The sequence below is a fragment of the Conger conger genome, chromosome 17 (genome assembly GCF_963514075.1).
Source record: "Conger conger chromosome 17, fConCon1.1, whole genome shotgun sequence".
In the NCBI taxonomy this organism is placed as follows: Eukaryota; Metazoa; Chordata; class Actinopteri; order Anguilliformes; family Congridae; genus Conger; species Conger conger.
This window is the reverse complement of record NC_083776.1, coordinates 25769916-25842004: the sequence shown is the minus strand read 5'-3', so window position 1 is coordinate 25842004 and position 72089 is coordinate 25769916. Positions and strand designations below refer to the sequence as shown.

Below are 72089 nucleotides of genomic sequence, written 5' to 3'. Positions count from 1 at the left end.
CCTGCTAAAATTTGAACAAACATCACTACACACCAATCACCCCCTACATCTGACTGGCTACACAATCCTTTGCATTCGAACCCTATTTCATTTCCCAGATCATCCCTAAAAAACAGCAGGCACCCCAGGTTTAAATTAATAAATGGTGTCTGTCCCCAATTGGGACATTGTAAATACAGCTGTGAATTTACCTAGGGATCAATATTAATACTGCTTACATTGATCCAGAGTTAAGTGTGGTTCAGAATTGAATTGAAATGAATTGAAATGTACGGGAAGATTTAGTAAGGCTTTAGCTCCAGAATGAAAATCACACATTTAAGCCCAAACAGCATGTGACATGACAAGGGACAAATTGCTGGGGGGTGTAACAGCAGAGCTGACAGGGAGTCCTGGAGTGCCTTAGCTCTAACCACCTTGTGGCTCATTACCTCTGTGTTAGACGATGACAGCCACCCCTGAACGGGTATCATCTTCAGCATGACAGGCCTGTGTGTGCCTTTTCGTAAAAAGGCGAAAGAAAACTCCCCAAACCCTCCATCTAATCCACCGAACACTGACTGAATGGTGATCAATGGTGAAAATCCTGGACACGTGTCCAATCAAACTGAGAGGATACCACAGGGAGAACATCTGAATGAATGAAAATCGCTTTCATGAATCAGATGCTGCTAATATTCACTGCAGTCCGCCAGCTGAAGTGTGGATTGGAGAATCATGCTTCATTTGCACTTAAAGGCAGGCTTCACCACCAGCTTGAAAATTGACCTGGTAAAGCTGGCCATAAGCTAATCAAGCCAGTATGAGCTGGTCAACCAGCATGGCCAAGATGGTCATGAAGGTGATCTAGCCCGGTATGAGCTGGTCAACCAGCTAGTGCTGGTAGCTTGTCTGAGCTGGTAACTGGTCTACCAGCTACCACCTGCTTCAAAACCTAGCTTGAGCTGGTCCAAACATCTCAGCTGAGACCACAGAATCAAAACAGCTTCTGTAAAGGATCCTGAGGTGCACATCTTACATTGACTCATCCTATCTGTCCCAGCAATGTGAAAATTCATCCAGCCAAGATGTTCAGAAAGTAAACCGTGAAACTGGCCCAGCTCCCTGTCGACTTGTTCCACTGCATGCTACCTGGACACAGCCAAGTAGGAGAGAGACAAGAATGAGATCTCTCTTTATCAGATCTTGTGAGTCATCGCAGTGAAAAACCTAGAGATCTGCTTTGCTCTAAAGCTCTATTTTGAGAACAGTGACAGGGATCACATTGTTTACTTCTGTCACCCAGGGAAACAGATGTCCAAAATTGTGGCTAGCATGTCATAAGGGAAATTAGCTGTGTTGAAAATGACCTGCTCCTGCAGCAAATTAAATGATAATCGTAGTTAGGAATCTCTGTATGTACAGATAATATAATAGAGATAATGCATCTATGTTAAATACACATGTGAGTAAAGCATGTGCAACATGGGTCAGGTCAAGCATTCCATTATGTCTGCAGTGAATTACATTAGCTTCTGTCAGATAACATCACCGAAAGGCATGCTAACAGTGAGATGAAAACAGCCATTCTGCGGTAAGAGAACATTCCAGAAACTGTCAGTCCATCAAGTTGTATGAGCATAAAATTCAGTAACAGTGCTCTAAGATTTCATTCACGTCATGTCAGTTAATGTGAAGTATTTAAAAAATCGACAAATTATCTGAGCATGCAGGTAAACATACCGAGAAAAGCCGTTAATCAAATTTTTTGCTGTTACAGATAAGAAAGCCCATTGAAAACCGAATAGAAGCCAGCATATCCTCAGGACCTGTCATTTGCTGATAGGCGGAGAAGCTTTCATACCTGCATGTCTTTCCGCTGGGTACTTTCATGTGAATTTTAAGTACTGTGAGTGGTCCACACAGTACTGCAGGGTCCCTCAGTACTACACATCTTGGACACAATCAGCGGCAAGAGGATACAAAACAGCAATCAGCTGTGCTCACCAGAACGTCACTGCTATCTTTCCCGAAGCACGTGGGCATAATGCCGTGGGGGTCGATACGCAAAGGAAAGGAGAAGTGAATACTCTCTCTTGGCTCTAGAGTTATCTGTGTCATCTGGGTTTCTGCTTAACACCTTGATAGGAGTTCAAAGCCCTGAGGTCTTTGCCTTTCTCTAGAGAAAGGGAGCCAATGACACAATGGGAGCACTCTCAAGTACCGACTCGCCACCGCATGTCTCTTCTCTGGCCTCAGAGTCAAAAGTCAAAAGTGGCAAGGTCTGTAAAAGAGTGCTGCCGGTGCCATGAGACAAAAAATGAATCCTTTCCAAAATGGTGGTGGCCTCAGGCAGCAGCAGGCTTTGTTGAGAAAGTGCGAGTTATTGTCCCGGTAACGTTAAGGAACCAGTGACCTTTCAAGGTTCACCCTCAAGTGTGGACGGAAACAGTTCTTTCTTCTAAAAACTAAAGGCGAGTGCATGTCAAACATGGAGGGTTAGGTAGGAGGAGGAGGGCTCAGTACTGCTCGCCCTGCCCTGGAGAAAATGGTTATATTCTTGTGAATAATAGAGAAAGAGAATACTAAAACTCTTCTAAATTCATGGGAAAATTAAACACAGGATTGTTTTATTCAAGTTATCTTCACATAGCAAGCATCTGGCTTCTTCTCAGAAACCAATTATACAAAAGAATGTGTTAAAAGGAACATCTTTCTTCTTTCAGTGGTGTTACAGAGGCAATGCACTATTTAAATAAATTGTTCCTTTTGTTTTTGGAGAACTCAATATTTACACGTACATACTTTATATACCAGAGACACCATTACTGTCTACTCAATGAAGGTGCTCATACAGGGCTCAGTCCAGCCAGATGCTAGTTACTTTGGGTCTTTATACTCTATCTCCCTCTTCTCATTACATTACATTACATTACATGATGTTCTTATCCAGAACGACATACATCAAATTGCATACCGATAACCAGGGATAAGTGCACTGAAAGACCCTAGAGGGAAGTAGTACTAACAGTACAACAAAGATAAGAACTAGGTCCTATTTCATTAATCTGATTAATGGATTATATTTATATCTGTTTTTATACAGCACATCGCAACAGAATGGTATACACTTCCATATGAACAATAAAGAGCTTACATAGCCAAACAAAACTAAAACACACCCACACACCCACGCACGCACACACACACACACACGCACACACACGCCCACGCATGCACACACACACACACACACCCACGCATGCACACACACACACACACACACACACACACACACAGCAAATGCAAGACGCAATGCTATCAAGTGTTGAGGGGCAGGCTGTGGAAAGAAAGAATGAGCAATCCGTATTATTTTCAGCTGGGCCACTGAGCATCCAGATGAAAATAAATGACTTTTTCCACTGGAGAAGCTCGTCTGCTCCGTCTGCTAGCTTTCCATCTGTATTATACAGTTTCTGCCTTTCTTGAAACCTGTAATTTTTTTGTTTGTCTTATGACAAACACTCGCATGATATGCCAAAGGGAAAAAACAAAGCTTTAGAGTAAAGATGACGAATGGACTGCAAGCTAAATTGAGGAGAAAATTGAACACCACGGTCAAACACTCCCCTCGCTGACGTCTGTGCCGGCGGAGAAGTGATGCAGAAACCGCTCTGACCGAACGCCGAGTGATGATGACGAAGACGTTGACCGAAACGATGGCTGTGGCGGTGGTTTTGGAGTAGAGGAGGCGGGATGGCAGAAGGATTTCAAGGACACTGAAACTTTAAGGACGTGCATTTCAGGTATGTCCTCATTAAATCATCTCCAATGTGTATTGGAGGGAAAAGGAAGGAAACTTTTTGAAGTGTTTTGTACTTTGCTCGTATCATCTACAGTACCTGAGCCTGTAATCCCCCAGGACAGACATCGTAAGAGTGGAGAGAGGAGACGGGTTCCCTACACCTCGTTTGATCTCTGGCAACTGATTATTCTAACTGGCGGGGAACTGCATTAAGATCTTTTTTTGGATTATTACCTAGAATAACTAGAATGAGACGTTTTATCAAATACTTACAAAATGTAATAACTTATGTGTAACCTTAAATCGAGTTCTATACCAGTTTCACTCAGTTTCAAGTCACGGAAATCCAAGAATGTTCATAACCCGTATTATCACTCCCAATATCAAATATTTAGCCATTTATAATACTTCAAGGGGATATTACATATGTCCACATCAGGATTTCTAAATAAAATTAGTGATAATAATTATTTAAGAAGCTGGTTACTACAGTACTGTTTATCACTACTGGGATCATGAGTTTAACAGAATTGATCTGAAATGGGCCGAGCCCAGGTGAGCTGACTCACCTCCCCTCAGACACAGACCGCTCCTGTTTGCAGTAAGTGGTTTTCCACGCCTTGGATCATCCGCCTGCTGAAGGCAGTGCCTCAGGGAGTTGTCTGTGTACTGGAGAAGGACCTTTTTACCGTCTGGAGACAGTCAGTATAAAACATGCAGAGGAGCAGGCTCATTCTGCTGCTGCTCTTTTTTCCTTGAGTTGACAAATGAACGGACACTCAGTGACAACTTTATTAGGTATTAGGTATGTACACCAGCAAATATTTAATCAGCCAATCAGGTGGCAGCAACTAAATGCTTAAAGGCTTGCAAACAGGGTCAAGATTCTCAGCTGTTTTTCAGACCAAATGTCCGCATGGGATAGAAATGTGATCTAAGTGAATTACAACAGTGGTATGCAGAAGTGCGTCTCTGAACACACAACACGTGAAAGCTCTAAGTGGATTGGCTATAAGCAGCGGAAGACTTAATAAGGTCGCTGAGAGCTCATGCAAATGGTTTTTTCTTCAAAAACATAGCTTAATAAATTTATTTTGATGATCAATGAACCAAACTGTGTGTATGTAAAGGAAAAAAACATGTGCATTTAGTCAAATTGAAAAACACATCCTGGGCAATGGTAGCCCCCCAAAGGAACCCACTGCCTCCCTGGGTTAGGTGACCACGGTCAGGTAAAGTAAGAGAATTCCACAAAGAGAGAGAGAGAAAATGTTGATTCCGTTTATACAGGACAAAATCCAAACACCAGCACTTCAGGCTTCTTCATAACAGTTTGCGGAAGGAAAGAACATATTTCTCTGAGCTTAGAGCTTTTCTTCTCCATCTCTGAGGAACAGAGGGTCTTAAGTGTTCTTAAACAGCTTCACATTTTGTAGGGTATTGGTGTTTGCAATGCCAATACTGGAAAAAAGGAAATACCTTTTCATAAAACTGCTTACCTGCCTATCTTATCTGCTTTCTGTTGATACTCTACTCTATGTATTATGGATAACCACTGAATATGATATTTGACTCATTTTCTTGTGTGAACTAACAGTCAAACACATAAGATTTGTAATTGTTAAGACTACACATACAAAGGGAGGGATACTCAATGAAAATCATCAGACACAACCGAATGGTAACATCAGGATGTCAGGATGTTTTTCTGTCACTATTAACACACGTTTTCTGCTTAGAATAGTATGAAAAGACCAGCGGCAATCATTCAAAGCTGGGAAAAGCAGCTGGATGGAGTCTCAGGTGAAATCGTAAGGAACTGAATATTCCCCCACCCCAGTGGAGTCACCAGCACAAATCACTTGTGGTAAAATGGTAAGAGCAAGGCAAATTAAACATGAATATACTATAAGAATCTTGCCCTGCACAGCAGGTGAATTCATAACTTGAAACATTAGCTCAAGCACTGTAAAAATAGTACATTCTTCCCCCAGGTTCCTCTTGAGTGACAGCGAAATTCTGCACAGCGTGACTGAGATGGGCCTGATACTGGCTAGTGAAGAAACGTGTGCGTATTTGCGATTCCTCTAGGACCTGAGCCCTGTTTCTCTGCAGAGACTGATCCACACAGGAGCACTCCAGATCCTCTGGGTCCAGAGCCCTGCCTCCCTGCAGAGACTGATCCACACAAGAGCACTTCAGATCCTCTGGGTCCTGAGCCCTGCTTCCCTGCAGAAACTGATCCACACAGGAGCACTCCAGATCCTCTGGGATCTCAGCTAGGCTTCCCTGCAGAGACTGATCCACACAAGAGCACTTCAGATCCTCTGGGTCCTGAGCCCTGCTTCTGTGCAGAAACTGATCCATACAAGAGCACTTCATTCCACCCAGGCAGCTTCAGCCATTCGCCTTTTATAAGTTCCATTATAGCAACTTTTCCCAGGTTATATTTCTGTCATTACTGATTATGGTTCAGCACGCCTATTCTGTTGCCAGGTTGTCTCCCAGATTTAATCTCCTCTTTCACCTCAGATGAAAACAACAAACAATGCCAGGCTGTGATTTATTATATTGGATGTCCAAGGAACCTGTGATGATTTCTTGCTTGCCTAAATTTCTTTTGAATCTGATGTGAGAGAAAACATTTTCCGGTGTTTGCAATTCATTTCAATTTTATTAGAGCACTTTTTACAGAAGACTGTCACAAAAACACTTTACAGAGTAGCAGGAGGGCAAATGTCAGACCTGAACCCTCTATAGAAAATAGAAAGCACATAAAGGAATATTCTCATTTTTTGTTCTAGGAGTCCACTATATGCTATCCAGCTGATCCAGCAGAGTTAGGCAATATCTGTGCAGTATTTAACTGGATTAACATAGGTGATGTTAAACTACAACTTTATATTGATAAGCCATACTATACTGTTCATGAGCCTGCCTTGAGTTTACAAAATTGTATTGATCCTAAAATGACACTGCTTACTTAGAGAATGGGGGAGGCTCCATGAGTTTGTAGTAGAGGCCATAAAGTACCTGAAATTGAGTGTGCTGTTAAATCTTATACTGACACCAAGAACACCAGTGAGATGAAATATACTCCTGTTACGCATATTGCCCTAGTTACAGTGTGCATGCAGTTTGTTTCACAAACTGTTCAGAAAACATACACTCAGTGAGCACTTTATTAGGTATTTATTAGAATAATAATTGTACTTGGTCATCTGCTGCTGTAATCTATCCACTTAGCCCCTTAGAGGATTGACGTGTTGTGTTTTCAGAGATGCTCTTTTGCATACTGTACCACTGTTGTAATGCATTTTTTGCGTTACTGTCACCGTCGACCAGTCAGGCCCTTCTCCTCTGACCTCTCTAATTAACAATGCATTTGTTTGTTTTTTTGCACCATTCACTGCAAACTCTAGAGACTGTCATGCATAAAAATTACAAAAGGTTAGCAGTTTCCCAGAAACTCAAACCACCATGATCAAAGTCACTTAGATCACATTTCTTCCCCATTCTGACATTTGAACTGAACAACACCTGAACTTCTTGACCACGTCTGCATGCTTTTATGCATTTAGTTGCTGCCACATGATTGGCTGATTAAATATTTGCATTTACAAATCAACTGAATCATTGGTTCAACTGAATTCAATTTCAATTCTATTAATTTATCAGATAATGAATTAAATTTCAATTTATCAAATTGTCAGAGATGGGATATGGGTTATGGGATTTCATTTTCAATTAATTATCTGAATTTAAATTTTTTTCCTGAACTAATGTGATTTTTTAATATATTTACCTCAACCCTACCTACACTGTAGTGTCAGGGACTGGCGGAGAGCCAGGAGCGACTAAGGGTAATCCCCTATAAGCGGACATGCGAACGTGTTCGCCACAAAACCCTGGGAGGTAAAGGAAACAGAAAATATCTTGGAGACAACTCCGACCAAAATCAAAGGAACAGCCCAAAAAAACGGCTACAGGAAAATAAAGCGACCCTTAAAAACCAGGGGAACAACCCAACAAAAATGAATGCTAGAAGCGAGCACTGCAAACCCCAGACCGGGGACCAAAATAAAAGTACAACCTAGTATAAAACACTAGGCAAGAAAACAAAGAATCTTGAGACGCAGCTCAGGAAAAACACAAACCAAAATACAAATACCGGGGACAACGTCCCTCACCCACAAGCTCACACGAGCTATAAATGAAATCAAAAACAAAGAACATTTCAGAAGGCGTCAGCCATGCACACAGCACCAACAAGCTGAGCGTCTTCCTTACCTTTTCTTTTAAATGAGAAAGAAACCTGAACCAGCACGATACCTGACTCATTAAAACACAGAGTCTACCACATGCATACCAGCTTGGTGTAAGAGCGAACAGTTAACACCAAAGCGCTGACCGATTGCCAGCGAGTGGTTTAAATACCCACAGGAGGTAGGCTCCCCTGGCTCTAATGAGGGCCAGGTGAAAATAATAATAAACCCCCGGTGGCCACAACCGGTACTACCTCCCAACCCTGACATACACAGAATCCTTGATTTACAGGACCCTATAACCTTTCTGTCTTGTACCACCAGATACAATCTGATTGCTGTCTTTGTAGACAGGCTGGTTGTATGCCTTGTCCCAAACTAATTCATTAATAAAGCCAGAAATAAATAATTTTGGGACGAGGATGTCTCAAAGGAAAAGTTGGCACATGCCACAATCTTATTCTTGTCCATTGAACAAAACACACAATGATACGTGTCTCAACTGATGTGTCTCAGGGTTCTTGCTTATATATTGCCATCTGGTGTTTACAACAAAGAGAAAACCATACTTTCCATTCTTAAGTTCAGTACTGTGGAAGTGAAGTTAATGATTGAAAAAAGATATGCAGGCATTCAGACCGTACATATTAATAAATACATGTATACCCGTTGATCATAAAACTAGAAAAAGAAATCAGACTTGCCAAGAACAATGTGCAATATTGTGTGCAGGAAGCAGAAATAACAGACATACAGGAAGTGTATTCTCCTCTGAATGTGCGGAATCTTCAGGCTCCGGCAGTCCTAACTTTAACGTGGCATGAATTTACTTTATTTCTTTTTTTATTCAACCTTTATCTAACCAGGTGAAAGTGAAAACGTTGCATTTTCTCAATGAAATATTAATATATGTATACAGTAGCTTCATTGGAAGTGGGAGCAGAAGCTATTGAGTTACTGATATGAGAAAAGCTTTGGTGTCTTCAGTTTCTGTCATAGAGAATAAGAATCACATTCTATTGTAGTCAAAGCCATTTTCACATGAATATTACCATACCTCAGCTGACAGCGGCCAACAAGGTAAATAATGAGTGTGGAATTCTTCTGGCAAAGCTATTAAAGCTATCCATCTAATTGCTGCTCCACTTGATACTCCATGATAGATTTATTAAGAAAGCAAAGAGAGAGAACGACTCATTTTCACACAGAGTCAGGTGAAAATTTAGAAAAGGCAGGAGTCCTGGTAAATAAGAGTGCATTTAATCACTTGCAATCTCAGTATTCTGAAGAAGCTTGTATTTGTACGGGTTTAAATGACAGCACTGCAGAGGTTAGTTTACAAGTATATTCGTATAAAATAGGCAGGTTTAACTACCTGTTAAATTAGATGCCATTGTTTGCATTGCTTTTAGCAGAAGTATACATTTAATCTTTTGGATCCAAGCATTCTGAAGCGTCTACATGAATCAGAAATGCGGAGATGATTTCAGTCTCTTAGGAAACCTGTGTGGGTGGATACCTCTTTTATGTTCATCAGCCATCTACGCATTGAGATATGGCTTCTGTGTGAATGCTAATATCATGAAGACAAAGGAAGACACATATCAAATAACACCATGCCACAAATAGAATTAAAACACCTTAATAGTCTTTGGCAAGTCAATGTGTTCTTACATTTCTTTGCATCCATTATCTGACAATCATCAATCTTTCCATCTTATAATTGAAAATACAAATATTTAATAGGGATAAATCCACACCTTATGCATTTGTAGCAGGCACGTTTGTCACCTAATGTATTAATCATTTTTTAATTATCCTTTTTAAAGAACTGTGTATATTTCTTCTATTCAGTTTATGCACTTGTGCTGTGACAGGGAGGCTCTATCTGCATCCCACCACCACCCAAAACTGATGTTGGGTTTAATTATCTGACCTCAGAACCACAGCCCAATGTTTGTCTACTTTTCAGTTCATGAGCGGTGTGTGCACTATAATCCCACAATCCTCTCTAACGCTGCCGCCAACGTCACCATTGGAGTATTACAATGAAATAATTAATGTTAGCCTAAACAAAGGCATTTTTTTATTTTGTCACTGTAAAACACACTGTTTCATCTACCTTTTTATAAGGTCATCATGTGGTAGGCTAAAGGAGGTAAATTTACTTAAAACTTTTGAGTGTATACGGTGGGTCTACACAAGGTTAGCGCCACAGCTAGAGTGTTACATTACTGGTTTAAAAGTTCACATTTCCCTGACATTAATAATTACCTTCCAGCAACAACTGAAGCCATTCTTATCAGCTATTTAAGACTCACATAGTCGTGAAACTGATATGACTGCATCCCTTTTAAGATATTTTTTAACTTTTAACTTTTATTTAGTCCATCTACTACACGTGTCATTATCAACCCTTTCGCCCAAAGTAAACCACAACTGAAATACAACTTTCGTCACTCCCGGGGACAGCAGCTGAAAGGAATGGGCCAGAGGAACGGGAGTCTAGGATCTCCAGTTTATGTTTGTTGTGCTGCAGGTACTGATGTAATAAGAAGTGTCATGAACCGCGGAATGGGCGTAGCTAAACACTAATCTTCAGTGACCTGAATTTAATCAACAAAAACTTCTGGTTGCTGTTGAGAGCAGCTTGCTCAGATTATAAAAGACTAGACACTAATTTATAGTATGAGGTAGTGCCATCCATTATGTTGTGTATCTGGCCTCACTGCCATAACTATTTGTACTGTAGGTCATCGTGTTCAGGTGTCTGATATAGCCAGTAGGAAAGGGTACTTATTTAAATATTAAGTTTTCTAATCATTTTCAACCTCTTTATAATGTCTTTAAGAATTTGAAAAAAATGAAAAAAAAATTTTGATATGATGGATGACTGATGGGGTTGATGTATAGATGAGTGGATGGATGGGTACATGTACATATGGTAGGCTTGGTGAATGAGGCAGGTAGTGCAAGCAATGCAGAAATGGACAGAAAAGGAAACTGAAGATGAAGGGAGAGAGATACAAAAGTGAAGATGTCAAAAGGACAAACTATTAGATTCAGGGACTGTGTAATGAAATAATTGTGTAATATGTGGCAGTGCTGGCAAGCAAAATCATGAATGTTAATCATGTACAGGTGAAATGTGTTTGTTGTGTAACCTTGCACAGCACAAAAGGCAGACTACAATTTCAATGATGAAATTCAAAAAGAATAAAATGGATTCTGGGCAAACAACACTTCTCATTACTGCCTTTCCACAAAGGCGAAACACACAGATGAGTCAATGGAGCATGACTATGAACATTCCCTTCCAAATTGGATTCATAACTGCAGCTGATGACAAGCAACTGCATCTATTTAATATTTCCAGCAGCAAGGCTCCATTCGCTTTCCCAATATACATCTTGAAATGAATAACGTTTCCTGTATGGCAGCTGCCCATATGGCCAGCTATTCACAAAATGCACAAGCAGCAGCGTGTGGAAATGAACCTGCTGTCTATGGAAAACCACCTGTGATCACATTACATTTACTGCATCCGGGCTCACTCACTGTACTACCATTTACATTTTTTTCTAGTTCAGTTATGCACATAGAATGACTAGAAATTATTGCTTAATAGAATTGAAATGCCTTGCAAGCACACACACACACACACACACACACACACACACAAGCACACACACACACACACACACACACACACACACACACACACACACACACAATCAACATCCTGGCAATGTGTAAAACCACTCCAAGCACAGTCTGAGTGTGTCATTCTCCACTGTACACATGTTGTTTGGATATCATCAGGATCTGCTTGGGTTTCACTGGGGTGCATAACCTGCAGCTGGGACTTGCAGGAGAGGGCTAAGAGGAGGCCTATGTTATACACTAAAACACTACTGCCCCCTGTCAGTCACAAATAGTATAACTATTTAAATGAATAAACATTCACCAGACATTGACTATACTATATCAGTAGTTCATAATGTCAAGATCAGAATTGATGTTTTTAGAAAATACGTTCTAATGTAGTGGTTATTTATGGAACAAATATTTAGATACTGTATGCAATATGAAACATAAATTGAATTATTGGCAAAGGAACTGCTTTAAAATGTATGAAGCAAAAACAGGCAGTGAATCCCACTGAGCAAAATAATACTGGCACCTAAAATATTCAGGTTGTCAAACGCTAATGTACAAACATACGCCCTGCCGCGTACTAAATGTTAGCAATATAAATGTTGAACATTGTATTTACTGGGGCGCAAAAGAACCATCACGTGGTGTGAAACTGCTAAGCAACAGGGACGCCAAACAAATGTGTTGCTTTCGTACCCGCAAAACTGGTCGGTTTAAGTTCGTACCGTAACTTCAATGGTACTTTTGCCCTCAGTAAGCTATGCTTTTGTTTGAGAGAAATACGCACGAAAGAACACTTTTCAAAGCTAGAATTTAATTATATAAACGTCACAGTTCCAGGTCTGGCCACACAAATGATGCCAACGTTACAATATAGCATCTAAAACGTGATTTCACTTTTTTTTCTTCCTTAAAACGAATACATTCAATGGCTGGAAAAAAGAAAGAAGTGAGTTTGCAGGTACGTTGAAGTTACTGTCTGTTTGTCGCATTGCTTAACATTATATTATTCATAACTTCATGGTGACCTTTGCGTAAATATATTTGCAGATGGCTGCCACAAACCAAGAGCATTGGGATGAAATGCTAGCAATAAAAGGGTTGAATGGTAAGGACTTGACTTGGCTGAACGCATGCAAAAGGCCTTCTGTAATGTACACCTTATAAAGCACTGACTGATATTTTCATTAACAACGATTGTTTTGTCATTGTATTGCTTTATGTAGCCAATGTCTGGCAGCGCAGACCGGAAAAGTGATGCCAGTTTTTTATGAACATGCTTGAAGTATTACGATTAATGAATTACACTGTCACACTGTTTTACATATCTTTTTGTAATGTCATCACGTGGCGGGCAAATGGTGGCAGCATGTTTCATTTTACTGAAAGTTTTCGAGAGTAGCCTATAGGGTCTACACAAGTGTAGCATCACAGTGTAACAAGTGTTACATTATTGGTTAAAAAGTTCACATTTCCATGACATTGTTATATACCTTCCAACCTCAGCAGCTATTGTCAGCAGTATAAGACTTATATAGTTGTGGAACTGATTTCAGATATTTATTTCATTTTATGTCGTCCATCTCTCTTTGTAATGATAAAAAAATCTTTCGTCAGGTAAACGAAAAATGAAATACAGTAGGCTGTCTACTGCTGCCATCTTGTGTGTAATTTCAGTATTGCACAACGGGACAGCATTTCGTGTCGCTACCTATTGTAAGGCTATGTTGTTCTTTCCGGATAGTGATCGATGTGTATCAGCAATGGTGTGGTCCCTGTCGCGCTGTAGTCAGCCTTTTCCGGAAAGTGAAGAACGAATTGGGGGATGACCTGTTGCATTTCGCCACGGTAGGTTTGCATTTAAACAAGAAAAGTCATTATAATGCAAACGCTTGAAAAAAATCATGTAGCACGTAAGTCTATATATATATATATATATATATATATATATATATATATATATATATATATATCTTAAACTGCATAAGTACTGTGAATTGGCTAGTTGGTAGTTTGATCTGAGAACCACTTTTAAATGTAACTTTCGATGGTTTCAGCACTGGAAATGTTCAGACTGTTGCCTTTTTGTTGCCTATAACTGTTTCCAGGCAGAAGCAGACAGCATTGATGCCCTGGAGAAGTACAGAGGGAAGTGTGAGCCTACCTTCCTGTTCTATGGAGTGAGTGCTACCTCTGAATCATTTACTGCAATGCAGAGGGGTAGGCAGCATGTGTATAAGGGCATATAAATAATTAATTCATCAGTAAGGTAAGGTCATTGATTATTTATTCATTGATATTCAGTATTAATGATTAAATTTGTGGATTCAGTAATCATCGCATTTAGTCATCTGCCAATTAATCTTTTCAGCAAGCATTCCAAAGAATTGAGGAGATTTTTCTCAGAAATCTGGGGATATATCATAGCTGGAGTAGAGACGTGTGTGACAGTGTCTTTATGTGGTCAGGGTGGAGAACTGGTTGCCGTCTTGCGAGGAGCAAATGCTCCTCTCCTGCAGAAGTTGGTGGTGGAAGAGCTGGCCAAGGAGAAGAAGGTTCTGGAACAGGGAGCAGAACGCAGAGTGGTGAGGCACACTCACACAACCACCCTCCCACCCACACACACACACACACACACACATACACACACACACACACACACACACACACACACACACACACACGTATGTACCGTATGTACAAAGACATACTTGTTGTCTGTGCATGACTGGCTCACTTTTGTCTATATAAATGAACTTTGCAGGTGAGGGATGAAGGTCTGAATGCGGAGGAAGAAGAGGAGGTCATTGACCATGAGCAAAGTGATGAAGATGTACTCGGTGAGACCAGTTTGATAACAGTGAGAAATGTCTGACGTTTGCTCTTCACGTCATGGAGACCTGCTGTATTTGTAATATTGGAACTGTGATAGTTGTATATACTTTTTATTCACTCTCTAGTGCCCGCCAGCAAATCGTACACGGTGGCGATAATAAAACCGGACGCTGTCGCGCACGGCAAAGCAAATGAAATTATGATGAAGGTATGACCACCAAGCGCAGGCTTAAATGTCAAAATATTTAAAAAGAACGGTCACTCCTGCACCGGCAAATAATATCATGCGGTCGGCCTTCTCTTTTCGGCAGATCCAGGAGGCGGGCTTCGAGATCCTCGCCCACGAGGAGAGGACTCTGAGCAAGTTGGAGGCTCGGGACTTCTACCAGCACAAGGCAGGCGAGGTAAAGAGGGAGGGAGACTGAGCCGAACCCAGAGAGGCGGTGCCGGGAGAAGGTCAGTCCCCCTCTGGGCCGCCTCACGCTGGACCATCAGGGCGGAGGCTTCCCTGCTCAGACTCCAGCCTGGAGCAGGAGCGGCGTGGGGGAAATGTCAGCGGAGATGAAGACACCCTGAGTGCCCTCCTGAGGCACCGGGAAGCTAGCCCTCAAACACGCAGGGCAGGCTGTCAGCTCACCCCCGTTCAAACAGCGGTGCTAACTGGATGCATGTCTTCCTCTGGTTTGCCACATAGAAAAGAGAGAAGTAAACCAGGATTGGCTGCACAGTCATAGGAAGATGACCCATAGCAGGGTTGTGTGGTGTGGTCTTGACACAGAGATGAGGTGGTTGACCATAATGACATGGTTTATTTTCATAGAACTGCACAGCAAGATATGGTTTCCACTGTCTATACCGTGGATAGTGTTATGCCATTGTTGTTGAATGAAAGCACAACTGAAATAGCATGTTAAACTTGATTGTGGTGGTGATGAGGTCACATTTGCTGGAACTTGGTGTAATGCATGACAATGATGTGATGTCAAAGCATATTGTGCTGGTGACATCACCTACATTGTATGTGGTAGAACTGTCCTGAAAAGGTGACTTATACCGCATGGCTGATGTCTCTGGAGGGTGCTGTCAGAACAGGGCTGTTCTGCTACACACTGGCTGGATGTGTGCTTTGGTTCACAGCCGTGCTTCGAGGAGCTGGTGCAGTTCATGTCCAGCGGGCCCTGCCACAGTCTGGTGGTGTCCAGGCAGGAGGGTTCTGATGATGTCATCCCCGCGTGGCGAGAGTTCATTGGTCCAGCTGACACTGAAGAGGCCCGGAGGGACAAGCCAGAGAGGTGTGCGTCTGAGAGAGGAATGCACCCTGTTCCTGCCTACACACACACACACAAACACACGCACAAACACACACACACACATTACATAAAAGAAAGTACACACTCTTTCAATTCTATGGTATTACATATTACGAAATAGCTCACCGTCATTTAATCCCTACCAAGTCGTAACAGTAAATGAATGTCATCTGATGTAGCAAATGATATGTAACATTTTACATTTTACATTTATTTATTAATTTAAAAATAAGCCAACATACAAAAGCCTACTGTGAAAGAGTGCATCCTACTGCTTCCAGATCGATTAAGACAGTAAGTAGAACCAGGTGTTAATCCAGTGCACACAATTATCAAATGCTACCATCATATCTCTCTCTCTCTCTCTCTAGCTTAAGGGCCCAGTATGGAACAGAGACCCTGTCCAATGCCCTGCATGGCAGTGAAGACAGTGACCAGGCCAGCAGGGAGCTGGCTTTCTTCTTCCCTAACTTCAGAACTACCTCTAATTTGGAGCAGTATGGGATAGAGGAGTACCCAGTGGAGAGGACACTGGCTATTATTCGGCCTGACACGGCCAGAGAGAAGAGAGGTGGGGCTAATGGAAAAAACCTCAGGGCCACAGGAGTTCACAGCAGAATTCGGTCAAATACGCAATCGTTTCAGATTCAAATACTTTTCTGTGCTCAAGAGGACCAAGAGGACCAGAAGGTGGGGTTTGCACTTTTTCCAATACCCCAGACCAGCTCAGAAAAGTATTTGAATTCAATTAAATTATGTACTTCATGTGCCCCAGGCCTATTTCACAGCATATTAAATATTAGAGTGCTTACATTTTATCAAGCATCACAGAAGTGTAAGCAGCCAGCTTCCCTCTGTTGGGTTCAGACCAGTAAGAGTGAGATGTCTTCAGGTGTCGTGAGGAAGCTAGCCTGGCTGTCTCTGTTTTATGTGTGTGGGGTCTGCAGAGGAGATCCTGGCTCGTATTGAAGAGGCAGGCTTCACTGTAGCCCTCCAGAAGGAGGTGATGCTGACAGAGGAGCAGGTCAGACAGTTCTACAGCCAGCACCAGGAGGAGGACTACTTCCCCGCGCTCCTCCAAAACATGACCAGGTAACCACGCTGGCATCCGAACTTCATGCAGAAGCATCACTGGTTGGCCACGCAAGCGCTCCACTATCCAATAGAAAACACGGCTGGGCTTCTAGAAGCACTCCAGTACCACAAACAAGTGCAACCTGATAGCCATAGAGCCACTCCATCTTCATATTGAAGCATGACCTTACTACTGCTCTTCATTGGTTAACCACAGTGTCACTCATGCCAAAACCACCAACCAGAACAGTAAGGGAGCTGTAAAACCATTCTGTCACCACACAGAAGCAACAGGATTGCAACAGGACTCCTCAGTGCTGCAGAGAATCAAAGCATGTAAACTCCACATAGAAACACTACCAGCAAGTTGGGCAAAACACTGCAAGGTTTACGCTGTTTTAGAGAAAATAGTTTGCATTGTGAGTAGTTTTCAGTAATGAGATCTGTTCCTTCAGGGACTTGATGGTAAGCAGATATCCCAAAAACAATTTAGTTGTTGATAAGGAAATGCACCTGAAACGTATCTGCATCAGCCTGTGTTTAAAGCAAATAAATAAAATGGTGATACTAAACTTGTTTTTTTGCACAATGCAAAAAACCGATAAGACATATCTGGCTCAGTATATTCACCCTGAGTAAACTTTCTTTTAAAGAGATACATCCCTGCTGCTTGGATGAACTAAGGAGCATGTTCTGTGTGTCTGTGTCCATGTCTGTGTCCGGGTCCGTGTCCATGGGTCTGTGTGTGTCCGTGTCTGTGTCTGTGTCCATGTGTCCGTGTCCATGGGTCTGTGTCCATGGGTCTGTGTCTGTGTCTGTGCGTCTGTCTGTAGCGGGCCTGTGCTGGCCCTTGCCTTGGTGAGGAAAGGTGCTGTTCAGCGCTGGAGGGACATACTGGGGCCCAAAAATGTCACCAGGGCCAAGGAAGAGGACCCTGACAGGTGCGTCTGGGTGACAGGAAGACACTTCCTGTGAAACCCAACCTACTATTACTCCATTTCAGAGAAAAATATGTTACTACTGCAAGAAAAGGTTATGATTTGTTACAATCTCAGATAGTGGCAGACCTGGGTCAAATTCGTAATTGTTTTGGATTCAAATACTGTTCTGTGCTTATGATTTTTCCTCACTAAACCTCACTAAAGCTTAGAAAAGTGTAAAACAATTACACTTTTGACCCAGGTCCGGACAGCGTGGCTAACACCTCCCGTTGCTTCCGTGAAAGGCCATGTGATCTCTGTCCTTTACCTCTCCCCCCAGCCTGCGAGCCCAGTTCGCGGTGGAGAGCGACCCCATTAACCAGATTCACGGCAGTGGGAGTCAGGAGGAGGCAGAGCGTGAAATAGAGTTCTTCTTCCCCCGGGAGCGCACCCTGGCCGTCATCAAGCCCGACGCCCTGGACGGGCACAAAGGTGGGGTCATGTGCCAGCGCCGGCCAATGGGCAGCCACTGTTCAATCGCAGCCGTACATCTTGCGTGTCAAAAAATCTTTTCACTCGAAAATCAATATTGCACTTATTTTACAATAAACAGAGGATGAAAACCCAAAAAAATACTTCTGAGCATGTCCAAACAGTCTGAGTACGATAAGCCTCTTTGATCTTAGTGTGGGTAATAGCTGGGATAGTTTTAGGGGAGGTGGCGATTTTACGATTAAACTGATAATTGCTCTCATTCTTATTTTGTTTATTTAATTCTGAAGTAAACAACTAAAGAGCAGTATATTGGCAGGGGACTCAGGAGAGCAGATTGCTCAACTCGAGCCTAAAGTAAAACTTGAATCATCCATACGAGCCATTCACTGAACAAATTGGCCTTCATTGAAATTTTTTTTTGCGTTTTGCTATAATGAGATATGAAAGCACACTTGTTATACCAATATAATTTCTTGTTATAATTACATATGAAGATCCTTTTCTCATTATAACCCAATGTGTTGGTATGTTGCTTTAACAAGAAAGGATCTCGTTTTAGCGAGAAGTTTCTTGTTATAGCAGGATACTGACTGGACAGTTTTCACAGTGTCACCAATGTACTGCCATAGTACAGCATTCTCACATATCCAAACATTATTTGACTGTTGATTTTTTTTACGCTGTTTTCAGCTTCTGCAAAAAGCTTCACTGATGTAAAGATCAGCTTATCTGCAGACAGCAGTTCAAAGGCTGAGAATTGACTTCATCCCTATGAGGTCTTTGTCTCTAGCCTATTTTGTGCTTTGAATTCAAAACCTACGCAATTAATGCCAATCTGCCTGATTAAAATACAAAAATGTTTTATGATTAGTTTGATTTATTTCTCAACAAAACTCCTTATCGCTTAAATTCCCAAACGTGGATGCGGAGAAAAGGAAAGCCACAGCGAGGCACAATTAAGATAAAAGGAATTAGCTGTCAATGGACGCAGGTTGCTCAGATAAACGCTGTGGTTTTTAATCACGGAGAGCAAACGCACGGAGGGCAGCGCTCGATGTAGACGTAAGGGTTCTGTCACTTCTGCTGCAAACCCCGCACGGCTTCGCTGAAGTAACTGCCAGTCCAGAACTCAGGGTCCCATGACCTCTCCACAGAGGAAATCCTGGAGCACATCCAGAAGGCCGGCTTCACCATCTCCCGGACCAAGGAGACCGTGCTGTCCCAGGAAATGGCGGAGGAGTTCTACAAGGAGCACAGAGACAAGCCTTTCTTCAGCCAGCTGGTGGAGTTTATGTCCCGGTGAGACGTAGCAAAAAGCCCTGTACTGCCGCGGGCCATATTTATTTTTACCTATAATCATATAATCGTATACAAATAAATGTTTAATTTAGTATATTTTTTAAAATAATTTTTACAAACCTTGTAAAAATGCTGCAGTGGTGTAGTCATTTTTCCCAACAGCACATTACAACCACAGACACAATGATGGTGGCTTCTCTCAGTCAGTCAGCTTCCCGAAACATTTGACAATTCTAGCCCCACATGTGGGCGAAACTCTCTTCTTTTGATATTTGGTGATTATAAACCAAATTAATTTCATTCATTCATTGTCTCATGTGGAAAATGCTGCCAGGCCATTGCATCTTCCATTAAGGTCTCTTACATGAGATTACCAGTAGAAGAGTAGGCCTGAAAGGGAGTAGCAAATATGCATCAATCTCATATCCTATAACAAAGAGCATGGCTTTCGCCTAGTTTTCATTCTTATAATGAAGTCTGTTATGCAAGTGTTCAGACCTAGTGCTGAAGGGCTAGGCTTTCTGGTCTAGATAACTTTTGCTGCTTTTGTTCTGCTGTCTCCGGCCTATAATGAAAATCTGATGGGTTATCCTCACAGACAAAAAATACATTTCAATTAGAATCATCCACGGGTAGTTTCCATGTCTCTGAATCCCACCGATGTTAATCTTGAGAAAGATAATTGCTATGTGAATTAGTCTTGAACAATCACTATTTTAAGCAAGCAAACTAGAAATGCTCAGAGACTCTACCTGGTGTTCTTGAAGTACCCTTGTTTTTTGATCTTGGTTTAATGTCAGATAGCTTAACTTCTAATCGATGTTGACATACGAACAACGTCAGGGAAGAGCTTAGTACATGATCTAGTTGTTGGGAGTTTGGAGTTTCTGGTTTAAGGTTTTAAAAATGTATTTAAGTCAGTGTTCTAGAACTCCTTCACTTTCAATTACCAGTTGTGATTGTTACATCAACAGTAGAATGTTCAGTTAAGAACATTCCAATCCAAAAATAACTGTGCTCTTGCACCTTAAAGTTGTAGTCTATGCAATTCAAGGGTACAGTATTGACTTGTCTGTAAGTTGAACTTTCTCCTTCTGGTGCCTATCTCAGCACCTTATCGTAGTTCACTGATGAGGAAAACAAGCTGTCTGTTTATGGAGGACTGGGGGACAGAGAGAACTAATGCTTGTGAGGTTTAGGTCTGCTGGGGAAAGTAGCGCGTGGCTCCTTTTCAGAACGCAGTGTGCTAACACTCTCCCCTGTGGCCCCCGCTCTGCGTTCTTCCCGCAGGGGCCCCTGCCTGCTGATGGCCCTCACCAAGGAGAACGCCGTGGAGGAATGGAGAGCCATGATGGGCCCCGCGGACCCCACCCGGGCGAAAGAGGAGGCACCCGACTCCCTGAGGGCCCGCTTCGCCACCGACATCCTGCAGAACTGCGTCCACGGCTCCTCCAACCCACAGCACGCCAGCGAAAAGATCCACTTCATCTTCGGGGACATCCTCTCAAACGGGGACCCACAAGGTCCTGGCACATCAGAACCATCCCTCATAGTGCTGCAGAATTCACACACATATTCATGAAGGCTTACAATTGCAAGGGTGTTTTAGAGGGGTACCTTTTATTGAAAGGTATTCTATTCCAGGGATGTCCCCTTGATTGCTGAGTTTTAGCGCTTGGTGTTCATTTTGTGTTTTTTCTTGTGTAGTCACTGCTAAACTGTTTGAGCAGCTAATCACACAGAGGGGGGCAGGAACACTGCCTAAGCTAAGGTTTTCTGACAAGCCTGCCAAACTCAATCGGCAATCAGCGAACTGCTGAGCGGAATCGGGTCACGTGATGAGCACTTGACGAATGCAGCCTTTCTTTTCTTTGCAGACCAGGGACCTGAGGTTGGCGGAGACGAACATGCAGAGGAGACTAAAATCAATGGTGAGAAAAAGTGTTATGAAGTAAGAAACGCTGTTAGAAATAATTGGCTCCAATGGCTCCAAGCTGAAGGAACCTACAGGATAGTGTAACTCCTGATGTAGTGGACTTTGTCAATAATTGTTCCCCTCCAGGACAAGAGCCGGCCTCCTCCCCTGTTGCTGCCACTGCCACAGAGTCCCCTGGGCCTGTCCCTGAGGAGAGTTCTGAACCAGGAGGAGCGGAGGGCCAATCACAGCCCACCGACCAAAGTGCCCAAGAAGGTGGGCAAACTGGAGACAGTATTTTTAAATGGCAGCGTGTTTGTACTGTAGTCAGTGTTGTAAAATGGCAGCATGTTTGTACTGTAGTCAGTGTTGTAAAATGGCAGCATGTTTGTACTGTAGTCAGTGTTGTAAAATGGCAGCATGTTTGTACTGTAGTCAGTGTTGTAAAATGGCAGCATGTTTGTACTGTAGTCAGTGTTGTAAAATGGCAGCATGTTTGTACTGTAGTCAGTGTTGTAAAATGGCAGCATGTTTGTACTGTAGTCAGTGTTGTAAAATGGCAGCATGTTTGTACTGTAGTCAGTGTTGTAAAATGGCAGCATGTTTGTACTGTAGTCAGTGTTGTAAAATGGCAGCAAGTGTATTCGGCGACCCATAAAAGCACATCTCAGCTGATTTTGTCTGCATCCTGTAATGCAGAGCCAGAGGCATCGCTGGGCCCAGCGGCTGAAACAGGAAGTGGAGTCACCCCTCCCCCGCAGGAGGTCACCTCGAGCCCTGAGCTCGGCGAGAACCCCCAAAATTCACAAGAGGGGGACACTGCAGACCCGCCAGCCGACGGGCACAGCGCCACCCTCAGCCCCGCGGGGGAAGGCCAGTGCTAATTAATCAGCAGTTGCCATATAAACAGCAGTTGAGGGCCTGAGATTTCTTTTCAGGTTGAAATCTCAGGAGGGGAGGTGTTATCGTACTGAACCTTAAAGCTGGGTAACTTTGCTGAACTTGTTTTTCATCCATTTTTAATCGGCTGTATCCGTGACTCAGCTGCGAAGTGAAAGCCATGTGGCGTCGCCTTGGATAAAGGTGTCGAGTGTGAAACTGAATTTGCTGCACGATATTTACATCATTTCATGTGATGTACAGGGAAGCAGACACCTGTTCCTAGTGAGGCTACAGAAGCACATGACCCTGGGGATCAGAGGGAGGAAACAGGTAAAATCAAGGCTCAAGAACTGACTCTGTCAAGCTCTTTATACGCAATGGTTACAATTAGTGCTCTATGCTGATTTGCTTGCATAGATTTAATACCTTCAAATAAACTCTACTTACTTTCACTTGCTAATATTGTCTTGATAATTCAGTCAGTAAACGCATGTCTTTTGTGACAGAAACAGCCCCACCTTGACTGGATAGGCCTTGGGAGGACCCATCTGGAAATGTCTCAGGAAAATGCAGCAAGGAGTGTGGAAAGTGTCTTGATTTCCAAAATGAGTCCCAACACATTTTTACTCAGAGCAGTATCCTATTAATTCAGTAGGTTGCTTAAGGTCTCATCTATCCCTATGAAGGAGGTGGAGAGGATGTTCTGTGATTGCCTCGGTGCATGTCTTTCTGTATGATTGTCGGTCCCTGAACAATATAAAGTATCATTGGAGAAACAAAAATGATAAAAACAAACATTGCCTGGGAAACAAGAAAGAAAAAGGTAGTTTTTGTGGATTTTAATTACTGCGGTACGCTCTCTGCAAGATTACAGTGCTGTAATTTAATCATGTTCTAAATTGTATTGTTACCTCGAAAGTGTCACTTTACCCAGGTAAGCAAAATTAAATTAAATGTGCTTGACTTGCTCCATATGTATCTACAACATAAATCACAAGTGTTGTAGCGAATAAAGTAGATTGGATTTTCAGTTGGTGCATGTTTATTGTGGCTTCCAGAGTTTTCTGTCACTCAGCATATGTACACAGTAGTGCTGCTAAAGCTGTTCTGCCACTCAACTTCAGAGCGTGCGCGAGAGAAAATGTGCACCCGTATGAAACAAGGCCTACTCCACGATTACTGTTCGAAAGCTTAAAAAGCGATGAATTTTGGTTTGCCAGCTTACGCGAGTTATCCATTAAAGCCCATTACAGTATTAAAATGAGACCTGCTTCTCTTACGAGCCTGCTGACTTAGTGTGCTAACAGCTCTGAGTAATACACAGTAGAGACGGGGAAAGGGCCTTTTCGACAGATGGACTGAGGAATAATACGGTATGTTCCAGAAGCTTAACGCTAATGCAAGCGAAAGCCACTAACGGAGCTAAACCGGGTTTTTCTTTTCCGGTCGGGTGGGCGTTAAAGCGGGCGGAGATGGCCGGGGGTTTTGGGTGGGGCAGCGCTGCTCTCCGGGCCGCGTGTACGGCGGTGTAAACTCTGCAGCCGCGGCGCGGGGCCCGCTGTCAGCCGCGAGCCGGCGGCGGTGAGCGATGGTCGCGCCGAGGCCCCGGCGTCCTTAAAAGGCGCGGCAGGGGACGTGATAAATCTGGAGCCGGGCCTTGGCGCGGGCCCCGTGTCAGTGACAGGGGTATTATCTGTCTGCAGAAGGGGCCCGCGGCCGCGCTGAGCGCTGTGATTTACCGCCGCGTTAGCGCGCCGCGCGACAGCAGATGGCGGGAGGCGGGGCCTGCCGGGCCTTGGCGGGGACGCCGGGTTTATGCCAGGAGCCCCACCCCCGCCCTTCCCCCGACGCCGGGCCGTGACTCACGCCCCGAAACGCCGCCGGCACTCCGTCAGTGTCACCTGAGCGAGCGATCAATCGCGCGCTGCCCCAGCCGGACGCAGTATCGCTCCGTCTGCCTCGTTTCCTCAGCCCGCCGCCAGCCCCACAGAGGCCCGGGCCCCGCCGTGTAGCTGCAGCACCTTCTCGTTGATTTACTGTATATTACCGTAATGCGGCCGGCCCGCGCTCACACTGATTTACAGCACGACGCCTTCGGGCTCCGCTGAAGAACCGCTGCAGGTCCGGCAGAGTTGCGAGGGGGTTTGGGGCTACGGGGCACGGGTTGGCTAATTGCTTCATTAATACGACGCGCTGACATTATTCATCTGGAGTGCACGGCCTTGCGGAGAGTAAAGAGGTCTCTTTTGTGAATCGAATCATAACTTAAGCGTAATTTAACCAATTTAACCGTAACTTAATTCCATCCATCCATCCATTATCTTAACCCGCTTATCCTGAACAGGGTCGCAGGGGGGCTGGAGCCTATCCCAGCATACATTGGGCGAAAGGCAGGAATACACCCTGGACAGGTCACCAGTCCATCGCAGGGCACACACACCATTCACTCACACACTCATACCTACGGGCAATTTAGACTCTCCAATCAGCCTAACCTGCATGTCTTTGGACTGTGGGAGGAAACCGGAGTACCCGGAGGAAACCCACGCAGACACAGGGAGAACATGCAAACTCCCGTAACTTAATTGTTACGGTTAAATTCCCCTTGCACACGTGCCGTGCAGAGCTGCTAAATCAGCATTAACATTATTTACATTTTCATTACATTCTCTGCTCCAGAACAGCCAGTGACATGGGGAGAGTTGCCAGAGCTAACGCCCCATTAAATAGAAAGGTGAAGCTGTTCTCACCAGGATACACAGTGTCTCACAGACATCAGCTCTAGATCCTTACATTCATGAAGAGGATGGACAGCCGAATCACCTAACGGAATTAGTGGACTGAACTGATTAATTAAAGGTTGCTTGTAAAGACAAAGACTGGATTATTTTGCCAGTATGAACCAACAATCACTGTTTTAGCATACATGTGATTAGCTGAGAGCATATCCAATAACCCCCCTGCCCTGCTGCTCAGAGTTACCCATGTTTCAGTGTCCATCCATTGGCATGTAACTGACTCATCGAGTGTACTGATCCAAGGAGTTAGCAATAGCAATTCAGCTGCATGGGCCAGAGATGCACAGTAAAAAAGAAAATGTTCCTCTGTCCATTGACACAAGATTTGACCTATTCCCATGGATGTGTGGATATGTGTCACATCAATATGGATAACCCAATAAAAATGTGCATAGCATCACCACCAGGGAACCTCTCAGCAACCAGCAACATAAATGCCAATAGTACTTTTTTTCCATAGTAGTCTGATGTACCATCTCATTTTAGCAGAATTGAGATTATCAAATCAATTATTTGACATCAATGTGATCAGAGAAGGGTCGCAGGTGAAAGGGGAGGGTATGTCACACAGCGCTAAGGGAAATCACATTCTCATACCCCGCATTTGATTCGGGTCCTCAGGGGAACAGAATGCTACTAAGGCTATTTAATCAAACCCAGCTATATGTTTTTCTGCTGGAAAGGCTTCTGACAGATTTGCGATATTGACTTTTCCTCTGCGAGAAAAACCCTGCGGAGCAAAAAAGAAAGGGAAGAAAAATCACTTTATAACTTCTGAAGTAAATAAATAAAAAGCTTCAAGAAACACTCATTCCTTCCACTGCAAAGCACAGTTAATGCATCATTCATAAGGCGTGTAAGAGATTGTTAATTAATGAAAGGCTGCAGGGGTGTATTTTGCGCAGGACTTCAGTTGCTAGCGTTACTAATTGGTGGGATGAAACCTCCTGGGGAGAGTGATTCGATTCCTCCGCTTCAGACATGCTCATGCTCGGTATGGGCGGCTCCATTTTGTTTCTTTCCTGGAATCGATGCTACTGTTTTTATGCCCTCTGTCACTTTCAGCATCAACCCCAGCGATAGCTAGGAACGAGCCACCCCGTAATTTGATGAAGAGATATGAGAGAGGTATAAACGTGATGGCCGTGGGCTCTGTGAAGAAAGCTGTGCGCGGATGATATTAATGCCCGCGCCGCAGGGCCGATTTCCCAGTGCGGAGCAGTTCAACCCAGAAGTGGAATTTAAAAAATGTGAAAAGCAGGCAAGGCAGTCCATGGAGTTTCATGCATCTGTATTCACTCAGTTTCACACTATTGAGTTTTAGATGACTCGAATGTATGAATCTTCATTATTTTTACAAAAAAAATAATCTCACAAAAAAAACATGAAAAGGACCAAACCATCCTAAAATGTCTCTATTTGACCAGGCTACGTAGTACAATACGTGTGGCAGCTGTATTTGTGAACATAGATAATGTAGAAAAGTCATTGTCCTCTTAAAGTGGTGTCTTTCCCTGTGGAGAAGCGGAAGCGACAATTGAGTGCAAATGAAAAGGCTGGGAGAAGCACCAGCACAATGCCCAGGAGAACGTGTCCCTCTATGTCTGCAGCATTAATACTCTCCTCACAAGCGTTCACAGACCGTGTGATTGACAGGAAGGTACCGGGGTGAAGTTAAGTGCGGTGGATACTTTGCTGTTTCACAGCGTAATAGTACACCCAGAGTTCAGTCAGGCTAGGATATGTTCGGAGACTTCAGGATCTCAGAGTCGAATGCACAGTGGCGGTCGGTGAGCTGAATTGGTCGGGCGCGAAACTTTCCTTTAAAGTGGTCGTCGGTCTTAGCCAGTTTGAATTAATTTTCCTTGATTAACAAGCATCCCAACGATCCGACTAATCAATTAGCAAGCAACGCACATTGCAGCTTCTTCACGTCGCGTTAGGGGAAGAAAACGAACACTAGCGTGTATTTGCAAGTGAAGGTTGAAGACAAATGCGAATTAAAAACAGGCCAGAGTATGCTAATTCTCCTGAGATCCTGGCCTGAAGATCCTTTGCTTGTTACAGGCAGCAGAAGAATAATCCTACGGTATTGTACAGTAAGAAAGGTAACAGCTGGAGGTTGTGACACCAGTTAAAACGGCTGGCTCCGTCTAATAAAACAGCAGGGTCATTCGACCAGACTCTGTCACCACGACCTAGCCACCTGCTGGTATTCCAATATCAAAAGGGGGTTGTCAAGGTGCACAAAGATGTGTTTGTATTGCCTATCTGACACATAATTCTGCTCCTGCCATCAGCCTGGAGGGGGAGTTCTGAGGGAAAAAAATAAATGATTTATTTGAGATGTTTTGTATTGAAGCTTTTATTTTAGAAAATAATTTTGATCGCAAGAAATATACAGTATATATAATAATTTGTTTTATAAATACGTCAATGAACAACGGATCTGTCTACCCATCAAAAAATATCTTTCATCAGGCTCATCCCTTTCCTATTAAGTAACATCAGACAACCAACAACTGACAAACAGCCAGGACAGACTGCCAGCCACTGCGAGCGTGTGGAAGGAGATTTCACACAGCTGCTTTCTGTTCTCTGAAGTTCAAAGCCGATGATGTTGCCCAGGTCAGACTGCAGACACGTTGTTCTTTTTCATGGCCCAAGACTCTTTCCTCTCAGGCAACCAATCAGAGAGCAGGTTTTCCATGCTTTGGGAAGCTTTGACGGAGCTTTTCCCACTACATCATGCTTTGGGAAGCTTTGACAGAGCTTTTCCCACAACACCATGCTTTGGGAAGCCTTGACAGAGATTTTCCCACTCACCATGCTTTGGGAAGCTTTGACGGAGCTTTTTCCACTTACTGTGGTGTACTCACCCTTCTTGGTTACTTATCCATGGATAAGAAAGAAAGCGCAATGGAGCGAACATTGCATTACCCCATCTTCAGGTATAATTATAATTAAAGCCATACTGACATGTTTGACAATTATTACAGGGTTTTGAGGGGAAACTGCAGCTGAAAAGTATAACTGTGCAGAACTGCATAAAAACCATCCAATGTCATAGTTATAAGTGTCAGCCGGATTGCTCAGTCTAATCTCTCAATGGTTATAGCAAAATCAAATCAGTAAAACGGTTCGAAAATCAGCCGTCATTTCCGTAAAAAAGACCTCCCGCACACACGGAAGAGTAACACGTCTACCAGTGCAGGCGTGGAGACCGGAGTGCAGAATGTAGGCTAGTCTGATATAATAAGCCATGCAGAGTGCAGCCCTGGGATCGATCGGAGCCAGCAGAGCACTCTGGGACAGCACTGGAGGAATGAGCTTTGTCATCTGACAGATCACATCAGTGACTACAAAGATCTGAATAAAGCCTTGCAGGCACGCTTAGGCAAAACTCATTACTCAGGGATGAGGGCACTGTAAGTATGTGTGTGTGTGTGTGTGTGTGTGTGAGTGTGTGGGTGCGTGTGTGTGTGTGTGTGTGTCTGTGCGTGGATGTTTGGGGGATGGATGGGTGCTGCCTAAATTGTCTAAATGGGTTCTGAAGGACCCTTGCAAGCATTGCTGTCTTTTGTTGAAAGTGGTAGGCTCTACAATTTGCAGTTAAAGGAACTAATAAAATCTCCCCACTCCACACACTTAGATTTGCTGACTCTTGCCTGTGATGAAGAGCTACTCGGTGAGCAAAATGACCACTATACTGTAGCTATAGCCCTATAATGCACCTTAACTTGACAGGTTTACTGAAGTGTAAATACAATCTAGACCAATATATGGCAGTGTCCATGTTTTATGCAACATGAAACACCATGTAGGCAGATCTAAACTCTGACAATACACTCAATGAAAGTATTCAACACACATACTGTATATCAGTGTAACTATAGCCTGTTTGTGGATACAATGAGAAAATCCACACAAAGACAAATAACTTTTTTTATATTTATCTTCGCTTTTATCAAGTATTTGCAGGATTTGTCTCCTGAGTAATGCAAATCTAACAGTTCTAACAATCAAACACAATATCTTTGAAAATGTACGTTGTTGTTGTCGTTCTTCTTCTTGTACAATGTTTTTAAACTTTTGATTATGTATATCTTTTGGAGTTCTTAATTAATATGTCGGACCAGAACTGAATGTTCCATAATGATGGTCATATCTGAGTAGCCCAGTTCCATAGTGGTTCGCTCGTCCCCCTCTTGCATCACTCGTGTGCCGCGTGACGCGCCCGTGCTTGGGAGCTGTCCCGGGAATCATGGTGCTGAAGGCGCTGCACCAGCAAGCAACCGCAAACTGCACGGACCGTACCCACAATCAACAGAGGATCTATTCCTGGGGTCAGTCCGAATGCTCTGCTAGAACTTGACGGTTTTGTTTTTACGGATATATTGGCGATCTGTCGTTGAAGCATGGATATTCAATGACTACAAATAAACATTTTTATGTTTAAAACGAGCGTACTCCCCGAGGAGCAGAACTGCAAGGGACGTGGCTTTGATTTGACAGTTTAGCTTGATCCCTAAAAACGTGCAGAATTTAAGGAAGCAAGGTAGAAAGGTAAATTGTAGCAATGATCATGTTAAACGAAGAAAATGTCATCGACCGTGTCCGCCGTGGTACAAGGTGTCTGGCTACTAACAGAGGAGCAGGAAGCATATTGACACCTCACCTCACAAGATGGGACTGAGGCTCGGCCGGTCATTGATACGTGATCATATCAACGACGTGTACAATTGAAAATCACTGGGTGATAATTCAAGATATGACCCAGTCGCCAGTGCATTTCCATGGTCTCATGAAAACGAATATTGTAGCCTAATAACTGTCATAATCCAAAAAGATACACAAGAAACGAGCGCTACTGGATTGTGAAATCCTGGTTTTATGTTGTTGGAAGCAGCATTGAAAAATGGGGGAGAAATCGCATTTTGAATAATGGATTTGCAATTATCCTCTGAAGACAACTGGGAACTGGGACTGAAACGCGTTTCGATATCTGCTTGAGAGAAGGCAGCACCTTTGCGCCATTAATTCACAGAGTTATACCTTTCTTAAAAACGGATTCCTGGATTATTGCTACTAGTTTATACCACGCTACGTCGAGATTTCAAGTCGTTCTCCAGAAGCGACTTCGAACATTTGCTAGCTTTTAGCATTGACTTTACAGAAACAAACAGTTGAGCATCGTGGCTACGTAAATAACGTAGGCTGGTCTGCAGATACGTTACTTAAAGAAAAGTAAGCCGCACATGAATTGCCCTGTTTGTTTTGGAAAGGCTCAATATTGTGTGCAGAAATAAATTATCATAGCCATATGCGCGGAAAGGACACATAGATATTAAAAAGGGTGCGCTGAACTCCAAACCAAAGCCAAATTAAGTCCGCCACAGTTAAAATCTGAGTGTTGGAGAATTCACCTCCATCAAAACAACGTTTTCATAGCCTACTAAACAAGTGTCTTTCAAATTTGTATCACCTAGACCTGCACCTTTAAATTATAACAAAACGGGCACATGTTGTTTGCAATTGGTGTCATTGTATGGTGCTGGGGATTGTTGAGTCACACACAGATGCACCGGCACCAAGCAATGCTGAAAAGCCGCTGCTGCGTCTTACTTAGTGACCTGAAGGTTCTCCTGCTCAGGCCACCGCCGCCTTCGCCACCGCCGCCAGCATTAATCCCCATGAGCAGCCAAAACACGGAAAGTCATGCGAACGGAGCCGCGGGAGCTACGAGCGGGGTAGACGGCTACCCTCAGTCTGAGGGATGGACGGCACCATCGACAGGGGGTGCTGTCCAAATCGAGGAGGACAGAACAACGGGGGACTGGTCTGGTGTGGCGGCCGAGCAACAGGGGAGCCTTGAGTGTAGCAGTTCTTCGGATGACTGTTCTAAGGAGAAGTCTGAGGAGCGACTGTCTCTCAACAGCTGCACAGACAGTGGTGTTAGGACTCCCTTGTGCAGGATCTGTTTTCAGGGACCAGAGCAGGTATGTGTATTTCACACTTCGTACCACCTTTGGGCAGAACACATCTCAAATGTCTATGGAGTGCTTAGTTTGAAATCGTCTTACAACTTGCAAAACACTTTTTAAGCATTTAGATTTTGCTACAAATGAAGCTGGAGTTCAGTGGGAGAGTTCAGTTCAGTAGTTTGTGACTGAGTAAGGAAGATGTGTGTAGTACATTTAAGGATTAAGAAGCACAAGTCACTGACTGGCAACATTGTTTGAATGTCTTGATGTCGCAGGCAGTACTGTTACTTTATTTAAAGTGAGGAATGTTTGTCATCCGGGGGAATATGCGACTGTGTTACTGAAGTTTTCTTTCTTGTAAATATATTTTGAAACTGCATAAACTGTATTACCCTATGGGCCAGTTTTACAGACACAGATTAATTAAGATTCTCCATACAAAATATACATAATCTGTGACTGAATTTAATTTAATCTTAATCCCTGTATGTTCTACTAATGTAACACTCATTTAACACCAATTATATAGCTTCTTTGGCACTGTCAGATACACCTGGAAATGAGTGGCCTTAGTAATGTCTTGTGTGTGTAATGAGAGGAGATAATTGAAATATAAGGGCAAACAGTTACATTATTAATACATCAGTGATGCATTAATAATACAGCTGGGGTGGTGATGGGGGTCATCTATTTAATGTGGGGCATAAGCAGGTGTAGGAACATACATCAATCATTCAGTGTATGAGTTATCAAAATGCTAAATAAATAAGTAGCATTACAGGTACAGTTTACAGTAAACTTAGTGATTAAATCAGTTGCATAGAACTATGGTTTATTTTTTTCACAAAATGATGTATAGAATGGCTGATGAATACAATGAACCTATTAAATGTTATCAGTGCGTTGCCCTGAGAGAATGTGTGTACCATGTGTGTGGGCTTGTACCAAGGACAATAGAAACACCTTTACTGAGTAGATCCCATTAGCTCTTCATGTGCCTGCTGTTGGGAACTGATGTAATTCTGCAGTTCTGACTGCATGATTTCAAGCAGCCATACAAGAAAACACATTTCAGCACAGCATATTTACAACCTTAGGGTGTGGCCCATAGGGTGTAGAGTCTGGCACAGTGCTTCACATGCAGTCCCATCTTAATTTCATATCACCTTCCATGAAATCAGCCGCCTCGCTTTAACCTTGTGCACCAATTACAGGGCGCGGAACAATGGTGTTTTATGGTTTTATCATTTGGGAGTCCCTAATGGTCAATCGGCCATGTTGTCCTTTTGATATGATACAGGAAATGATGGATGGGCCACAGGTCCTCGTAAGGATTATGTTCTCTGCATGGGTCTGTGGGGGTTGTGCTTTTACTCATTGAGGTATTAAAAAAAAAATCAGTAACAGTCGGCAAGGAAACAATACTTCCTTAATTAGTATTTGCATGCAGAGTGCAATGCCATTCACGCTGGTGCGATTACATGCTCGAGGAGAACAGTCGTGTTTTTTCTCTTTGCCATCTGCCATGCTCTGTGGCTCTTTTGATCTCAGGTTCAAATTCACATTAACTAAGAGGGTTCTGGTTAATGCTCAGAGCAATGACCCTAAAGCAGGCTGGTTCATCTGTGCTGACACATCACCACTCGGTAGTTACGTCTAGGTCAAACCAAGCCAAGCGAACAGAGAAACACCAAAAATGGGGAATTGGAGCCTGTAGATCAGCCTGCCCAGGTGTTGCAGGCTGGACGGAAAGCAGTGAGGGCCAATTCATACTGGATGCCTGCAAAGTGTGAACCCCAATTTCTCTCAGCTGTGAAAGGCCTCTCTCATTTATATTCTCCAGTCTGGTTATCCAAGTGAATCTTGTATCTTGTCACTTTTCGCAAGTCACAAAAGCTAATGCTCAGATTTTCTTATGCGAAATAAAATAACAGAATTCCGAGTGATAATTTCAAAGTAACTTAATCCCCTGTGTGCATACTTTCATCGTGCAGTATCATCATCCCATCTCTGTTTAATCCAGGCTAGTAACCGTGTGTCGACACAGACCTTAAACGTGCCATTTCTACGCGCCCAGTGAGTGTTATTCTTCAACTAAAACAATATGGAGAACACAGCACCCATGGCTCACTTTAGGGATGTTCATATACAAAACACAATACAGGGCCTGTAGCATAGTGGTTAAGGTCAGCGGTTCGATCCCCGGTGTAGCCCTTAACCCTCCATTGCTCCGGGGGATGATTGTCTCCTGCTTAGTCTAATCAACTGTAGCTTTAGCGTCTGACAAATGCCATTAATGTAATGTAATGTAACAATAAATCAACACCATTGCAGGCAATCATTTCAAAGTTCCTTAATCCCTGTGTGCATACATACATCATATCTACATCCCATCTCTGGTTTAATCCAGGCTGGTAACCGTGAGGCACTTTAAGGATGCTCCCCAAATTGCTCATTTAACACAGAGGTGCCTGCTGGGCTGTGTGTGGCCCAGGTGGCTGACCCCACTCTGCCCACTCTCTTCCTGTCTGAAGAGTTCTGCACAGCTGTCTGCCAGAGTTCCTCACCTGAATGAGAAATCTGCCAAAGTTAAACCCCTGGCACCACTTGAACCCAGAGGGCATGTTTCAGAAAAGTTGGCACCTTAGAGTCAAAACACACACACACACACACACACTCTGAAACATACACTCAGTCCCTGCACGAAAGCCCTCCAGTGTGACACCAGCTTACTGTACTGTGGATTTGATTACCTCCAGTATGAGCTTGATGCTGTCAAACACCTAACCCCTTTTCAATATGTTTTCCTCTTGCTACTTCACTGCTATATTTATCACCGGTACATCATCATGGTGTTTGTTGTTATAATGATGATCTGGATAACATAATAATGATATAAAAAATAATATCAAAGAACGCCAAACCTATGTGGAAATCCTGCAAGGAGCATTGATGAAGCACAGTGAAGCACAGAGAATGAGATGAAGTTTTGATGCGTGGAGCCTGCCTGAACCTCGTCATTCATAATACAGTGGCCATGTACTCAAGCTCAGCACAGTCCTCTGATCTCGCTCTGCGGTGAAAATAACACCTCTCTCCCTTCAAAGTACGCCCGTGGTGGAAAATGCGATTTACTTCCTCCGTGCTGTGGGCTCTTTGCTGGGATTGCGGGATTGTTCTGAAGCCTCCCTGCCTACAGGGCAGGCAGTCCCCCCCTCACCCCCTCCCCCTGCCGGTGACTGATGGAGCAGTCTGGCCCAGCTCACGGATGAGGGTCGGGCGTGAAACGGTGACACCGGTCTGACACTGATGAAGTGACCTTGTGGGGCAGATGGGGCCCCTCGCGGAGCTGCTCTTCCATCAGCAGAGATTGAGTAATGCGCAGGGCTTGCCTGGAGCTCCTCCTGAGTCTGTCTGTTCTCACACGCCGCGTCTGAAATGCTGGACTTGTGGCGTGCGTTTTTTTTTTTTACACATTTGTAAAATGGAAGTCTCACTGGAATGGAAGCAGTGTGTGCTTACTGTATCAGTGTTAGAGGATCCATTCAAATCATTCAGCACAATCACACACACACACACACACATGCACATGCACACAAACAAACACAGAAACAAACACACGTGGGTCCGTGGGGTAGGCCCCGGAAAGTGGGGTGTGCATGCATGCAGGGGGGCCCTTTCCGTGCACAAAATAAATTCTAGATCTGTAAGTTACCCACACACACGCGTGCATAACTGCACGCATGGTTAATTTTATGTGCTTATAATTTGCCTCACAAAATGTAATGTCGCTACTAATTCTATCAAGCCTGTGCTTAGTAATTAGCAGATGGGTCAGAAGTTTTCATTTGGATTTCAGCCCAGATCCTGTCTGTGGAGTGTTAGATCGGCCTTTTGCAAGGCTGTGGTTCCAATCGCCAGTGCTACATTCACTTCCGCACTGCCCGTTTCTAATATAGAATCAATTACAGATTCACTCATTTCGTATAAAGGCTGATATATGTGGCTAGGTTTCTTGCTTGAGGGTAGCAGTGGAGATTATTAACTCCCAGTGATTTTATTTTTAAGTACAGAGCATCCATTTTCTTGCTTATTATTGAGGTAATTAAGCATTGTTAAGTCCCATTCTCCGCAGGGGAAATGACAATCTCCTCCCACACACCGTGGGAACCATAACAGAGCTCACAATTTAATAACCTGAAGATGATGAAGATGATGATGATGATGATGATGATGATATCATTCTTCTGCAAGTACTGACATGGAGTTGAATGTTTATGAGTAAACAAATCTGTTTGGATCTGCAGTTGGATACTTTAGTCCATTTGACTCATACAGTACAATTATTGCTTATACTTTTTTTGTTCTTCCAGAGATTATTATACCAAATACAGAGCTATATACAAAATGGAACTCGAATGGAACAAGCAAAGGATTTTCAGCTTAACTAGTAAAAACAGAAAAAGGATGGATGGAAAATGAGCAGGCTAATTTGCATTTTGAAAAGGCCTACCCATCAATCAACAAGAAGGGCAGGGTTGGGGTGTTACATTTCTTGAGGAGAGGTAGCTTTTCTACCTACTTGTAGATCATGAATAAAGATGGGGATCAAACAGAACTTTTGGGTTGCAGTACGTGCTTTTTTTTTACAATGTTATAGGTGATCTATAAAATTGGCACAAGACACTTGGCTTTAACACCAAGTGTTAAAGCACTAAAAGTGCTTTAGTGTTTATTACTTGTTTAAGTCCTCCCCTTGTTTGCCCTGTACACTTAGTGAGCACTTTATTAGGTATTTATTACTTATTTTGTAGACGTTTTAAGTCTTCTGCTATTGTGGTCTATACACAATACCTAAGCAAATGCTGCACTGAAACAACTTATTGCTGTTGCGTTATTTTAGTATGGAACTAATTTAAAACATGGTGATCTTCTTGTATGGGGTTTCCTACCCTTTCCAGTAAGGTATAATGTGTTATATTCAGGTGACGGACAGTTTAGGAATATTACATTACATTACAAATGGCATTTGGCAGATGCTCTTATCCAGAGCAACGTACAACAAAGTGCAAAGTACATACCCATAACCAGGGATATTGCTGCGTTTGCATGGCAGAATGAATATTCTCATGTGTCTAAAATATCGAGTGATGTTATTTTGAAATAAAGTTATATTTTAAATGGGGTGAGTAATCCTTTTTGGAAAGCTTTTTCAACACCTTGGGCATGCTTTATAAAACATACTCTCATATATGTGAATAAAACACAGGTGTTTTCTTTAAATTTTTAAAATAAGGCTTAATAGAAAATTCAGCTTTTCTGATCATTCATGTGTCTGGATAAAAAGATAGGCAGATGTTTTATATTTGGAGAGACACTTGAGGACATCTGGGTGCAGTTTTGGGAAAACCCATGTGGAATTTGAATGCCTGCACTTATCATTACCAAATCAAGTTGAGATCAAGTTTATGCACAATTGTAATTAATTTAATTATGGGTTGGTCCTTGACTACAAAAATACAAAAATACATGTTTTTGTATTTTTCTGCATGTACGTGCTCCGACATGAATTTGTTCTGTCTCAAATTTATGAGTGGTACAAGCCTCTTCTTTAATTTAAGTCTCCAACCATGTGTGTACAGTTTTTAGATATTGACACTTTTATAGGACTAGTACAAAATAGGCTGAAATTGCCTTCTCGGCGGCCAAAATGGAAAGGGTTAATGGCAGTTTTTGGTACAGATCTAAGGTACATTTGCAGCAACAGTACAGCAGAAGTACATCTTGTGTCAAGCTGAAAGAAAGAAAGAAAATCTGAAGCAGACCTACTATGCCTGATATATTGAATACTTTCTAAAATAGACTTAGTGACTAAGTCTGTACCAGCATACCATTCTGTTCTAGAAGTCCTACTTGCACATAATTGTCTATGTGATGATTATTACACATTTAAACTGTCAGGGCAACCATATATTCTTCAGTATTATTATTATTATTATATTGTAGGCCACCTTGCAATCATGGCCTGTTCCAATGGCACAGAGGAACATATTGTCTATCCCCAGATCTTTGTTGAGACTGTGGAAATGTATTTTTGGGGGCTAGATGAATGAGTCACGATCTTAGTGGAAAAAGAAGCTGAATTGCTGGTAATATACATTTCAATGGGGGTAAAAATCCATTGTTCTTCATTACATTCAGTTCTGTATTCCATTAAGGTCAGCATACACATAGTCGTATGGAGAAATGTTGGCACCCCTTGGTCAAAAACCTTTTACAATTAATATCTTGGTGAGCAGAAGCGAAACTGACCTCTAAATAGTAAAAAGTTAAACATGACACATTTCTTCACATTTGTTTGGACTGACTTTTGAACATCAGCCCCTAGAATTTCTTGATATTTGGTGGAACCCATTCTTCTTTCCATTCACACAATATTTCCTGTGCCCACAGCTGCCACACATAATGGATCCTCCTCCATGCTTAACAGTTGACAATGTGTTCTTCCCTACAAAGGCTTCACTGTTTTTTCTCCAAAAGACCTACCTCATCAGTCCAAAGAACTTTGTTCCAAAAGGCTTCAGGCTTCTCAAGGTTCTCTTTTGCATACTTTAGATGCTTAATTTTGTGTTGTGGACATACAAAAAGGCTTCTGCAATGTAGGATTTTGTTGTTTAAAGTAGGTTGTATTGTTGTCCTGTGAACAGCTAGAGCTGTGTCTGCTATTCTTTTTTGCAGCATTTTTCACCAGGACTCAGGCCATTATATCTGAACATTTTCTTGGTCTTCCAGACCTTGCCTTGATTCAACTGTTCCATTTTTCTTCCATTTTCTAATAATGTTTCTGATAGTGGAAATAGGCAGTTTGAAACATTGATAGAGTTTTTTGTAGCCTCCTCCTTTTTGGTGGAAATGAACCATCTTCATTATGATATCCTTCTGTTTAGAGAAACCCATGGTTGTTAACATCAGACAGAATAGCCACTGCACTTGGATACTTTAGAAGGCATGGAGTTACTTCAGAATTAAAAGGTCAGCCCTGGAATTATATTCACCTGACTCATTGAAGCCTTAACGAGTAAATCACCTGGGTCTGGGCTTTAGTAATCATCTTTTTAAAAAGTAACAAAAAATGATCCAAAAGGCTTCCCAAACCTTTTTTTTCATCATTTATAAACAGTAAAAAAAGATTTTGCAGAAAAATCACATTTTTACCTAACATTTACAGTTCAGGTTTGCTTTCCCTCACATACAGATTAATTGTAACAGACATTTAAAGGAGTGCCCACATTTTTGCATACAGTATGCTCATATATTTTTTGTTTCTTTTGGAAGTCATAGAAGTTGTAAGCATACATTAGTTGTTCTCATCCAATGTCAGCAAATTCTGTTGATTACAATCAGTCTCTTATTAGCTGATTATGAGTGCCAAATCAGGCAGGGATTGGGACCGCATGACTGCAAGACTGGGATTGACTGGATCAGCAGATTAGAACTGTAAACAGGACACAGGGCCTTGACTTGCAGGTCAAGACAGGAAACACAGCATCTGTGCCCTGGAGGAACATGCTGTAGCAGATTTGCGCTGGTCATGACTCATCTGTACAAAGGGTTGAGTGATGCCAAATGCCAAATGAGTGAGGGTTGAGGGTTGAGTGATGCCAAATGCCAATAATGTAATGTAATGTAATTACGGGCACGGCCCTGTCTGTTGGAGCTGAGTCAGTCTCTTAATCAAGCGTAGAGCAGAAAGGCTTGTTTCAGTGTCAGCTGGACGCCATGTGGTGTCAAGGCCTGGGGTACTGTGACCTGCCATGTGACAGGTACGCTGCACTATACATAAGAACAGAGATATGGAACTCACAGAACGTACCCCGAGCCATGGATTTAATCATTCATTTGACCCTTTTTTGCTTGTAAAAGGTATGCATTACAACCCCCAAAACATGAAAGTACTTTTCAGGGTACATTTGTCCCCAAAAGAATAAAAATGTACCTCCACAAACCCTTTATTTGCTTGCGTGTAGTGTGGGCCTGGCACTATTCACAGGCAGGTACAGTAATTGGCCTACTAGGTTCCAGACATGAAACGCAGAGTCTCACTTGCAGGCACAGTGATATTTTCTCTGCGTGGACTTCCAAGGCAAGCATAAATCAAGTCCCTCCGGGTTCGCAGATATGGCCTTAAACAATGACCATTCTCCTGCTCAGGTTATTAGTAACCATAGCTCCTGCCACACCATGAGCCACACTGTCCAGTCTGCTGAACCAGCAGGCTCTCAGTGAAACACCATGCCACACCATGAGCCACACTGTCCAGTCTGCTGAACCAGCAGGCTCTCAGTGAAACACCATGCCACACCATGAGCCACACTGTCCAGTCTGCTGAACCAGCAGGCTCTCAGTGAAACACCATGCCACACCATGAGCCACACTGTCCAGTCTGCTGAACCAGCAGGCTCTCAGTGAAACACCATGCCACACCATGAGCCACACTGTCCAGTCTGCTGAACCAGCAGGCTCTCAGTGAAACACCATGCCACACCATGAGCCACACTGTCCAGTCTGCTGAACCAGCAGGCTCTCAGTGAAACACCATGCCACACCATGAGCCACACTGTCCAGTCTGCTGAACCAGCAGGCTCTCAGTGAAACAGCTGCAGGTGTGCACAGCCAGCTGGATTGAAATCTGGTGTGGGTAAACACATTGGCTGGTCTTTTGCCAGTGGCTGTAACCTCATGTGCCAGAATATGCCCATAGACTGCCACTCTCTGAGTTTTGGGACAAAGATGTGTTTAGTTACTTGTTACCCAGCTATGGCTTTTTCATCCATATTCCCTGAGCTTTCAGTGTCTCCATACTGTCAGTAACTCCATATTGTCAGTGGTCCAGTTATTTGCCATCTTTGCAATTTGAGATGCATTTGGAGTTAATATAGCAAGTCTCATTCCTAAGCATAATTAGTCTAATTGTGTTTCCATATTTAAGTAGCCAGTAGGTAGATTACGTGATGCTGTATTTGCATTTAGCAATCAGCTTGGGCGGCCTGTAGCGTAGTGGTTAAGGTAAATGACTGGGACACGCAAGGTTGGTGGTTCTAATCCCGGTGTAGCCACAATACGCACAGCCATTGGGCCCTTGAGCAAGGCCCTTAACCCTGCATTGCTCCAGGGGAAGACTGTCTCCTGCTTAGTCTAATCAACTGTACATCGCTCTGGATAAGAGCGTCTGCCTAATGCCAATAATGTAATGTAGCTTGGCAAGATTTTAACGGTTCCATTTTCTCCCCCAATGGGTGATGAGACATGGATCAGTGAAATGTTTAGTGTTCAATCAACTCCTACACTGTGCATTGTACGAATCGGACTCATTTTGTATTCGGCTAGGTTTCGATCCCGGACTGTGGGATCCATCCCTGCAGTAGAACAGTGCTTTAAGAAGAGCAGCCACCCACAGCCCAACAACACTGTTAAGCTATAAAAGAGAGAGCTGATGCACTGTAGGACTGATGCACAGTGAAGCCCCCCAGCCCCACCCTGTGCAGGTCTCTGCTGCAGTCTGCCCATCAGGCAACACTCTCAGAGGCTCCTGGGAAAAGCCAGCCCTCCCTCCCACCTCCCACCGGCATTCCCACCAACTCAACTAATGGACTTTTCTCTCTGTTCTTCTCTTGCTCCTCTGACATCAGAGTCACTCCCTGCTCTGTGTGTGAATCGCTCCCGTTTGTTATTGCTATGTTTACAGATGAGGAGTCTCTCCTTTACTCTCTATCAGAGAGTCTGCGTGTCTCCTAACACCTTGGACAAGGTGATGGTTCCCAACAGCACGCACGCACACACACAGACACACGGTCTGCAGTCCAAAAAATGTACTCTGTCCCTGCGCAAAAGCCCTTCACTGTGACAGCAGGCTTACAATATATACGATGCATTTTATTACTCCAGCATTGCTACTGTTCCTGCTGGCCCGGGGAGAATCTGATAGGAAAACTACTGTGAGTGGTAGCTTGGGAGGATTGCTGACATGATTACACATTGATAAGACCTTGAAATTCACCTGAGATGAAAATAAATTAATTTTCAGGATGTAGAAAGAGAACTTGCGAGCAACACAAACTTATAGATGTACAGTACAGGATTGTAAGACGATTTCTTTTGTATGATGGTTATTGCTGCAGGACAATAAAATCATTGCTTTTGTCCATCTACCAATAATATAATGTATTAATCTGCAAGGTTGGAACCTGCAACTCAAAAATAACAGTGCTTAACACAAGAGCACAAGAGACAGTCACAGGAAATATTTAAATAAAATCCAGTTACAGTTTTGATGGAAAAGCACATTCATGTTTCCCTTTCCTCTGTGACCTCCAACAGTTTGAGCTGGAAGCTTGTGATTGGAGAGTGAGGCATCACAAATTCCACACTGGGTGGAGCCAAAATTAGCTGCCAATCGTTTACCTAATACAACTAATACAAACCTTTTGCTCACCACAGCTAAACTCAATCATTGGTTCAAATCGGTGCAACACTCATAGCAAATGGTAGGTCCTCCCATTTTTAGTTTCACTGAACTGTTGAAGTGTTGAATCAGTTGAGGTGCTCCAAAAAGAGGCATTTCGCAGTTCTTCCTTCCTCCCTTTCAAGATGGGATTTCATACTCTACGAAATACCCAGATAACTTTCTTTTTAGAGCTTGATTGGAAACACATCCCAACATTCCCAGGGACAAGGCTGTCCCTTCTTTTGTCGGCTTGTATCACTACTGAACTGGCCATTATATGGAGAAGAGAGCCGAAACTCGAAGACAGGACAGATGGCAGAATCCTGAAGACACAAATGTGGTTATTCAATGACAACTGAAATAGAATACAGAGACACTGACCTAGATACTGTGTGATCAACACATGTCCAATTCACTGTTCCAGAACAGTGTGCACTTTCTGTTTTTAAAAACTGATATTTAGCATACTGTACTTCAGAGTGAATCATTTATCACATTGCTATAGAGGTACAGTATGAACAGTTTTTCTTGCTTCAGCAGAGGTCAGCACTGCTTGCAGGTTTGACAGTCTCAGAACCACTGTTGGGTGTTAATTGACTATCAGATTCATGCATGTCTTACACATAAGACATATATGAATCTGATAGACAATTAACACCCAGCAGTGGTTCTGTTATTTTGCAGTGCAAAACAATGGCTGTATCTTCTCTGAGACTGTCAAAACATCATGCTGTCAGTCGCATTACTAGGTTTGCTCAAACACTGGTGAAATCACACTAAGACAGAACTGTGTAGGCAGCAGCTGAAGTAGCTTTTACTTTTCTCTGTAATACAATCTTTAGAGTAAACAAATAACATTTAACCATGCCCCCCTGTAATTGTGACTGCTTGGTCCATCTGTGTTGGACATTGGTCAATAGTGAGTGACAGTTGCCATTGGAGGGACAAAACTGCATATTGCAGTTTTGTGTACACATCACAGAAGCCTCATATTTCATTATGTAAGCTGTTTATTCCACCTTAAGGGGCTACTTCACAAATTCCGAATACTGCAAATATAATATCTACAGATGTTCAGGTTTCAAACCATGGTATCGTTTCAATGTAAAATAGTGGAAATATGATAGATTAAAAGGGCAAATTTGGATGTTTTTATCAAGCCAATGCTGGTAGTAGTGTCATTAGCATTCCTGTTGACCTGTGTCATTGCATTATATTATAGTAATTTGGAAGGTGCTCTTATCCAGTGTCAACAGCAGAGCCCATTGGCTAAAATGACATAAGGCCAACAGTAGGCTAACTGCTGTGTGTGTTTCATAAATCAGTTGGGATATACTGTATTCCTTCAGTGTTGCTAGAGTTGAGGGTGAGAGTAATGAAATTGATGTTATACCAACAGGGCATGTGCTACAGTTATCTAAAGGTGATTAAGGAGGTTTTGAAGGATTTGAGTTAAGAGGCAGATCTCATGAGACATTATGAGTCTCTTAGCCAGACAATGATCTGGCAGCAGAACGATTTTATATATTTAAGCACATAATGCGTTATTAATCCATGTCATGTTGGCTGTGATCCCAGGCAGGTATCATCCTGGCAAAGCAACTAAGGGCCATATGTACTCAGACTATTTTTGTGCAGCATGACTGCCAGTTAGGTGTGTATAGGAGTGAGTGATAAGCGAAATATGGGGCGCATAGCAGATGGAGCGTGTGTGTGTGTGTATGAGTGTGTGTGTGTGTGTGTGTATATGTGTGTGTGTGTGTGCTTGTGTGTGTGTGGGTGGGTGTGGCATATGTTGTGGAGGATTTGTTGTTGCTGCAGAAGGATATTTCTGTCTCATTTCTAACAAAGGAAAGGACATTTTGCACTGAAAAGCCCAATGGGACAGACCCAGAGGCCTTGAGTGTCGACTGAAGAGAACACTAACCACTTCCCATTTCAGAAATATTTCTAAGCCACTGTATAGCCATTAATGGAATTGAATTTACTTGTATCTGCAGAAGTTCTTCAAATATGGTATTGGCGCTCTCCTAGGTAGCCTATAGCCTATTGGGTAAGGTGCTTCACTGGGACAGTGAATGTATGTGCTTCAAACCCCAGTGTAGCCACAACAAGATCAGCTGTTGGGCCCTTGAGCAAGGCCCTTAAACCCACATTTATCCAGGGGGGATTGGCCCCTGCTTAATCTAATCAACTTTACATCACTTTGAATAAAATGTCAGCAAAATAACTAATGTAATGTACGTGGGGAGCAGTGTCTCAGGATGTGATTGTCCCATGTGCGCCTGCAGGGGGAGCTGTTGAGTCCATGTCGCTGCAGTGGGTCTGTGCGCTGCACTCACCAACCCTGCCTTATCAAGTGGATCAGCGAGAGGGGCTCGTGGAGCTGTGAACTCTGCAACTACAAGTACCATGTCATCGCCATCAGCACCAAAAACCCACTGCAGGTGCGCTGGCAAGTTCAGCTCATGGGACATGGTTTTAGCCTCCAGTCAGTCCATTTAGCTACAAATAAACCATAAAATAAACGGCAGTTGTAAGTAAACAATGTAATGTACATGTTAAAATAAATGCTGCCATTTGTCATGGTAGATTTCTTAGAGTTTCACACCACATCACATGAATGCCTATATTTCTAGCATATTTGTAAAATCCTCCACAAATTGCCAGATTGGGAAATGGTAGTTCCCTTGCAGGTGTGATCAGAGGAGGGATAAGTAAATTTCATGTTGGCCTGTCCATGTCCCCCCTTTTCAGTGGCAAGCCATTTCGCTGACGGTGATCGAGAAGGTGCAGATTGCAGCGGCCATCTTGGGCTCCCTGTTCCTCATCGCCAGCATCTCCTGGCTGGTCTGGTCATCGCTCAGCCCCTCGGCTAAGTGGCAGCGGCAGGACCTGCTCTTCCAGATCTGCTATGGCATGTACGGCTTCATGGACGTGGTCTGCATAGGTGAGCGGGTGGCTGGAAGTGGGGTGACTTGCAGAGGTTGGCACCCCAATGGCTCCATCAGTTTTTTAACTGAGAGGAAGAGACTGTCTGAGATCAAGACAAGTTTGTGATAGACCAAAGACAATCACTGTCTCCAGCACAGAGAGAGAGATAGCTGACAGTGGGGTTCATTAACTGCACAGTTTGCATAGATTAACCTGTCATCTCTGACATTAGACAGTAGAGCGGCTTACCTCATGAATCGATGGGAAAAGACACAGGGAGTCCGGAAGAAAAAGAGAGGGAGGGGAAACTGAAAGAAGGGCACAATCAGCACTGATGTACAAATTAAAATGAGGAGGTTTTCAGCCTCTGAGGGGTTGACAGGCCTTGGCATGAGCCTTGTGTGGAGTGGCCCTGAGCTTGCATTGAGAGCTAGGCTAACCTAACTTTCTGTAATCTCGGGTGATTTGCAGTGACACTGAATCAGCAGCTTGACAAAGTGGCTCCATTGAATCATTCATACTTTTGGCAGTAGATCGAATTATGTAAGATTTATTAATATTTCCTTTCAGTGTTCCACATTACTCATCAGCTCACTTATCCAGTGGTGAGCGACCTGAGAGCTGAAGAAATATATACCTACTTGGACCCTTATTCATGTTTTAACCAGTAAATCCAGCATTATTTATAGATGCATGGTATAGCAATGGAATGTGGTTTTGACCTGTGATACATACCTGCAGGGACAGTTGAGCAAAAACTGAAGTGTATAATAAACAATTTTTCAGGTTTGCAACATACCTACCATTGCGCAAATCCTTGCAGGTAGCTGTAATCTTTGATCAACCAATTCCAGCCGGAGTATGACAGGAAAAACAACGCTCTCTTTCCAGCCTGTCTTGTATCACACTATTCATCTCATTTCCTTTCCAGTGGTCACCTGAAATCATTTCAATTTAATCACGGTTTGTCCTGAGACAAGGACACTGGCAAAACCATAAATATTTCTACAGTCCAGTCTATTAAAATTTTCATCAAAGTATCTAACTTGTAATTGGAGTCCTCCAACTGACCGTTGTCAGTTTTAAGGATGTCATTGGCAAGCTTCTCTGAAATAGAGTAGTGTAAACACAGGCATTCACTGCTTTGTGTGAAGACATTCTGTAGCACAGCATAAATATAAAACTGGAGTAAAGTGGGGAGTTGTAAAACAATGATCCATTCATGGGGACACAAATCGATTAAATTAATTAAATGTACTGTAATTAATTGAATTATTATGCCATCCAGATGATCTCAAATCCAATTAAAACATGTTTAATGACTTTGTAAGATTGAGAACAATTCATTGGAAAACAAAAAACATTCAATGAACAAACATCCTATTCAGCTTTTCTTCTTGATTAAATAACAATATTTGGGCTTCAAGGACATTAATTTGCAATAGCACCAAGTCCTTATTTACTGCACTAAAGAGGCAGAAAAATGAAGCATTGGCAACTATAAGAACATGGATTATGGGGGCAGCTGCTCACTGCAGTAAGGTGGATTTCCTGCTGTGCAGAAAGACATTCGCATAACACCACCACAGGGACTAATGAAATTGTAACAGGAATGTGGCATAAATGTTTCTCTGATACACTGTAGTACTCTTATGTGTCACTCAGTCATAATGGCTCTTGAATTTGGGTCTTTATTGGAGGAAAATATACTTCAGTGTCAACAGGCACTTTGGAACCCTGCAGCTCATTCACCAGATTCATCCCCTCCTCTATTCTAAACCAATCAATGTGCTCACCAGAACTTACTGCCATCATCTTTCTGCAGAATTTATCATCAACCATAAACAAGCACACAGAGCAGATTGATGAACTTGGAGAAGAGAAACGATTGTGCCTGACTGGATCTAGAACAATTGCAAAAAACTAAGCTTTTTACAAACCTTTGGGCTGATGGATGAAATATTTCACTGGAAGCCTCAGCGTAATTTATGATGTGATGTATTCATTAATTGAATATCTTGACAATTGTGTGTGAAAACAATAAAGATTATGAGAGGACATTCATTAGCAACTTACAAACTACAGCAAAGCAATTGATGCATTTGTAGAAGCCTTTGCTTCCCTGTAGAGAAGAACACCTTGTTGTACCATTTAGAGGTTAGGTTTGCTTCTGTTCACTTAGATATTAATTGTAAAAGGCTTTTTGACCAGGGGTGCCCTAATTTTTGCACACTACTACTACTGTAGTTTAGAGACTCCCTGTATTAAGGGGCGGAGGGGAAGGAGACACTATAAAGGAACAGCTACTGGAACTTCCTGCGTCCTGTGTGAAAAAGAGGATTTAAAAGACACTGGGGATAGAGATTGGCTGTCTCCAGTGTGGGGAGGGTCATTAGCTTTGTACTCACACAGATTAACTTGTCATCTTGCTGACATTAGAGAATGGATCGGCTGGCTTTCTCTCACCACCACAGAGGGAGAGGGAGAGAAAACAGGGGATTTCTCAGCATTGATACACCCCAGAGGGCACACTTAGATATTATGAAATCTTCTGATGTGAAATATCTGCTGACTCAAGATTAATAAATAATTGGTGCCATATTCTGCTTATAATTCTTTTCCATAATTAGCTCAGAAAAGTGAAGTGTGTGGCTTAAATAGAGTTGTGGATAGAAGCACTGTGGTGCAGCTGAGACAGAGATATGGCAGAGAGCTCTCTCTTCTTCATGGAGCAGTAGAATACGTTCAGAAGAAACATGCCTGTGCTAGCACACTCACTTTGATCTGCACTCACAAAATAGAAAGTGCAGTTGCAAGCTCCTAGCACTTTCTCTCTATGTTGAATTCAAATTTCAGGCATTCCTGTTTTCAAAGGGAGAAATCATTCAGATTTTTGTAACAATAATTTGGCTGCTGGGGAACACCTTGATGGCTGTAAATATTTAATCTGTGGAAAGTCTTGGCTGTACACACTCCAGTATGGCTGAGAAAATCTCTCAAATAAGAAGTATGACCTATATTTGTATAGTTAGTCTATCATGAAAGGAAAAATATGTTTTATGTGCAGTACAATATAACCTGCCATTCAATTTGATACATTTTTGTGTTCGCGCTTTTCACAGAAGACTGACTTACAGAGTAACACAGAAAATAATTAAACATATCAGCCCTAAGCCCCCAATAGCATGAGGCTAACGACTCCCTTAAGGGAGAAAAACCTTCAAACAGTGCTGAGAAAAAAAACTCCTCGATGGGAATAAATCTCTGGAGGAACACGGCTATAGGGGCATGCCCATCCTCCGCAGGCCTATAGGTTTAATGCATGGAACTATTCGGTAAAAAAAAGTCCATAGGGAGGGATGTAGAGTCTGGAGTTCAGAGGGTAGGGGGATGGATTTGTAGCTCCAGGATGTGGGGAAGTGTGTGCTGGACCAGGGAGGAGCAGGGCTGCAGCAGGCCATAACTAGAGCGGGGTCCAGGGGGCCATTTGATTTGAGTGGTCCATGAGCTCCGAGCGGTTGGAGGACAGGCAGGAAAGAGAAGCGAAAGAAAGGATGTTAGGCACTAAAATGTATTAGTACAAATTGTGACTTCCTTAAAGAAGAATAAACAAAAATATGATACGTTTAATCACACAACCTGGAGGTTTGGACGACAGCAATACTAACTACTCTATCATGCTATTCCTCACACTTCTATGGGTTTTTATTAAACTAACAGTAGCACACCATATACTGTAAGCTATTATGCAATTCTAACTATTGGTGTTACTCTATATAGACTTACAGTGATATTTCCAATGTGGTTTTATGTAATACTATTATGTAACAATGTTGGAGGAGTGTCATGGTGGTGGAGTAGGTTTGTTACCTCAGTTCCCCTAGGATATTTTTAGAACATTGCATGTTTTATTTTTACTTTCTAGAATGTCAGCATGTAGGTTTGCAAAACTACTTTATGTAGATATTGATTGTATTGATGTACCACACCACAGCTGTCTAATTTTGATATGTGGCATTGATATTTGGCATTTGAAATGAAATGACTACTGCTTGATTATTAAAGAGAGTTATCAGTTCTTTCAGACCAACACAAATGCATGGATCAACTGTTCATAATAAGGGTGATTGTCATTACATTTTTACATTTAAATGTATTATTTGCTAGTGTATGACATATGGCTCAGGCATTCACTCGCTTCTCTGTGCTGTAGACCACCGAACAGCAGAAGTATTGTTTGTGCGCTGCATTGCAGCATTCAACTGTGAACGATTAAAATGTGGATGCATTGTGGCTCCTGCAGTACCTGTTAGCGTAAAGCTATTTTAAAAGTTTTGAGTTACGAAACCTGATACTAGATTTGTTACAAATGTAAAAGCGGGGTGCTGAAATAATGTCTGGACACTCAGAAGGTCAAAGTCAGGGAGCTGAAGGGTGGAAGGCTGAATACTGTGTCCCTGCCTCTCTCCCCAGCACTCATCATCCACGAAGGGCCCTCCGTGTTTCGCATTTTCAACCGCTGGCAGGCCGTCAACCAGCAGTGGAAGGTGCTCAACTATGACAAGGTGAAGGACAGTGAGGACATGAAGACCGGTGCCAACCACAGGACCCCTACCCTGCCCACACAGAGGGGCAGTGTGCACCCGGAGGGGGGGACCTCTACCTCCACCTCTTCGCTCATGGCTGCTGCTATGGCCACCGTCGGCACGGAAACGCCCACGGCGACTGCCCCAATGACTCAGGACTCCTCTGAGCAGAGCGAAGGTCTCGCCCTGCCCGATCACCACTGCTCATACAACATCCTTCACCTGCTCAGTCACCTGAGGCAGCAGGAGCCTCGAGGCCAGCCCAGCAACGGTAACCGCGAACTGGTGATGAGAATAACTACAGTCTGAGGATTGTCTTGAGGCCTTATTATTGACCCGGTGTGGGAGTCAACGTATGCTGAATACGGCTGTAAGACACTAACGTTTCGAAAATGAGGCAGAAGAAAGGCCTTGCCAACCAGGGATATGGCAAAGTGACAACCAGTTGACGAATAAGTGAGCTTTCGATGGGTGCAGATAACCTTTGTTTTCAGTGTTTTGACATGTATAAAATAAAAATGGATTTGGATTTCTTGATGGCTGTACTGTAGCTGAAGGATTTGTTGAATGCTCTTTCCACTGCTCTGGGTGCCAAGTCCCAAAAAGAAGCTGACATCCATTGAGTTATTGTAAGATATAAGAACTATGCTACAGTCAAAGAAACAGTACCAAGCAAAGCTTCAGGGATTCAAATAATTCAGGTGGAATATGAAATACAAATGGGCTGAAAACTAAGTGTCGTTAAAATCTGTGGCTCTTTTTTAACTGCACATTGGCTGCACTGTTGCCTCTTCTGAAGGCTCTCTGCCATTTACTGTAAAGATCTTGCACTCACACATCTCTATGTGAGACCTAAAGCATCATAAATGTATTTCACTCTCAAGCTTAAAGGCCAACACACCCTCGTATTTCTTACATTGAGAGTATTTTCAGAGCCTTCCAGAGAATTCTGTTGTACAGCAATTGAGGTGAATACATCTGAGTCTTACAGAGAGAGAAAAAATAAATGTATTTATTTCTGTGTGTGTGTGTGTGTGTGTGTGTGTGTGCATGCGAGAGAGAGAGAGAGAGAGAGAGAGAGAGAGAGAGAGAGAGAGAGACAATGACATGTCTTCTTCTGGACAGAATAAATATAATTCCCTGTGAATGCTCGCTTGTGAACATTCACATTATATTGCAGTTTTTCCCATTCCCTTCCCTGGCTCATATTACTGTCAGAAACAGTAAGGCTCTTCCACAGCGCATTCACCCTTTCTGTTATTTGAAACGGTGGGTGTCAGTCTAGAAATAAATTGGAAAGAGTTTCAATAGCAATCAGGTATTAATCCTTGTGCAGTGAAACATTGCCTGAGTGAATGTGAGCCTTCTGACAGAGCAGACAGTTGACGGTGAGCTCCACAGCAGGGATGGGAGTTAGAACAGTGGTGAGTCTCCCTTTAGACTTCATTTCAGCATTCTGTTGTTCTGTGGCCTTAATACATTTTTAACAGGGGTCCATAACCTCATGGAGACCACATGAACTTCTCATGCAAGCTCACCATGCAAACTTCCCAAACATTTCAGCAATTATATTACAGCTCCTGATCCTGTCTCCCAAGCACTGCATTTTTGTGATTTTTTAATTTCTTACATGGACATTGAGGCATTCTTCATCTTTCTTCTTGAATATAGACATTTACATTACATGGAGTTTAGGTTGCTTGTAAAAGACCAGGCTCCCTGAGGTCCATCATTTACTAATCATGCCTGTCTGCTGAAGCTTGTTTTGCATTGTATTGTATTGCGTTCTATGGCAGACATTTGCTCATAAGGTGGCTCATATTTTTTGTGAAACCTAAAACTCCTCAGACACAAGACCTATGTTCCAGTGCTCAGGCTGTGGGAGCAAGGATTAAACTGATTAGCTCCTGCTCAGTTTGTCGGTATTGTACAACAAGCGTGCAACAAGTGTTTGCTTTAAAATGTCTCTGGGCTTAAGAGCAAGAGCCCAAAACTTTGTCCAGTGACAAACATGGAAACATGTATGAATGTAGCACATTATTTGAATAAAAATGACATTATTTGAATCCCTGAAGAAACAACCTACTCCAAAGTGTCTGAGGGGCATTGATCCCTGTTCCTGCACAGACCACTCGTCTGTAGAGAAATCAGGTAACTCTGTGGCCACATGCTGAATAATTCAAGCCATAAGACACTGATATCGAAGGGAAGGAGTCACAACAGCAGTCTGAAGAGGGGGGAGGTTGCACAGAGTTCAGGATGAATTAATTTATTTTATTTATTCGTTTATTTCTCACAGTTTCTTTGCTCAGCTGAATTTTTTTGTTTTACAGCATCTCTAACAGCAGCTGAAATCAAAGGTGACAGATGTCAACACTGAAAATAAGGCAATATTTTCTGTGAAAAATATTCATCATTTATTTTGTTTAATCTCTACACAAAATGTTGCTGCAGTTGGGTTCAAACAGTGGTGATCTCACCAGGCATTGTGCAAAAACCATTCCCTTGTAATGTAACCTTGCCAACAAGAGCCATGTTCCAAACATCCAAGTGAAACAGAGATGATAATATCAGCCAGTAATACATCAATCTCTCTCTCTGTCTCTTACTTGGGAGGGTAATGTGAACTTTGTAAAACTACAGGCTTTTAATTCGCTGGCCTGGTGCCAGTTCCCTATGGTAAGTCTGCTGCGGTTATTTCAGTTCATTGTGGGTTTTTGTTATCAGTCGGAGGGCAGCTACAGCACCTGCCTGAGTCATCGCAGCCTGCAGTAATTGCTCTCCTAGGGCATGCTGATATTTCATAACATTCACAGAAGCTGGTAAAAGGTTTGTAAGTATTAGCTAAAGTAAAGTTAGATTAGGCCCCAGCTGTGATTTCTTTTCTGGTACAAGATGCATCACTGGAATGGACTTTTTTTGCCCGATGTTGGTTTCCTCTGCTTTTTCCTTGGTGATTCTCCAGTCCAAGATGTGTGTTTTCTAAACAGGAGTTAAACCAGAATGTACCAGCAGCCCTCCTACATGTTAAAGTGATAATTCAAACCCCTTCCCCTGCCATGAGAGCCAGCCTGGCCTCACATCTCTTGCCAAGGGCTTCCAGGAGCACAGGCAGGCTGCTGAAGGTCAGCATTTCCATCCTCCCTGGCATCATTTCAAACAGCGCACATGAACTACAGCAAAGCATTGTTGGAAGAGACAACTGTTGTTTTTTTTATCATACTATATTAGTGTAATACAAGGGGTTTCTATTAATGGTTTGATAATTCCTGGTGCTGACCCTAAGTCAAGTGCAATGTTAAAAGGTGTTGACTGTCTTGATGGTGACCAAAACTCTGACTGTTCTCTTTCTCAATTTATCTGACTGTCTTTCTTCCATCCGGCCAAATGGCATCCCATAATCTCTACCACAGACAAATACCAGTTTTGTTTACACTTGTATATATGTGTAAAAGAATACAATGCATAAAACCATGAAAGTGAATATGTGGTGTTGCAATTATTTTTCCTAACTCCTTAACCCTTTAAGTCTTACCCCCTTCCTTAACACAAGTTTGAAAATGACATGCCCAAAATAAAATGCCTACTTTTCTTGAACCCTTTTGATGACAGGCATAATCCTGGTATCTTCTGAAAGGGAACCCTTTGGGGTTTCAGAAGAGTCAGAATTACTATAAATCAAAGTTACAGAAGCTCAAATACATTGGAAGTGGAAGATTTTTTTAGAAAGACAATGGATTTGATGACAATATCACCAAGAATATTGCATCATTGCAGCATTCTGCATCATTTCTTTCTAGGCTATGTCTAGGCAGTTTTTGAAAAAAGGACATTTGGAGACTCCAAAAGGACACAAGGAATCTAAATGATATTATGGGTCCTAAATCTAAACCTAAACCCTCCTACTACCTCTCCCTCTCCCTCTCCCTCTCCTTGTGCTCTCCTCAGATAGAAACAGGTCAAGAAGATTAAAAAAAATAATAATCTTGCATACTAATCTATTAATTGAGGTCCATTGATTGACATTTTTGTCAAATACCCAAAATGCTGTCTTCTGAAAGCCTAACAAACTATACTCTGTTGGAAATGAAATGTCATTAGCTAAAAAGTTTCTCAGTCGTTACTTCAATACCATACCACTAGCCGGTTCTACGTTCAGCTGAAGTTATACTCTATTTTTTGCTGATGGATGGGAATCACACCTTTACTGTGCAACAGGTTTACCGATACTGGTCAGAGACGTTCGCAGCTGGGTTCTTCTTGTTCCAGAGAGCCTATACAAAATGTTGGTAATACATTCATATGTACACATACTCTTGTAGAAGTATGCACTGGTGAAACCCGACAACAATGATAGTTCCCCCAGAGTAAACACTGGACATTTTATCGACGTTTCTCCAAGTTAGCACATTTTTAGAATTGCATTATTATGCATTTGGTTTGCAGGGCCCTTGTTGTGAAAAGGATACTGACATTACCTTATTGTGCAGTATATGGATTTACATGAAAGCAAGGTCCTTCTACTTTTGTGTTGTCCCCCACACATTACAAAATAAGGAACTGTTGCCATTAAAGCAATGGCGTCTTAAAATAGGTTATACTGATAGAACAGTGAGTTTCAATGCTTTCAAATGTTGTATAAATGCTGATCATTCACCATTCACCATTCACTGTCAAAAACGAGGTAAGAAGTTTTTTTTTTTTAAAGATATTTTTTAGGCCTTTTTCAGCTTTATTGGACAGTATATAGTATAGAGAGACAGGAAGAATGGGAGCAAGAGAGAGGGGAAGACATGCGACAAATGTCAGGCAGTCGGATTCGAACCGCCGACGTCACGGCTTGCAATGAGCATGCTGTCAGTGCTCTACAGGCTGCGCCACCAAGACACCCCAGAGGAGAGAAGTTTAAAGTTCAAAGTGAGCGGCGCCGGTGGCAAATGGGCTGGATTATGCTGAATATATTTTCAGTGTGTTAAGCAGAATTCATTCATAGCCAATCAAATTACCTGTTTTCAGTCCTTGTTTTAATTTCCCATTACACCTTTAGTAAGAAATAATGACAACAGCATCTATAAGTTTTATTAAACAAAATAAAACCATGACATTTCCAATAATCATGTTCATAGCAATAAAAACTGAACTCATGAACTGTCTCTCAAATGAAATAATATACAATTATTTTGTATATATAATATAATCTCTGCATATAATTTTGTATATAGATGTATTATAATGTAAAATTTAATAATTAATTCACAACAAGTGAATTTACAGCATTTTTCCTTAAAAGGGAAAGAAATTGGCATTTGCTAATCTCACACGTTGCAGGTGAATTTCTCCTTAGTTCTTTTGTAGTCTGACCCACATATTTCAACTTTATTTTTTAGTATACCTAATGATGTAGCCTATCCTCCAGACAAAAAAAATATGTGACTTGTTGTTTATCAGTCTCTTTGATATTAAGCACAACCAGATTATGTTAAATTAGCTGCAGCACTTATTGTATGTAGCTTGCATAAACAGTACTGACATAAATTGGAAACACTGTTTACTCATCTTAAAACTTGTATCTTTGCCCTTTTGTCTGTTGTTGTTTCGAGGAGCCATTTTTATATGATTTCATTTTGAAATAAAGAATATAAACATTAATTTTGAAATAAATTATACAAAACAAAAAACAGTTTTCCTTCTTTACAAGAATATTACCAGTTTATGAAGAATACAGCTGATGGTCAAGACACCTAAGATTGCTTAATTATGTCGGCTATCCATCAAGTATGGGACATATTTTAAGGTCTTGCTTCTGACTTTTAAAGCTCTGCTCTTGTACCAATGTACATTACTAACCTGCTTTTTACACATGAGCCCACAAGGTCGCTCCGTTCTCAAGGCTGCTTAGTAGTCCAAAAAATATCTAAAACTGACAGGTGGTAGAGCTTTTTCATACAGAGTGCCACTACTGTGGAACACCCATCCAAAAAGCCTAAGAAAGTCAGACACATTCTCAATAATTAAATCTAGATTAAAAACTCACCTTTATGACCAGCCATATAATCAGTAATAGTTTGGAGACAGGACGGGAGACCCCATTAGCCATAGAACATTGTTTGGTATTGTGGTGGTGGTGTATAGTTCTGGAGATGGTTGCCAGGTAAGTGATTATTTACTTTAGAAATCCACACAGGACCAGTGGCCCTGAGGTGCCAGTGGGGTTAGTTACAACCTTAGTCACCGGGGAGGTCTGTGTGGTACTGGCGTTCTGTTCCTGGGGCACATTAGTGGTAGAGGAAGGTAGCTTAGGCTAGTTTCATGACTACATGATCAGAGTTAGCCATCTTATTCTCTGTACAGATAAATTCTAAAGTGCCCATTCTTTTTTGTTTAATTTTCCTGGGGCTTCTAATCCCACTGAGCTCATGGACTGCTCCAACAGGGTCTCCTACCCTGAGCTCTTGGACTGTTGCAGGCCTGATCCTCTCCTGGTTCAAGCCCACGCTTCGACACATCCTTTACCCACAGATGCATCCCTCCGCCCCTCTGAACCGCATACTTTACATCCCTTCATGTGCACTTTATACTTTACCTGCTAATACCTCAACTCTTACCAACTCAACCTATCGGATTTGATTGATAGATTTCTTATTGTATTCTGCCTTTTCACCTTTGTTTACCTCAGACAGTATGTTTGTTATCTGGGGGCTCAGGACTAGTGTTCTTCCCATCTGTTACTGTGAAAAGCACTATACAAATAAAAATTTAATTTATATACCAATTATTTTATGCTAATAGTTTGAAATTAGATTTTATTTTATTTTTCTTCAAAGGATTAAGGGGGGGGGGCAGCCTTAGTATTATCCATTAGTCATCCTACTTGCCGAACCCACTCAGACATGCTTAATTATAATGGTAAAAAAAGGTTGTCTCTTGTATTTTTCCTTTTTTTTTTATAATAATGGCCTTATCAATTTATTATTGTACTTGCAGAAGTCACCAAACTATGTTTGCAAAGAAAAAAAAATAAAAACTTCACTTCAACTTTCATATTTAGGCATAATTGAGAGTGAAATTAAACAAATATTAATTTATTCTAGCCAGGTTTTCCAATGTGCAATTTTTGCAACTTGTGCAATTAATTAATTACAGTATATGAATCCAACCTCTTTCCCATAATGCTTAGTAATTGTATATTATGCAGAACTATCGCTGAAGGGTAGGGTGGTGAAAAGCTAATATTAGCATAATAAGCAAGCAGTCAGAGCTGACTCACTGAGCAAAACAAGCTGTCAGATATAATCTTAGAGGGCTAAAGAAAGTAAAGAGGAAGAATGAATGTCGAGAGGAGAATGACGGCTTTCGAAATGAATAAAGACTTACATTTCTTATCATATTACAGTTTTACACCTCATACAAATGTTTGAAAATGTTTTTGTGATTTAATTTTTTTCTCTAATTCTCTAATCTCTTTTTTATGAGGTATAAGGATTAATGCGAAGGCCACATAAGTACTCCTATTGAAACAATTGAAAGGAACCAGATGCTGATCATCACTAAAATATTCATACTTCACCCGAAAATAACTGCAGTCTAAATGCTTCTAACCAAAGCAGGCAACAAAGATCCTAGTGGGTAGAGAGATAGAAAGAGGGGGAGAGTGAGAGAGAGAGAGAGAGAGAGAAAGAGAGAGAGAGAGAGATATTGGTCCTATATCTCGCATATAGGCCATCTCGGATACCCAGTATCTTTGGGAAAAATTATCCCCCTAGTTGTTCTTTCTTTCTCTTGCTTTCTTTCTTTATTTATGACTTTCTTTCTCTCTGATAAATGTATCTGTAGCTCAAAAACCTAGATTCCCAGAGTAACCATATTCGGCAATTGGGATACTATGGTCCCCGTTACTCTGTGAAGGAATCGCACACATATTGGCAAGATGGTGGTATATATACGCATTTATGTTTTGGTCCATTGTCCATAACAGCAATTGGTGTTAAACTTCATACATACTGTACATTTGTGTGTTAGAGATCATTGGGACTACTGACATCCACCATCTTGATTTACTGCCATTTAGATTTATATCGTTTTTTCCACCTTGGGCTTTGTTTTTTATTATTATTGGCCCCGTTTGCATCAATCTTCCTGTTCAGTTTCAGGAGACTGATATGTGCAAAGATAAAAAATAAAAAAACAACAATCCTAACACACAAATCATTTAGCAGCTATTAACTAATGAATATACATAGAACTGGCCAACATTCCTGAGTTAGTTAGTTTGTTCAATCATCAAAAAAGTAGTAGATATGTTAACAACAACCATCTCCATCTTCCAAAACACAAAACTGGGCTCAGCCTCTTGAACCAGAAGGTTGTTGGTTCAAGTCCATAAGTTGCTTTCTCTAAGACATGAGCAGTCAGCTCAGATGCTGTCAGTACAATCGGAAATATTTTATGACCACACACATGAAAATTCAATTGTCACACTATCTATGATCCCATGCCAGAGTTGCTGGGGAAAAAAAGATGATTTTCAATTTTCAAGTCAGAAGGTCATGGCTTAGCACAAAACTATAGCCATAACTGCCTGTCCAATTCTAATGAAACTTTCAGTTATATGTCTGTCTTGTCTGTGTTCCATTGTGTTTTCTCAGTTTGTTGTGATGGGTGCTTGTAACCCTAACATTGCCATTTAATTTATTTTGTTTTACAGTTATCTAGCATCTAATGTTATGTTGGCACTGATCTCATGTTTTTAATTAGAAGATGTGTACTGTGTATGCTGAACTTTAGACAGTTTGAACTATTGTGACTATTGTGTAACTAATGCTTTTTAAAAGGCAGGATCTGGATTCAACTTAGGATTTCTTTCATCACAAACAGTTTGGCAAGTTCAGTAAATGCCAGAACTCTCTCACCAACCAATGTGGAAAGGAAGAATTTCCATTTATTTGAAAGTGAAAGAAAGGACAAATGTTGATTGAATATAACCCACTGCCTTCCTTGCCTCAAAAATGCTGATGCTTTAACTTTGGTCGGCAATGGCCATGCCAACCGCCCCCATGAAAAATCACCACTCATCTTTCCAGTTTTCTACTGAGTTTGCGTTTCACTTTCAAAAATGTGTTTTGGAATAGCTTCTCTGAATCTTTTTTTTGTGAGAATAAACTTTTTCCTCCCATCCGCACATCAAAGCTGGTTCATGGCACACAGGACTCTGAAACTTCTTACCCACACACAGATGCCAATATAAAAGTAAGTTGTATTATTGTTGCAGATATGTGAACCATCAGCCCTTGTTTATGCCAGAAACAGGTGTTTAAAGTGTTTACACCTTTGTGTCTCAGATAACTCAGATAATTACCTATCCATTTCCATTCCAGCATTGCGAGTCATTTATTAGCTGGAATGTTACATAAAAAAGCACTTTTCACTATAAAAGCTACCCATCTTTTCGGCTTAATATCACAACTCCTGCAATTTATTAGACATTTCCCCTGTAAATTGTTTTCCTTCTTGTATAGAAGAGATCTCTTTGAAAGATATACAGTGCATCCGGCAAGTATTCACAGCGCTTCACTTTTCCCACATTTTGTTATGTTACAGCCTTATTCCAAAATGGAATAAATTCATTTTTTCCCTCAGAATTCTACACACAACACCCCATAATAACAACATGAAAGAAGTTTTTTTGAAAGTTTTGCAAAATTATTAAAAATGAAAAACTAAGTATTCACATCTACATAAGTATTCACAGCCTGTGCCATGAAGCTCAAAATTGAGCTCACGTGCATCCTGTTTCCACTGATCAACATTGAGATGTTTCTACAGCTTAATTGGGGTCCACTGTGGTAAATTCAGTTGATTGGACATGATTTGGAAAGGCACACACCTGTCTATATAAGGTCCCGCAATTGACAGTGCATGTCGGAGCACAAACCAAGCATGAAGTCAAAGGAATTGTCTGTAGACCTCCGAGACAGGATTGCACAAATCTGGGGAAGGGTACAAACAAATTTCTGCTGCTTTGAAGGTCCCAATGAGCACAGTGGCCTCCATCATCCGTAAACGGAAGAAGTTCGGAACCACCAGGACTCTTTCTATTGCTGGCCGCCCATCTAAACTGAGCAAACGGGGGAGAAGGGCCTTAGTCAGGGAGGTGACCAATGAACCCAATGGTCACTCTGTCAGAGCTCCAGCGTTCCTCTGTGGAGAGAGGAGAACCTTCCAGAAGGACAACCATCTCTGCAGCAATCCACCAATCAGGCCTGTATGGTAGAGTGGCCAGACGGAAGACACTCCTTAGTAAAAGGCACATGGCAGCCCACCTGGAAAAAAAGGCACCTGAAGGACTCTCAGACCATGAGAAACAAAATTCTCTGGTCTGATGAGACAAAGATTGAACCCTTTGGCGTGAATGCCAGGCGTCATGTTTGGAGGAAACCAGGCACGGCTCATCACCTGACCAATACCATCCCTACAGTGAAGCATAGTGGTGGCAGCATCATGCTATGGGGATGTTTTTCAGTGGCAGGAACTGGGAGACTAGTCAGGATTGAGGGAAAGATGAATGCAGCAATGTACAGAGACATCCTGGATGAAAACCTGCTCAAGAGCACTCTTGACCTCAGACTGGGGCGACGGTTCATCTTTCAGCAGGACAACGACCCTAAGCACACAGCCAAGATATCAAAGGAGTGGCTTCAGGAGAACTCTGTGAATGTCCTTGAGTGGCCCAGCCAGAGCCCAGACTTGAATCCGATTGAACATCCCTGGAGAGATCTGAAAATGGCTGTGCACCGGCGCTCCCCATCCAACCTGATGGAGCTTGAGAGGTGCTACAAAGAGGAATGGGCGAAACTGCCCAAAGATAGGTGTGCCAAGCTTGTGGCATCATATTCAAAAAGACTTGAGGCTGTAATTGCTGCCAAAGGTGCATCAACCAAGTATTGAGCAAAGGCTGTGAATACTTATGTACATGTGATTTCTTAGTTTTTTATTTTTAATAATTTTGCAAAAATTTCAATTCCATTTCCAATTCCATTTTGGAATAAGGCTGTAACATAACAAAATGTGGGAAAAGTGAAGCGCTGTGAATACTTTCCGGATGCACTGTACATAGCACACCATAATTTAAAAGACAATGCACCTCGATTCACCATTTCTTAAATTGCAGTTATTAATAACTGAATCTAGTGCATGAGGAGTACTCAGGAAATCATTCCTGGCATCGTGCTGCTTCTAATTGGACTCCTGATGGGCTCCCTGCTGGTACACTGGTTCTGAAAATCAATAAACAGATAAACACTTGACGGTTAACCCTGTAGCCACATTCCGCCGATTCGCAGAGAATGCAGCGGTGTTCTCTTGTCATTAGACATAGGTGCAGCCAGACCGGGAACTCTGCTTGCATACAGGAAATATCGTAGAGCGTGTACAAATGGGCAGGGGCAGGAGGGGCCAAGCTGATTTGACAACCAAAAATCTTAAACATTATTGGTCAAGTTTTTTTTAATCGTTCATTTCATTATGTGTAGCAGTTACAAAAACAATGATTGTTTGGTCCAGATGTTTTGGAAAAAATATTTCATTAAAACACCTTAATTTTCATCACCTGTCTCCAATTCTATTACTATATCTACACTCAGAATGCCATTGGTCAGAATGGCCCCTGCAAATTCATCACTGCTTTTTCATTGCAGTGATGGTCCAGGGGAGATTTAGAAATGGTGGCTAATTGATTGTATCATGGAAACAGATACAACAGTTTGATTTGTTCACATGTAGAAACTTGTAGAGATCCGTGTTGGTATTAATCAGGAAGCCCTCAGTGATAAGGAGGTGAACACCCTCATCCTGTAGCTTTTCTCTGCACTCACTGAAACACTGCTGCTATGCGAGCTGTAGAGTGAAAGCAGGTACAGGGAAGACTGCAGACCCACCGAGAATGTGTTGCTGGCTTTTTCAAAGTAGCCGACGTTTGCTCAAAAAGTTGCTAGATTTGTTGCTCGGCTCTATTTTGAAACGCAGCCACTAACTGCTGGGATCTGAAAAGTTCCTAATTCCTAAGTCACCATGTTGACAACAGTGAGATGATATCACACTCACAGAGTAGGGTACAAATTGACACCCAGTTCTATAATGGGCTAGATGTCTGGCTTCAGGGTAAGTTTGAGAACTGTACTTTGCAAATGAAAACAATGAAACGTAATGAGCATTCATCAAGCTTCAAAATGCCATTTCTTTCACCTTCGAAAGTCTGATATTACTAATGGGTGCTTCAGAGCTTAGGTTGCTTTCCCGTCTTGTCCAATGTGCATGTCGAAAGATTGGATCATTGCCTTCAAAAGCAGAAAGCACTTTTAAAGTTCACAAGGTAAATAAGTATTATCTTGGTAGCACCAGTAATTTTCCTTTTTTGCAGGGAAAGATTTTCCCTTTTCCCCCCAGATTATAGAAGCAGGCATTTTGAATCGGCATTTTCCAAAAACATAGAATGCCAAGAGTTCTGTGGAATTTTCTGAGGAATACTTCTCCCTTGCCTTGAGTTAATTCCTGTTAAATTCATGTGAAACAGGACATTACAAAGGAGTTTACAGTTGATTTAGACTAAGCATGAGACAATCCTCCCCTGAGCAGAGTTAAGGGCCCAACGGCTGTGCATATATTATTGTGGCTAAGCTTGGGATCGAACCACTGACCGTGAGGTTCCCAGTCATGTACTTTAACCACTACGCTTCAGTACTATAATGTGCACCATAATTTATATCACTTTAATATCATTTTACCACAGCAGCAGCTATTCACTGCATATTGAATTAATAAAAACTGAAAAAGTACAACATAATATTGCACAACTCTGTGAGTTTGTGTGTCTGCAGGTGAATGCAATGTACAAATACAAGCATCTGTAATTTTCCATGTTAAAAAAGCGCAGATGCTCCCTGGTGGAAAAACACTGGATTGTAAACTTCACCACTAGGGGTCTGCCTTGGTCTTCGTAGAGAGTCTGGAGCAGTGGGGATTGTGTTACAGACACAGAGGTTCATAGCTGAGCGGGGCTGTGCCCGACTCTACAGGAAATCAATCTCCACTGTTTACAGCAATTAGTCCTGTTTGTCTGGATTTAAAAGCCAATTTGGAACGTTGCCAGTCCTTGCATTGAGTTAAGAATTGGAGGAAGAATAATAACAATAAGAAGACGACGACTTTGCAACTTTATAACCATTTTATTTTGTTTACTGCATGTAAAATACAGAAAACAAGGATCTGTATTTAAAGATAGCGCTAACTTTGAAAGAAATGAAATGTGTTTCCCGACTTTCATTGCTTGAAGCACAATCTGATAAATAGAGTAATGGCACATTTTCTCAATGGAGTGAACCCAGGGGCAGAGATAATCATTCCCATGCAACACATTTAATGCATATTCAACGTGCATGGATAGAGAAGGTTTAATAAATATATATTTGTTATTTTCTTTGGAATTTCCTTTTAAAGTGATAACCAGAGAAATGCAGTTAAAATGAACAATTGAAGGGTCAATAAAGAATATAAATCTACATTCATACTATGAGGTTAGCCTGTAAAGATAATGTCCCTCCATACGCCATTACACATCAAAGCAAATGAATTATACTTCACCAAAGGTCACCACCCTTTGTAACTGTGATAAAGTATAGTGCATTTCAGCATTAATGTCATTGAAATCTGTTTGTGGCCTATATATTTGTGACAAATGTTACACTTACCATGAACAGTCTGCATTAACTGTGTTAATGTTACGGTTACCGTGAAGTCACGGTAGCCAGAGTTGCCAGAGTAGGAAGGGCATTTTTTTACAGTAAAGCACATTACTATCCTGCAACTTGTACTGTACTATACTGTGGATAAGCCACTGTCATTCCATTCGTGTGAGATTTAAAGATTCCAAGAGGTCACCTTCACCTTGGAGACAAGTTTGAGAAAGAAACAAGTTTGAGAAATAAATTAATGCTACTGCCAACTCTGTCAGAGCAATGTGGTGTACAAAGAGCAGCTCTAGCTCCAGTCCACTGCTGCCTTTTAAGGGGATCAGAACCAGACTGCAGCTGCAGTTCTCTCCTGTGCCAAACTCCTTTTTCTCAACACTCTCTGCTATAAAACGTTTGCCCGAAACGTTTTTCCACTACATGCAAAAATACCGCACCTTGTTTTCTGGCACGCTTGGTGCCCACAGTTCTGTAAAGGGGTCTCCTACTGGTTTTTTAAGAAAGGTGACGGAGTACAGCTGTGGGTCAGGCTTACATAGCCGATAATGAAGTTCTCTCGGCAGGAATTCTGGAGGAGGGAAGTTCAGCATGCTCTCCCATTTATCACTGAAGTGATCCCTGTGGTGAAATATACATCATGAGCAGTCATAGTTTCCAATACTAACCCACTACAAATGCTTCATGAATTAAACACGGCATTGTATTACATTCACCCTTTCTAACAATCCTAGTGTGTCTTTTTCATGCGTTTGAGGTTGCCTTGCTGAAATGTGAATTTTCAGTCCAGTTTTAGATTCATGGCTGACCCAAGCAGGGCTGTACAACTTTCCACCACATATATCCTCAGTGGCATGCTTTGTCTCAAGATATGTCTTTTTCAATAATGGCTTCTCTCTTGCAAGTTAGATCCCAACTTTATACAGGAAATGGTGTATTTTTGGCACACGCTTACAGATTATAAGACACAGAATTTTCTAAATCACTCTTGGCCTCAAAGTGGCATTCCAAACCAGTTTCCTGGTTGGTTCCTCAGTTTTGGTCTCCTAGCCTAATCTGGGTAAGGAGCAATTTGTGATGTGATGTTCTTTTGCTCACAAAGACATATTCAGACTTAAATTTGTCTTGTAACCTTCTCCTGACCTTTTCTTCAATATAACTTTAACACTGAATTGTTCTGTATTGTAGCTTCGTATTCCATGTCTAATAAAAGAAAGTTGAAAGTCATGCATTTTCTCCAGTCTAACTGTAATCTATAATCAAGTATAATCAACTACTTTGATTGCACACAGACAGTTAATGTATTCTCTGAGGCCTATAATTTAGCTTGAACTGATATGGGTTGCCATAGCAAAAAGGCTGATGAATAGGTTTGCATGCCATTGTTAATTTCAGCATTTCCTGGACATTTCTGTACTACTGTAATTATTACATTGTGACATCCGAAAGTTATCGCAACTAGCAAGTCCTTCGTTTAAGATTTTAACAGTCTGTTTTGTAAGGGTAAAACAAGCTGGATTTTGAAAAGAACAAGAGAAAAAATTCAAATGAATGAACAAAGCATAAGGAAGGAGACCTTTTCCTTGAAAGTGCGACGGGTACAATGCTTCTAAGGAGTCAGTGACCAAAGGATTTACAGCTGTGAACAAATCACTCCCTCAATAGGAATGAGTGACCATGGAATTTTCCAGCTGTGAACTGCTCGCCCACAGCGTCTTAATTTCAGGCCTGTGTTTCTTCTTGTTTTCCTCACTCTGCTCTCCTGTCTCCTGGGACACTAACAGTCACTTTTTGGGTTGCATGCGGTTGGTGTCCCCGCAGAGGGGCTGGGCCAGACACGGATCCTCCATGCTAATGCAGCTCTGCGCTCTGCCTCTGGGCTGGGAGGGCTGCTGATAGAGAAGGAATCTGCACAACTCGCAGTCAGACAAAATGGCGTAGTGGAGAGATAGTACACAGGCAATGGGCTCCGTGTGTGTGTGTATGCATGCGTGTGTGCATGGGTGCGTGTGTGTGTATGCGTGTGTGCACGGGTGCATGTGTGTGCATGCGTGTGTGTGTGTGTGTGTGCATGCATGCAATATTTTCAGGGACAAAAATCTGTAAACTAGAAATGATCCTAAACTTTAAAAATTATGTTAATTAATTAATGTAATTATTTTTCTTGTGATTTTGAATGGCCAGTCATATTCATATGCCTGCACAACCCAGCTACATCAATATTATTTAAAACATATTTTAATAACATTACCAAGACAATAAAATATCAACTATCCGACTATAACAACTTTATCCTGATTTATACCTCTGAGTAATCTCCAGTCTCTTTCGTGTAAGGAAAGCGTGAGCACACCATTTGAAGAACACAAAAGGTACAGTATAGCCACCACATTACAGGAAATTAAATAAAAATGAATCAACTGCAGTTGGCTGATCATGACTAGAAGGAGACAAGTGGAGTAACAGAGATGCAAGTATTGGGAGGCACCCTGGGGATGGTTTTTAAGACTCACCTGCATTCATCCCATGAGCCTTTATTGAAAGGATCAGAGCTTGACTGGGAGAATGGAAACCTTGGCTGAAGGCCCAATAGCTCCTCAGGTTTTATCTCTGGTCACTCTATTACAGAGGCAAATAGAGTCTTGGGGAAATTACAGAACTGTACAATCAAAATCATGATGGATTTATTATACATAAAGAACAAATGTAAACAAATACTATGAAAGTGGACTTATTTTAACCTAGTGAAAATATTTTTTTTCTTGAAAGCAAAAAGGCTTTGCTCACTACAGCAAACTTTGGCGTCGGCCATTTTGAGGCCATGTTTCTAGTGTAAATCTTATGTTGTATTGCACAGGTGATTGGCTAAAATGTAAACATTTAGTGGACTGGCAATTAAAGCGAATATCTGGCAGAATGGACACGCTATATCCTTTGAACACCTTTGTGTTTGAAAATACATACTTTACACACATATTATTATTATTTTCCAGTTTCTAGAATTTAAAAAGGAAAATATACATCTTTATATTTTAGCTCACTGAACCTTTGACTGGCAGAGGCGTAAAATCTTCACCGATCTTCCTTATTTTTGAGATGATACATTACAGTATGCATCGTCACCCCGGCACAAAATCTCTCGGTCTCTTGCACTTTCACTTATCAGTCCCGATGAGACCAAAACATAGTCTTAATGGCCCTCTGTGGATTTCAGTGTTATATTCAAGGAAATTAAATTCAAACTGAAATAGCATGCAAATGACAAACATATTTTCAAATGTATAAGCCGCTACTTTTGAACGATTGAGAAACTATATTTTGCTGTGGCAACTGCAGGGGAATGGTAGTAGGTACTGTATGGCACCTGCTACATCATTAGCGCCATCCACAGGTGACCTGTGGTAATGCAGGCTTCACCAGTATCCCAGGCAGTACACCTCAGCACAATAAGCAATCGCTACCCTCTTATGACTGCTGATCAGCTGTCATAAGAGTATACATATAAGAGTATACATCAGGTATACATGTTGGCCAGCTGTGTGTTGTTGCATCATTAGTTCTTGCACAAGAACAACATGGTAACAAAAGGTCAAGAGTTCATTCTCACTGAGGAACTTGCATTTGCAGTCTTTTGCTGTTGTCTCTGCACATGAGGACCAGAGACGTGCCAATGCCAGTAAACGCCACCATAAATCGATCAGAGACACAGCCAAAACATTGCATGTGGTACACTGACCAAATAATGCTTTCAATTGTGAAGAAACCCCCCTTTTGAATTGTCAGATGTAACTGTGATGCAAACCACAGATAAGCCTCAAGAACAGAATGGCCAGGTTTGATGACATTGAAATGATATTTTAGAAATCATAGCATTCTGGAATAAAGTCTTATGGACAGATGAAGAGTATTACAGTAACCTGTACCACAGTGATGGAAAGAGAAAAGTAGAAAATGAAAGAAACTGCTCATGATCCAGACTACCCCTGATCTTTGAAACATGGTAAGTACTGTTATGACTTTGGTGTGTATGCATCCGACCAAATGCTCAAAACTCTGATATCCCTATCCTCCTTGACTACCCCAAAAAAAAAAAAAAAAAAAAAAATTGCACTTATGATGACTATATGTTTAGAACAGCATTCCATGCGTTTTTTCCTAGTTATGGATGTGATGCTTTGACTTGTGGAAGAACCTATGCACTTGTAAGTCGCTTTGAATTAAAAGCGTCTGCCAAATGACTAAAATGTAAAAATGTAATTGGTGAGCATTTCATTTTGCAGCGGCAGGACAATGACCCCAAACACACTGACACCCTGCGAAGGCCATGAGAAGGCCATGAGAAGGCCACAACATTTTCAGGCCCAAGAGTGGAATGTTCTCGACTGGTTAAGTCAATTGACCTGAATCCAACTGAACATTAGTTTTACTTGCAGAATTTCATTTAATTTTTTGATGGCAAAGTTCCCCGAAAAAGATAGGAGCTTGGAGATGGCTGCAAAACAGACTGGCAGCGCATCACTAGGGATAATTCCCAGTTTCAGCTGATGTCTATCGGAGGCAGACTTCACACGTCATTGAATCCAAAGGACAACTATGACTTTTGCAATTATTTTTGGTCCCCAAAAATGGGGGACTATGTATAAAAAGGGCTGTAAAATTCTTACATAGTTCACTCAATATGGATGTACATAGCCTTAAATGAACAGTCTCCACTTTTCCCTCATATTGGTCAATTTCAAATCCAATGTGCTGGGCTACAGAGACAAAACAAAAAATGAATAACTGTCAAAATACATTGACTGCACTGTATATATGTATATGTGCAAAAGCAGCTTTAGGCAGGTGTGAAAAAATGCTGTAAACTAAGAATGCTTTCAAAAATAGAAATGTTAATAGTTTATTTTTATCAATTAACAAAATGCATGAACAGAATGAAAAGAAGAAAAATCTAAATCACATCAATATTTGGTGTGATCACCCTTGGCTTTTAAAATAGCATCAATTCTTCTAGGTATACTTGCACACAGTTTTTGAAGGAACTCGGCAGGTAGGTTGTTCCAAACATCTTGGAGAACTAGCCACAGTTCTGTGGATTTAGGCAGCCTCAAATGCTTTGGTCTCTTCATGCAATCCCAGACAGACTTGATGATGTTGAGATCAGGGCCCTGTGGGGGCCATACTATCACTTCCAGGACTCCTTGTTCTTCTTTACACTGAATGACATTGGCTGTATGTTTGGGGTCATTGTCCTGTTGCAGAATAAATTTGGGACCAATCAGATGCCTCCATGATGGTATTGCATGATGGATAAGTATCTGCCTGTACTTCTTAGCATTGAGGAGACCATTAATTCTGACCAAATCCCCAACTCCATATGCAGAAATGCAGCCCCAAACTTTGAAGGAACCTCCACCATGCTTCACTGTTGCCTGCAGGTACTCATTCTTGTACCGCTCTCCAGCCCTTCTGTCACGTTTCAGGTCTGTCTTGCCATGTTTTATGTTTATTCATTTTGTGTTAGTCACGTATTGTCTTATCATGTATTATGTTAGTCTAGGTTCGTCATATTGTTTAGTTTATTTCTTGTTACGATTTATTTTCTCGTCATGTCTAGTTATGTTTCGTTACGATTATATTACCTTGTTATGTTGAGTGGTTATCGTCTTAGTTTCGTTTTGTGTTATGTTTTAATTTATGTTTATTGTTACGTAGACTGGTTACTGTTTTAACATACACTTTTACATGTCTTTCCGCAAACATTGCGTTCCGCCTTTTCTCTCTCTCTCTTTCTGTCATTCACACCCTAATTGTTTCCATTTGTCTATTTACTAAAACTACTAACGCTAGATCAGGATTGGGTAGAACTAACAAACTAATTATGTGTTCATGTTACCTTACGTTTCTCGTGCATGTCATTTACTAATTTACTAATGCTAGGGCAGGATAGGTTTATTACTAACGATTACTAATTACCTTGTTAAACTTGTCATCTATCGCACCTGTTTTTCATTTCCTTGCTGCTCTCTAAACTAATTGTCTACACCTGTCTACATCCGAATTTATAGCCCAGTCGCGCTACTGTTCTTCGCGAAATTGTCTGCCTCTTGTTATCAACGCAACTCTTGAGTATTTACTGTTATTGATTACACGTTACGATCCAAGCCTGTTTTACCGACCATTGATTATTGATTTCTGTTTTGTTGACCATCGTTTGTTTTTGACCACGTCTTCGCCTACCGTTTTTGTACCTTTGCCTCGCTGATTGTTTCATGGTTTCGACTTCCGCATCGCCCTCAACTACGACTCTGCCTGCCGTCCGCCTGTACTTCTGCCCCGCTGACGGCTCTCCTGCTACCGGACCTTCCTGCACGTCTACTGACTACGAGTTTGCCTCTTCCCTCGGCACCGTGCTTTTTGTTTGTTTAGTGTTTGTTTGGCTGGATCTTCGTGTATGGACTTTGCTTGTGTTGACCACTCTCCTGGGATTCGTCCCAAATAAAGCCCTGACGGGACTTTATCTACTCATTGTTTCTGAGTCGTGCATTTTGGGTCCAACCCCCACGCACCCGTCTCACCTTCGGTGAACAAACTGCCTACTGCGAAAGTTTTTCAAAGCCAAATATTTCAAATGTTGACTCATCAGTCCAGATGCCATTTTTCTGCACCCCAGTTCCTGTGTTTTTGTGCATAGTTGAGTCCCTTGGCCTTGTACCCACGTGGGAGGTATGGCTTTTTGGCCACAATTCTTCCATGAAGACCACTTCTGACCAGACTTCTCCACACAGTAGATGGGTGTACCTGGGTACCACTGGTTTCTGCCTATTCTGAGCTGATGGCACTGATATGATTCTGAGCTGATATGCAAAAAAATCCCTGATTTTGTGCAAGTGTACCTAAAAGAATTGATGCTGGTTTGAAGGGTGGTCACACAAAATATTGATTTGATTTAGATTTTTCTACTGTTCGCTCACTTGCATTTTGTTAATGGATAAAAATAAACTATTAACATTTCTATTTTGGAAAGCATTTTTTCCACACCTGGCTAAAACTTTTGCACAGTACTATATAGGTATACATGTTGGGAATAGTCCACACCTTGAAATCTGGTTGTATGTCTATTCCCATTATCTTGGGAACTGAGTGTTCCTGTCCAGACAATTGGTTTTCCATACTCTGCCCAAGGCTGAACGGATGTACTTAACATCATGTTTCAGAGGAATTGTGCTCTCTTCTGGCCCCTGAAGTTTTTTTTTTTTCTCTTTTTCATTTCCTCAAATGCTAAAGTGTTGTAGTGGTTCTCTCATTTGGAGAAATATTGTATCATTTGTGGGCAAAGTCATTGGTCTTTAGAATAAGGTTCATGAATAGGCATCATAGTTGTTGACATTAATTAATGATGTACAAATACATTAATTAAGCAGGACATTAACTTTACATTAGTTAATACATTTGTTAACAACTAACATATTTGTTACATGATATTTATACAATAGCAAACCATAGGATGAACTTATAGTTAGTTAACCATTAACAAATGTATGAACTGACTTTTTCATTCCAATATGAATAAGCAATAACTAATCTAGTTGCTAACATTAATTAATGATGTACATACACATTAACAGAGCTGTACAGATGAACTTCTCTGTAGTAGTTAGTTAATAGCTACATTAGTTCATGCCAATTCATGGAACCTTATTGTAAAGTGTTACTGAGTCATTTATTGCCTACCCAAATACAGACCATTTACCTCACAGTAAGTTGAGTATACTGGATGAGAATGTTTAGTAGAAATTTTCTCCAAATATAGGATTCTTACAGTAAATCCTTGGATGGGATAGATAATTCCTGGATTTCGCTGTGTGTATTCGAAAGTGTATTCGGCACGTGTTTCAGGAAGTAAACCATACTTCTTAGGAGGTCCCACAGAATGGAAGAAGTGGAGCCATCATTGGGTCCAATCACAGTCCATTAAATCAGTGAAGAAGAGGCAGGGGCTTTTCACCTCAAGGGCAGACAATTCCGTATTGAAAATAGTATGGAGGATGTGTCGGACAGTCGTCAGAATGTTCAGTTGAAAGTACATATTTTGAGGACACAGTAGTGGGAGGCCCTTTTAGGCATGGCGACACTTCACCAAACCCTGGAAATACCCATATTTTAAAAACACTACATTTAGAGAAAATGTTGCTAACTTATCTTTCTCATTCAGTGTACTCAATTTACTGTATATACTCAACAGTTGGCAAGTAAGCGGTTTCCGACACAGCCTAAGAATTTCTTCTGTAAGAGTCGGTCTTGTAGGCCGATTTTATATTTCATATGTATAAAAAAATATTGAATTCCATACACTGTGGATAATGATGGACCTAGAGCCAGGCGCTCATGTGTAATTACACTGTTACTGTAGGTCTTAAGGGCACAGGGAGTGCCACTGTTCTCCCCTGTAAGTTGAATCCAAAGGTCTCAGGTCACAAGAGCAAACTCTTGAGCACTTCTGCACTCTCATTTAAAATGACTGATAGGTGATATGGGGAGCAGTGTTTCTTCCTCACTCAAAGTTATGTTTAGCCACTGACCTTGTGCTGACCTCTTATACATACCACCAAATAACTGCCGTGTTATGTTCCCTCTCGCAACACCAATGGGAAGATTCACATTGCAAGGAACACGCATTCCTCAAAAACGGTGGTATGAGAAAGTAAAACAAGTGTGGCTGACCTCTGGACAATAAAGCATTTCAAGTGTTCGTGTACAGTATTCCCTGGACTTCCGACTGGCCATGGAATTTAGTACTTCATCAAGCCAACTCAATGCCTTCACAATTGGACAAGGAAAACGTATACGTAGGTTACATCTGCTCCTCCAAATGAACTGTTGTTTTTCAATTGCCTGATGCAGAGACATAAATCAGAACCATTGATATTGCAACATATTTCAGATATTCGCACAATTATTCCAATTCCCATGTGTATATTTACATGGGGCATGGGCATGTATACGTGATACATCTGTGTAGTATATACATGTCGTCACACACTCATGCTCAGCTCAGATGGATACCAATGAATAGCATCTGTGTGATGTTTATGTGTCTATGACAGGCTT

At 41.8% G+C, this 72089-nt stretch overlaps 2 protein-coding genes across 3 annotated transcripts; both read left to right on the top strand.

Annotated features, from left to right (window-relative positions):
- Positions 1 to 12599: 12599 nt before the first annotated feature.
- On the top strand, positions 12600 to 23401 carry nme9 (NME/NM23 family member 9). 2 transcript variants are annotated; one of them, XM_061226990.1, is made up of 19 exons: positions 12600 to 12667; positions 12757 to 12814; positions 13451 to 13554; positions 13815 to 13886; positions 14175 to 14291; positions 14471 to 14546; positions 14667 to 14749; positions 14853 to 14945; positions 15679 to 15833; positions 16223 to 16422; positions 16799 to 16943; positions 17759 to 17866; positions 18186 to 18337; positions 19495 to 19639; positions 20930 to 21162; positions 21517 to 21570; positions 21702 to 21830; positions 22698 to 22766; positions 22943 to 23401. In XM_061226990.1, the coding sequence occupies exons 1-19, from the start codon at positions 12635 to 12637 to the stop codon at positions 22957 to 22959; spliced, it is 2043 nt and encodes a 680-aa protein (XP_061082974.1). In that variant the 5' UTR covers positions 12600 to 12634; the 3' UTR covers positions 22960 to 23401. The 2 variants fall into 2 exon arrangements, with proteins under 2 accessions (XP_061082974.1, XP_061082973.1); XM_061226989.1 differs by lacking the exons at positions 22698 to 22766; positions 22943 to 23401 and adding an exon at positions 22254 to 22617.
- A 6200-nt stretch (positions 23402 to 29601) lies between these two features.
- Positions 29602 to 49829, top strand: LOC133116966 (E3 ubiquitin-protein ligase MARCHF4-like). Its single transcript, XM_061227004.1, has 4 exons — positions 29602 to 31233; positions 44014 to 44169; positions 44480 to 44672; positions 49130 to 49829. The coding sequence occupies exons 1-4, from the start codon at positions 30757 to 30759 to the stop codon at positions 49549 to 49551; spliced, it is 1248 nt and encodes a 415-aa protein (XP_061082988.1). The 5' UTR covers positions 29602 to 30756; the 3' UTR covers positions 49552 to 49829.
- Positions 49830 to 72089: the final 22260 nt, after the last annotated feature.

Bases quoted from the DNA above. Each gene is read 5' to 3' on its own strand.
- nme9 (XM_061226989.1), top strand. From the start codon at position 12,635: ATGGCTGGAAAAAAGAAAGAAGTGAGTTTGCAG. The intron at 15,834-16,222 runs GTGTGCGTCTGA...CTCTCTCTCTAG, and splicing joins CGGAGGGACAAGCCAGAGAG to CTTAAGGGCCCAGTATGGAA. The intron at 16,944-17,758 runs GTAACCACGCTG...GTCTGTCTGTAG, and splicing joins CTCCTCCAAAACATGACCAG to CGGGCCTGTGCTGGCCCTTG.
- LOC133116966 (XM_061227004.1), top strand. From the start codon at position 30,757: ATGTTGTTTGCAATTGGTGTCATTGTATGGTGCTGGGGATTGTTGAGT. The intron at 31,234-44,013 runs GTATGTGTATTT...GTGCGCCTGCAG, and splicing joins GTTTTCAGGGACCAGAGCAG to GGGGAGCTGTTGAGTCCATG. The intron at 44,170-44,479 runs GTGCGCTGGCAA...CCCCCTTTTCAG, and splicing joins GCACCAAAAACCCACTGCAG to TGGCAAGCCATTTCGCTGAC.